Source organism: Lynx rufus, unplaced genomic scaffold, assembly GCF_022079265.1.
Source record: "Lynx rufus isolate CCGP_SWC_20201006 ecotype Redwood Valley unplaced genomic scaffold, mLynRuf1.p SCAF_44, whole genome shotgun sequence".
Taxonomy (NCBI): Eukaryota; Metazoa; Chordata; class Mammalia; order Carnivora; family Felidae; genus Lynx; species Lynx rufus.
In genome coordinates this window covers 131646-192593 of record NW_025814861.1, presented here as the reverse complement: position 1 = coordinate 192593, position 60948 = coordinate 131646, and the positions used below count along the sequence as shown (strand labels likewise).

Sequence of the window (60948 nt, the reverse complement as noted above, 5' to 3'; positions counted from 1 at the left end):
CCCCAAATGAAACTTTGTACCCATTAGTCAATAACACCGTCCTCCCTTCTCTCCTCCCCCACCCGAGAGTCTCTTCTACTTTCTGTCCCAATTTGCCTGTTCTAGATCTTTTCTTTTTTTTAAGTTTATTTATTTATTTTGAGAGAGAGAGAGACTGAGGTAGGGGCAGAGAGAGAAGGAGAGAGGGAATCCCAGGCAGGCTCTACACTGTCAGTTCACAGCCTGACATGGGGCTCGATCTCACGAACCGTGAGATCATGACCCGAGCCGAAATCAAGAGTTGGACACTTAACTGACTGAGCCACCCAGGCAACCCTGTTCTAGGTGTTTTTTAATTTATTTTTTAACGTTTACTTATTTTTGAGAGATAGAGAGAGACAGAGCACAAGAGGGGAGGGGGCAGACAGAGAGGGAGACACAGAATCCGAAGCAGGCTCCAGGCTCCGAGCTGTCAGCACAGAGCCCGACGCAGGGCTCGAACCCACAGACCGCGAGATCATGACCTGAGCCGAAGTCAGACACTTAACTGACTCAGGCGCCACCCCCTTTTTGTATATTTGTGTTCAAAGTGAGTCTCTTTAAATACAGCGTATTGCTACAGCAATTTTTTTAAATGTTTATTTATTTTTGAGAGACAGAGAGAGAGAGAGCATGAGCAGGGGAGGAGCAGAGGAGAGGGAGAGAGAGAATTCCAACCAGGGTCCACACTATCAGGATAGAGCCTGACGTGGGGCTCGATCTCATGAACCATGAGATCATGACCTGAGCTGAAATCAAGAGTCGGATGCTTAACTGAGCCACCCAGGCGCCCCTCTTTTCATCTTTTTGAGGGTGCCTTGTCCACGATCAATCGCTTCTTGCTTTCAGGATTGTCTCCTTGTCTCTCAGCAACTTGATTATCACGTATCTCTGCGTGGCTCTCTTGGAGTCTATCTGCTTGGAGTTCAGTGAGTTTCTTTGGGTGTAGATCTGGGTCTTTCGTCAAATCTGGGAAGTTTCCAGCCATTATTACTTCAAATGATCTCTCTGGTCCCTTCTCTCTTCTTCCTCTGGGACCCCCTGTCTGCCCATGTTGTTATACTTGAGGATGTCACCGCAGTGCCTCTGGACTGTTCGTTTTTCTTCACTCTTTTTCCTTTCTGCTCTTCGAGGAGCACAGTGTCGTCATCCTGATCTTCAAGTTCACGGATTCTCTCTTCTGCCTGCGCAACTCTGCCACGGAACCCCTCTAGTGAGTTTGTCAAGTCTCGTACTTTGAACCCCTGAGTTTTTGTCTCTGTTAAACTTCCCATTTGTTCCTACATCGTTCTCTTGATTTCCTTTAGGGATTTTTTTTTTTTTTTTTTTGCTTTTTGTCTGTGGTTTCCTTTAACTCGCTGGGCGTATTTAAGACAGTCGACTGAATGTCTTTGACTAGTAACTTCACCTTCTGGACTCCCTCGGGCACTTTGTCCGGTTCTGTTTTCCTACCTGCAAGCCCCATTTTCCTACTTCTCTGTAAACTTTGTCAATTTGTTGGGAACTGGATATTGGAGATGATGATGTGGTAACTCTGGAAACCAGGGCTTACTTTGGTTGCTGGAGAGCTGCGGTCTTCCGTTCCTATAGTGACTTTTCCCAGCTCTGCCGTTCCCTGTATTCCTTGTTGGTCAGGGACCGAAGCTTCTGTCCTGCTGCCTTGGTGGTCAGCGTGAGGTCTGGCAGAGATGCCTGACCCGCCGACGTCCCGCTGTGCTGCTGGCCATCAAGCATGCCCCTGGCTCTCGTGCTGGATGAGGTCCCGGAGTCCCTGGACTGTTAATTCTGATCGTTATTCCCCCCGGCTGAACCGTCTTCTTGGAGAGGCTGGCCCCGGCGTGGCTTCTTCCACGATTTTCTCTCACCAATGGTATTTTTTTTAACTTTTTTTTTTTATTATTATTCATTTTTGAGAGACAGAGACAAGAGTGTGAGCAGGGGAGGGGCAGAGAGAGAGGGAGACACAGAATCGGAAGCAGGCTCCGGGCTCCGAGCTGTCAGCACAGAGCCCGACGCGGGGCTCGAACCCACGAACCGTGAGATCATGACCTGAGCCGAAGTCGGACGCTTAACTGACTGAGCCACCCAGGCGCCCCTCACCAATGTTATTTTTAAACACACCCAAGTTTCCAGGCTTGTGGTTACGTCCCGTGAAAGTACCTCCAGTCTCTAATCCCAGGGTTTCTGGGGGGCTCGGTGCCCAGGTGAATGACACTGAGGTGAGCATCTATGTGCTCTGTGAAAGATGGGCTTGCGTGTTTCCGGAGGGGAGCCGGAGAACGGGGGCTGGCCGCTCTCGCTTCTCCTCCATACAAATAAGCCAGCCACGCAAGATTTCCTATCTGAACACAGAAGGTGAGCGTCTGTAGCTCACTGGATGTGCAAGAACAAAACCACGACTCCCAGGCTATAGTAGAAACTGGATTTTAATAGAATATTCAAGTCTAGCATTTGCTATTTACAACAAATAAATATTGCCCCTCCCCAACTGGTAAACTTTTTCTGTTTTGTTTTGTTTTGTTTTTGCCTTTTATACAAATATTCAACACCCCTCCCCTTCCCCCAAATCCTTCTTTCCCACTAACCCCCGTCTCGTGCGGTCTCGTGAAGCCCAGGGCGTGGGAGTGAGCGGCACCCGCGGTGTCGTGAGATTCAGTGTCAACGGGACTCGTCTGAGACCGTCCTCACTCACCGGGTGAAGAGTGCGATCTGTGAAGAGGCTTCCCCCCCACCCCAACCTCCTGGGGGAGGGCTGGGCAGGGGGTGGGCGAGACTCCTTCACTCTGCTGGCCCCGACGGTGGGATCTTTGGTGCGGCCCGGGAAAGGCTAGTGTGGTGGCCAAGAGGGGCCGGGACCCCAGAAGGGCACGGCCGATGCCCGCGGGCGGAGGAGAGAATTGCAGTGGTCAGACCCAGTGGATGAGCAGGTGCCCTGGGGTGCCCACGGGCACAGGTGGCAGTGACCCACACCTGAGCAGGTGTGAGGGGCAGCGCACAGAGGGCAGTGCCCGGCGGCACACGGGGCTCCGTGCCCACCGACGGCGCTCCTCGGCCAAAGTCAGCTGGTCCTCCGGTTCCGGAGAGCAGAAGGCACCTAAGGCGGCGAGTGGTCCACAGGAGGCCAGGTCAGCCCGTCAAGCAGCAGGCGTCAATCCCGGCAGTGGGAGACGTTGAGGGTGAAACGAGTCTGGGGGTGGCCTGAGCTGGCGGGTTGGGCAGAGGGTGCCCGCCTGGCCTGGGCCACCGGAGTCCGGAAGTGCTCAGTTACCCAGGCAGCCGGACCCTGCAAGAGGGGTCCCTGTGGCGGGCCAGCACCGGGGACGAGTTAGAAGATGCCCTTGGCGATCCTGAGCCCTTTCTGCTTCATGCGAGGGAGAGTCGAGCTGGCGCCATGCCTGACCTTTGCCCCCTTTGTGAAGGTCCGTTTCTTTAGGACAAAGTCGTAGTTGGCAGTAGAGTTCATGGCGTAGAACACGTTGGCGTTGTCCGGGATCTTCAGCTCTGGTGGGGGAGGGGCGGGGGGGGGTCAGTGGTGCTGACAGAGACCTCACCTGCCCCCCCCCGCCGAGGGCAGGCCCGAGCCAAAGGCCTGAGACGCCCAGTCTAAATCCAGGAATACCAAGGACCCCTGGGAAGGACACCTGCCGAGGGTCGACTGCTGGGACTCGTGAAATCCAATGACTCTTGGTTACAAAGGGACTCGACTCCCTAAGTCCCCGCCTCGGCCTGGAGCCGGAAAAGGGTTACCCGTCCTGCACACCTGCTGCCTCCACTGACCACCATCCCGAGCTGGAATCTAGAACCCCTCCCCTGGATCCCGTGCTACTCAGGACCCAGGCTGAGGGACCCAGCGACGGGCAGGCCCTGCCCCAGGTCTTCTGTGCCCGGGTCCAGGACGCCTCCCTGCTCCGAGTGGCAGATGCCAGGCTTTACTTGGGCCCCTCCTACCCTGTCTGTAGCCCAGCGTCGCGCCCCTGCCTCACTTTCCCTACCTTGCCTGGGCCTCAGTCCTCCCGCCCTGCAAGATGGGGCACGCGCCTGCGCAGTCCCCCTCCCCACGCCACTGAAATGGTGCAAGAAGGTGAGAGAGGGTTTAGAAAACCACTTGTGGGGACGCTGGGGGTCACTAACGGCCGGCAGCAAACGTGCGGCTCGTGGAGAGAAAACAGGGCGAGGACGGTCCGTACAGGTAACCTGCACAGCACGTGCTTCTGTAGGGATTAACCCCTGGCTCGTTCCCCGCTCTCGTGGGGAGGGGGACACAGGCACAGGCGGCCTAAGGACCTTGCCCAAGCTCTCCGAGCCCCGCAGCCCGGCTCCGAGTCTGTGCTTGCTCTTGGTTCTGTCGCTTTCCCAGCTCTGACCCACTGAGCCACACCCTCGGAGCCTGGTTTTAGCGTCCTCCGGGGGCGCCTGGGGGGTTCAGTCGGTTAAGCGCCTGACTTCGGCCCAGGTCACGATTTCACGTTTCATGAGTTCAAATCCCACATCAGGCTCTCTGCTGTCACGACAGAGCCCGCTTCGGATCCTCTGTCCCCCTCTCTCTCTGCCCCTCCCCTGCGCGTGCTCTCCCTCAAAAATAAACAAACAACTAGGGGGCTCCATCGGTTACGCGTCCGACGTCGGCTCAGGTCACGATCTCCCAGTTCACAGGTTTGAGCCCCGCATCGGGCTCTGTGCTGACAGCTCAGAGCCTGGATCCCGCTTCGGATTCTGTTGTCTCCCTCTCTCTCTGTCCCTCCCCCACTTGTGCTCTGTCCCTCTCTCTCTCTCCAAAAGAAACATTAAAAAAATGTTAAAAATAAATACATAAATAAATAAACATTAAAAAAAATTTTTTTTTTCAATTGTTAACGTCTGCTATGGTCAGAATGATCGTGTGTGCCCAAGATTCGTGTGGGAATCCTAATGCCCCAAGCACTGGGGCCTTGGGGCAGTGATGAGGTCAGGATTTTATAATCCCATTCCTGAGGCCCCCACGCCCCTTCTGCCACGTGAGGACACGAGAAGGTGGCCGTCTGCCACCCGGAAGGGAGCCCTCACCAGAACCTGATGCTGCCAGCACCTTGATCTTAGACTTCCAGCCTTTAGAACCGTGAGCAGTACATTTCACTAGTTTAACAGCCCCTCCCCGGCCCGCGGTGTTTTGTCACGGCAGCCTGCACGGACGAGGACAGGGTCACGTGTGCGTTCATTTTCACATATTTGAGGTTCTTTCGGAAGCACGTTTCCCCTCTCAGCCAGCCTGTCCCCGTGGACGGCCCTCGGGCTTGGCCATCTGGCTGCGGGGCCCCAGGAGAAAAGCCTTTTCTCTTCGCTCCTTGGTGCCGCTAAGCGGCGAACTAGGTCTCCCGCGGCCGGTTCCCGCCCAGGAAGGGGCACATGCCAGGGGCCAGTGAGGAGGCTGCCCCAGGGAGCGCGGGGCCGCGGGCCTGGGCCTGGGGTGTGGTGCTGCCCCCCCCGCAGCCCGCCCGCCTGGCCCCGGACTTACTGCGGTCGTCGGAGATAACCTGCACGAGCTCGTACTCGTCGGCCTCATCCTCATCCAGGTTGTGTTTGTCCATGGCCTTGCGGATGACGGCTGGAGCCTTGTCCTGGCTGGTTACCTGGATCAGGGAGGGGGCAGCCGTGAGGTCGAGGGTCCGGGAGGAGCCCCCACAGAGCACAGCACCAGGGACCCTCGGAGCTGCCTCGCGCTGCGTTCAAAGGCTCAGCTTCTGGCTGGGTCCACGGGCACCTCACCACCTGGTCCTGCCCCGGGAGGCCCCCCCACACTACGATGAGGGCCTTTTCCCCGTTGTTCCTGCCTCCCCCATCCCCCCGTTCTCCTACGAGCCTGCCACCTCCTCCCATGCCACCGTGGGAACCTGCCTGCTCCCGGGGGCCGTTCCCCTGGATCCCGGCCCGGCGGGACAATGGGATCAGTGAACCCAGGGAGGAGAGGGCGTCCAGTCCCAGCCCGGGAGGTAGGAGAGGAGCTGGCCAGATGCCCAGGGGCTGCCTGTAGGCCAGGCCTGCACTGGCTAGAGGCTGCTGTGGTGGCCAGCACAGGCCGCCCGTCTTGCCTCGACCCCAAAGGCCAGAGTGCAGACGGGCCTCGGACGTGGGGTCATACAGGCGGCTCTTTAAGGACAGTCAGGCTAGTTCCTGGCGGGGAGAGCAGCTCAGTACACGGTGGGTATGTAACGGGCACCTGAACCGTTGTTAACGGCAGCCTGCACGGACGAGGACAGGGTCACGCGTGCGTGCATTTTCACATATTTGAGGTTCTTTCGGAAGCACGTTTCCCCTCTCAGCCAGCCTGTCCCTGTGAACGGCCCTCGGGCTTGGCCGTCTGGCTGCGGGGCCCCGGGAGAAAAGCCTTTTCTCTTCGCTCCTTGGGGCTGCTAGCTGCGAACTAGGTCTCCCGCGGCCGGTTCCACCCAGGAAGGGGCACACGCCAGGGGCCAACGAGGACGCTGCCCCAGGGAACGTGGGCACTGTGACCGGATGGGGGACCTCCAGAGAGTGCACAGGGCTCGTCTACAGCCTGAGTTCTGGAACGCGAGTCCCTGCCCCCACCAGCAGCACATACAGTGTCTGGAGACAAATCCCCTTGGCTTGATCTCAAGCGCTAAATGACATCTAACGTCTCATACCGCCCATCACCTCCACAGCCACCAGCCTGGTAGCCACCGTTCTCCCCGCCTGACCGCCTCCTGACCGGCCCCTCCGCCTCTCCGGCCACCAGCCCACCCCCGCAGAGAAGCCCTGAGTCACCCGACCCGTCACCCCAGCCAGCAGCGGCTTCTGTCTGCCGCCACGGAGATCCAGGCCCCAAGCCGCGGACCTCAGGCCTCCCCCCCCCCCCCCCCCCGCCCGCCTCGGGTGCCTTGTCTGTGAAGCCCGCCCTGGCCCCGGATCTCCACGGAAGCTGCTTTCTCTTTGTCCGCCGACCATCTGTCTTTCCCGACCCCCCCGGAAGGTCGGCTCCAGGACAGCGGGCAGGGGACGGAGCCCAGCACGCGCGTGCGGCCCGGCAGAGCGCGGGCACGGGGACGCCCGCCCGCCCGCGCCGCTCACCAGGATGCTCTTGTACATGTTGCCGTTGTCCACATCCAGGCTGACGCGGATGATGCAGCAGTCGCCCACCTGCTGGTTGTAGAGGGGCAGTGAGGCGCTGTGGCTGCAGACCCCTGAGACGGAGCGCTTGTGGGTGCGCGTGGCAGCCACGGGCGTGGTGGAGGCTGAGGAGGAGGACGCGCTGCTGGAAGCCGAGCTGATGCCGGAGGTCTCCGGGGACGACTGGGAGGCCGACTCCCAGAACTGTGGGGACGGCACGGTCAGCAGGGCGCCCGGGCCAGCGCCCGGCTCCGGGGGACCCCGGGCGCTCTGTTCGGGAGCCGGGAGCGCCCCTCGGCCGCTCACGGGTGTGGCGTGGGGGGCCCTGGGCCCCGCGAAGGGCCGTCAGGGAGAAGGGGCGGGCGGTCACCTTCTTTTCCTGACCATCGGGGGACTCCGGGACGAAGCTCACGTTGATCTCCTCCACGTCGGAGCTGGAGGAGCCGGCCGAGTGGACGCTGAGTGCGTCGGCGATGTCCCCGCTGCTGAGGTAGGGGCCGCACCTGAGCTGGTCACAGGACTTGGAGTGGGAGCTGCCGCTGCTGCTGAGCTCCGTGCTGGGGGCCTGGCGGCTGCGCGGACGGCTCAGCTTACTCGGGGGGCCTCCCCTGGGACACATCCCACCCCTGCCCCCACCCCCCCACTCGGCACCCCGGGCTCTGCGCCAAGGGCTCGGTCAGTCACCAGCACCACGTCTGTCCCTGCTCTGGAAGCGACCGATTTAGGATCGCCCCATTTCACAGAGGAGGAAACTGAGGCCCAGGGAGGGTAGACAAGTGGCCCCAGTCGCGCTCAGCCCGAGGCTTCCGTAAGCCCCGAGGGAGCCCTTCCTGCCAGCCCGGGGCCACTCACTCGCTCCAGCGCTTGACGATGGCCGCGTTCTTCTTGGCCTTGAGGGTGTTGCTGGCCGACTCGGAGGGGGGCTCCAGCTCACACGACAGGTTGTAGCTACGGGACAGAGAGGCAGCTGTGAGGCGAGCAGAAGGCACGCTCGGGTCCCCCTCCCAGAACCTGCCTGGCAGTGGGGGTCCAGACGCCCAGCCACCACCAGGCAACAGAGCCCGGTCCTGAGCAAGATCCCACACCGCAGCCCGCCCGCCCCTGCCGTGCCCCACCCGCACCCAGCCAGCCTCACCTCTCCGTCTCACTGAGTCGCTCCATGGCCCGGAACCAGGCCCCAAAGTGCTCCTCGGGTGTGATGCTATAATTGTTGCAGGCCGACTGGAGCAGCTTGATCTGGGCGATCACTTCGAATTCCTGGGGCCCAGAGGGAAGGACGGGACAGTGATGGGATGGATGCGGTGCTGGGTGTGGCCCGGGGGGCTGCCGGGGGGGTCGTGGCTGGGGGTGCTGGGCGGGGCAGGGGCCCAGGGTCTCTGTGTCCCCTCCTACTCTCTACTCCCGCCCAGGGCCACTCTGTTCTAACAAAACAGCCCCTCCCAGGAAGCTGTCCTTGATTCTGGCCTCCTGTACCCCCCTCCAGTGGGAGAGGTCCCCCCTCCTCTGTGTATCCAACTCTCCCCACAAATGTAACAGGAAGCAGCTGAGGCAGGTCTCTGATTTCCACCCCCCCTCCCCCCCGCCAACACGTACGGACGGCAGCCGCTCACCTTCCTCCGCTTCTCGAAGTTGATCAGTCTCCCCTGGAAGGCAGACAGCCAGCGAGCATCAGAAGGCGTCCCCTTGCCCATGACCACCCCTCAGCCCCTCTCAGGCTGCACTACCGACAGCATACACCAGGGGGCGGGGTGGAGACACACACACACACCCCTGGGCCTGGGGAGGGGGTGCTCCTAGGATCTAGGGGGTGGTGGGCAGAGGGACAGAGCTTCAAACAACTACTGGCCCAGCCCTCTGAGGACAAAAGGATTGAGGCCTCAGGCAGGAAGGCCCAGCTTGGAGGGCGGGCCTCTCTCCTCCTGTGGTTGCTGCCCAAGGGAGGGCCGTGGGCAGCTGGGCCAGACCCTGGGCAGCTCTAAGCCTCAGCGGCTGGGCACCTAGCTCTGTTTACTCACTGGTGAGCCGGGCAGGAGCCCAGGCACGTGGGGGTGGCTGGGGGCCCTCAGACAAGGTGTGCCCAGCGCTTCAGAGCTCAGGGCTCGGTGAGGGGCGCTTTCCCCTAGGGCGCCAGGACCCCGGCCCCACTCCCACCCGGCCCCGGCCCCCGGGGCTCACTCACATACAGATAGTCCTTCATCGCGGTGTCCAGCATGACCAGGTCTGTGAGGAAGGTGCCCAGGTAGGGAACGGTGCCCTGGATGACACCCTGTGACGTTGGGGTAGGGCTGATGAGCAACGACCGAGGCCTCCCCCAGCCTCCCACTCGGAGCAGCCCGGGGACCTTTAGCAGTCTCCCCCAGACTCCCTCCCAGTGCCCACAGACCCCAACCTCGCCAAGGTTCTGTGGTCCCTGGACCCTCCCCACCCTTAAGCCCACCGAGCCCAGCTGCCATCGGCACCCTCGAGACCCCCTGCTGGTCAGGGCACAGCCCTGTCAGGGCCCAGAGGAGCTCAGGTCACCGCAGCGGCAGGGGGGAAGGGCTGGGGGCGACCCCTCCTCTCCTGCCTCGGGCCCGCCCCCCCCCCCCCACCTCTCTCGGCCTCGAGTGCACTCACCGTCTCCTTTGGCCGCTTCTGGGCTCTCTTGGGGTTCATCTCCAGGGTGGCAAACTTGGAGGTGCCCTCCTGCCAGGGTTGGGGACGGGATCAGTGAGACCCTCCTCTCCTCCCCTCTTTCCCCTCCAGCAGACCTGACCTTGGTACTTGGTCACTGGTCCGAATGCTCTGCTGTCACCAGTGGGGTGCCCTGGTGCTCCCGGGGTGTGGGAATGTGGGGCCAGTGGCCTGGCCTCCCCAAGCCTGTTTCCTGGTCTGGAAAGTGCAGGTGAGCAAGACACCCACCTCCGGGAGGTCTCCAAGGACTAGCAGCCCGTGCCCTCTCCGAGGTGGGGGCCCTGCACAGAACTCTCCCACACTCCTCTTCTCCTGGTACCTCACTGCCTCCCCATGAGTCGTGAGACCAGAGGGACCCCAGGCTCATCCTTCCTCCGCTCTCCCGCTAAGGAAACTGAGGCCCCGAGACGGGTAGTGACCTGCCCAAGGTCCTAGAGGGACTCAGAGGTGAGTGGGCTGGAGATCTGTTCCTGCTAACTGGTCATCCGGCTAATTTGAGGCCCTGCAGTGACAGCCTGCAGGATGTCTGGGATCCATTTGTGGCGCCTGCCCCGGGGCGGGGTGAGGAGTCCCCCAGGGCTCCCAGAGCTGCGTCCCAGAACTGCTCATTTGGACCCAAGGTCGAGCAGCCCCTTCGGGACTTAGCCTCTGGCACCCCCTGCGGTACCTTGTCCCCAGGGAGCCAGGGTGTGCCCACCCTGAGCTGCAGCGCCGACGGAAGGAGCCTCCCACCCCAGACCCCAGCCGCCCAGCAGCCTGGAGGAAGTAGGAGACCTGCCGATCCAGCCACCCCCCTGCTCCCCGCCTTGTGGAACACCTCAGCTGCTCCCACACCATTCCATTACCGGGGCCTCCTGTCCCCCAAACTACCCCCCACCGGCCCATGCACCAAAAAGATCCCACTCTCCTCAAAGTCCAGCCCAGACAGGACTGGAACTTTTCAAAGAAACGTCCACCGAGAACCTCCCTCCTCTGCCCAGACTTTACCTTGATGAGCAGCTCTCTGCTCAGTGAGTAGTTGTTCTCATCCGAGAAAATCTCCGACAGCTTCTGGAAGATGCGGAAGCTGTCCCTGGGTGGGGGAAGGGAGGAGAACCATGGGAATGGCAGGGAGGGGTGTGAGTGCCGATCCATTTAGGTAGGACCCAAGAACCCAACCGCCCGGACGGGTGGTTTTCACCCAGGGTTCTGCTGGGCCCAGGGCACTCTGTGGGCTGGGGGAGGCGAGCTCCACGTGTGTGGCTCTGTTTGGATCGGTTTGGATTTCAAGGGGACAGAGTGGTGTGGCTGGCAAGGAAACACAGGAAAATCTCCAATGTGGCTCTGTCTAGTGCTTGACAGATAGGGAAACTGAGTCCCAGGGCAGAGGTGCTGACCTAAGGCTAACGGACACTTGGAGGGGTGCCCCCCAGCCAGCAGGCCGGCCTCAGGATTTGCTGCCTCCTGGCAGGTCCCAGGCTCACAGAGGGGACAATGCTCAGTCGCTTGGGGGGTCCCAGGTCCCTCCAGGTGGAGCTCCTGCAGAGAGAGGTCTCCCCACCTGGAAACTTCTTCCCACGTCTTCTTCAGCCTGTGGATGGAGTTGCTCTGCAGGGCCGACAGGATGGCGTAGAGAGACGAGAAGTTCTTGAGGACACGGCACTCCTGGCAGAGGAACAGAAGGGCCGTGGGGTGCGGGTGCAGTCCCCTGAGCTCTGACCTTCCATCCTGGGTGACACAGACTCCCAGGGAGCCCCAACGAGCACCTGGGCCCCCGTCCGTGACACTCCCAGGGAGGAGGTTCTGAGCTCAACACGAGGGAGGACATTAAGCGGGCAGTGAGCATCGAGCAGTGGGACGTGTGAATCAAGGCCAGCGAGCCGCTGGGAAGGGAGGGCTGGGGTCTCTGCAGGGCCGTGGACCACAGACCACAGCCCTGAGGGCAGACGAAGGCGAGAAAGGGGTTCCCCAGGGCCCCCCCAAGGCATACCCTGGCCACCTCGATCCAGTGCTCCACCACCCTGGCCCTGTCCCGGGCCGTCACAGTCCGGTCCCCCAGGCAGGTGGTGATGACGCAGTTGGCCACACTGTTGAACTGGGTGACCGTGGCGCGGACAGTGGGAGCCAGGTGTTCCTTGCCCTTCTTGTCCCGCTGGGACCAGATGGAGCCCAGGCAGTGGTAGGGCACCACCTTCTTGAACAGCTCCTGGGGGATCATGGGGAGCGTCACCTAGCACTGCCACGGCCCAGCTCAGCGTCCCCGGTCTCCCTAGTCCCAGGCAGGGTCCCCGGTCAGGGCTGGAGCTCAGGGAAAGCTGAGGATGTGGCTCGAGCCTCGCAGGCCCGGGATGGGGGCCGTGCCTCTGGGCTCTGTTCTCCGCCGACCGTGGGCGCCCAGCGCACGAGTGACCCAGATGACGCATGGGCAGCGAAGAGCGTCTGGCATTTTCAGACACCCACCCTCACTCACTGCAAGCACCAGAAGCTGGCTCACAGCCGCGCACGCCAGGCGGCACCTTCGGCTGCCCCGTCGTGGCTCAGGTCCCCCCACCCTGTCCAGATGCACGCTCACCGCGGGCGCTCCGCCCACAGGCTTTGTCTGCCGTAAACTCCAGGACACGGCAGGTGCCTCGTAGGTGCTGAGGCCTCCCCAGCAGATGGTGGGGTGACCCACGGAGCTGGACGTACCACGGTGAGCTCCACCCCCCCATCGAATGGGCCAGGCTCCGCCCAGCCTTCTACCGCCCCATCCCATTTAATCCATCGTCACTGCGCACAGGGATGGGGTGGGGAGGGTCCCATCTCTGCATCCACAGTCCAGAGACCACGCAGGAACGGAGCCGGGATATGCCGGGGAATGGCAGGGAATGGACCAGAGGCTGGAGGAAAGCGCTCCCCTGCCCCGCTCGGCTGAGAAAAACTGCTCACCGCGTCCATCAGTGTGAACTGCTCTGCCACCAGGTCGGGAGGGAAGGCCAAGAGGTGAGGCTTCTCATTCAGGCCATTTTCTGCAGCCACAGGTGACGGCCAGGGAGGCTCGGGCACCGGAGCTGCCTCCAGGTCTACGGTTTGCGATAGAGCTGGCTCTAGTTCCGGAGCTGGGGCTGGAGCCGGTTCCGGAGCCGGCTCTAGCTCTGGTTCTGGAGCCGGTGTTGGAGCCGGCTCTAGCTCTGGTTCTGACTCAGGCGCCAAAGCCGGCTCTAGTTCCGGAGCTGGTTTTAGAAGTGGCACTGGAGCTGGCGACAGAGCTAGAGGAGAGAAGTTTCCAGATGTCTTTGCAGAGACAGAACCCACTCCAGAGCCTCCCGGGGAAGCCGCGGCCGGGAACCCACACCGGCACCTCTGCCCCCCTGTGGTCCCCCGCCGGGGCTCTCAGTCTCTGCTCCTGGCCCCACATCAGCCCCCGGGGGCTCCTCCCTGGGTGGCCCAGCACCACCCCATCCCCGTGCGCCCCCGTCCCCCACCCCCCAGCCTTCTCACCCTCGGGCTCGGCCTCCGTGAGCTCTGCGTGCTCCAGCTGGGCCAGGAGAAGCTGGGCACGGCGCTCTAGGTCAGAACCAGGCATGTTGAGCTGCACATAGGCCACCAGCTGCTTGAGGCAGGGAAAGTCTGGGGGCTGACAGAAGTCCTCCGAGTACTGGTCCAGCCAGGTGCCCAGAATGGAGGAGATGGCACTGGAGGGGGGGGGGGGGGCAGGCAGCAGAGTCAGCGGCCCGGCCTTTCCTTCCGCACGGCCCCCTGGGGGTCCTCCATCCAGAGGCCAGGCCCACCTGAGCACCCCTCCCCTGCCACTGGCCGTCCAGGCAGGGGCAGGTCCGGTCAGGAGGCGGGGGCCTGGCCGTCCCCACGGGAAGGAGCCCTCCATTGATGGTGTGGGCACCCCTGCCTTCCCCAGGGAGGCCTGCCCCTCCCCTCTGTCTGTCCGGGGGCGTAAACTCCAGGACGGCGAGGGCTGCCGTGTCTGCCCTGGCCGCACACAGTAGGTGCTGCGTAAATGTGTGAGGAGGAGGGAACAGGCAGCGTCCTCCCGCCCAGCCTGCGTGGGCTGTCATGGCCCCTCGTCCCCAGCTCCTGCACCCATAGTGGCCGTACTGCCTCCGAGACGCCGGGGGTCCCCTCTCCCCACGGACACTATTCTCAGGAACACTGTGCTCAGTCCGGGCAGCTGGACTCGGGGACTGACACGTGAGGTCGATGGGTGAGCAGGTGGCCCCCACACCTCCGTCCTGGGACCCCGGGTCGGGGCCAGGCAGGAGGGGCTGGGGTGGGCTGTCAGGGGGACCCACTCTCTCAGGGGCCAACCTCAGCCCCCGGCCTCTCTTCTGCTCCCCAGGGCCCAGGACCCCAGCCACGGCTGTCTGACTCCTTTCCTCCTGCAGGAGAGGCCCCCGCCCCTCGGCCCTCCAGCAGGAATCACAGCTCGTGTGGGAGCCGTGGCTCTGCCCGGTGCCCCGCCCCCGCCCTAGATGTCCCCCACCTTGGAGACGGGGGTCCTCCCATCGGCTCCCAAGTCCGCTCACTTTTTCAGTTGGTCCTGGGGTCCGCCGTCCTCGTCAGAATAAGGAAGGATGCATCCGTATCTAGAGGAGGCCGTGAGGGCATCACATCTACCGTACCTGCTATGATGTCTAGGGTTACTGGCTGACTTCTGGACGAGAACGGAAGCCCAGGAGGGTAGAGTCTGGTCTGGGGTATGCGAAGCGTCTAGAAGGGGCTCCGTGCCCACTTGTTGAGTGAACGAAGCCCAGCCAGCACCTTACAGACATCTGAGGGGGTTGGGGACCCCTCCCTGGCCACCCCCAGGATGGGTCCCCCACATGCAATCGAGGGCGAGAGCAGCTTTGCCCCAGGCACGGGACACCCAGGCTGGAGGCAGAGAGGAAGCACGGCAGCCCCAGGCAACCCCCTCCGCGGGCCGGGCACAGGGTGGGGGACTTGTCCCAACAGTGGGACACGACCCCAAGTGGGGTGGTCCTCCTGACACCCAGGGTTCCCACGAGACACCTGAGGCTCAAAAAGGTGCCAGGAGGGGGCGGGGAGCCGCTGTGCTGCGCGGGGGCCGTGCTCACCTTTTGAACAGCAGGTCCAGCACCTGCTGGGTGGTGGTGAAGGCTCGGTACGTGCACAGGAAGATGGTGACGTAGGAGAGGTCGCTGCCCTGGAAGGCGGGCACCAGGTGCTCCACCAGCTTCTCCAGCGTGCCGGCCTTCACCGTCCGCACCTTGCAGGTCTCATACAGGTTCAGGGCTGACTCATTTTCACACTGGGGTGGGACACAGGGGCTCAGATGAACTCCCAAGTGCTCAGTGACATGTGGCAAGGGCGCAGACATGCGTGCCCCCAGCAGAAAAAGGTTCTCAGCTTAAGAAGTGGAATCGGAAGGGGCACCTGGGTGGCTCAGTCGGTTAGGCATCCGACTTCAGCTCAAGTCATGATCTCGTAGTCCGCGGGTTTGAGCCCCGCGTCGGGCTCCGTGCTGACAGCTCAGAGCCTGGAGCCTGCTTCCGATTCTGTCTCCCTCTTTCTGCCCAACGCCCCCCACTGCCGTTCGCACTCTGCCTCTCTCTCTCTCTCTCTCAAAAATAAAATAAAGCATTGGAAAAAAAAGTGGAATTGGAGATGGGGAGGGCTAAAAAATACTAACCCAACACTTTCTGGCCATTCTGTTAGGGGAACTTAAAACGACTGCCCCTCCTTGTATTAGGAGCATCACTCCCGTGAGCCCTGGCAAAACGTGCCCATTCTAGAGACGAGAACACAGAGGCTTATTCTGGGGTGAGAAGAGATACGGCATGTTCAGTGCAGCCCCGGGGAAAGCTGTGGGAAGGAATCAAGATCAGGTCCTAGAGCATGAAAGGGTGAATCACCGTGACGACCGGGCCTCCCCTTTGGAATGTCGTGCTGCTGAGTCCGGCCCTACCTCTGACCTGGAGGGGTCACAGGGCTGTGCCCCAGGAGACCGCAAGTTATATAGTAGCCTCAGCCTCTGCCCCTTTTGGGTCAAACTAGCCCTTCTAAGCGAGGTGATGCGGAAGGGCTTGAGGGTCTGCAAGGGCGGGCTCACGGCCCCTGACACAACCGGGGGCAGGAATTAAAACGAGAAAAACTGGGGCAACGTACAAAATCACTTGCAGCCTAACGTGAAGTAAAAACAGCAGAAAAGTGCCTTTGTTGTGTTTTTCGAAAAGGGTCTTTTTTGGGGGGGGGGGCGCCTGGGTGGCTCTGTCAGTTGAGCATCCGACTTTGACTCGGGTCATGATCTCACGGTTTGTGGGTTCGAGCCCCGCGTCGGGCTCTGTGCTGACAGCTCAGAGCCTGGAGCCTGCTTCCGATTCTGTCTCCTTCTCTCTCTGCCCCTCCCCCCCGCACAAGTGCGTGTGCGCTCTCTCTCTTTCTCATAAATAAACATTAAAAATATATTTTTTAAATATAAATGTTTTACCAAACAGCGTCTTTTTTCATATTCATCAAATACGTGCAGAGGGATGCTCCCGGGCGAGCCCAGGACCAGACAGTGGTGGGGGGGGGGCACGAAGGCCCTGGGAGGGAACCCAACAGAGTCGCCGAGCGGCGTCTGGCCCCCGGGCCTCCGCAGGGTCCCGGCGGTGGGGGCCCCCGTGCCCGCACTCACCCCGAGCCAGCGCTGGCCCTTGTTGGCGCCGTGGTGTGCCTGCACCTTCCGCAGGGAGATGGAATGGATGACCCCGTTGACCAGCTCCTCGCCGATCTCCTGCGTGCAGCTCTGTGGAGACAGTGCCCGGCCACCAGGCGGGGGCGTCAGGGGCTGCCTCATGAACCTCCGGTCTGCAGCTGAGGCCCGGTGTCCACGCAGATCCCCAGGCCAGGACTAAATGGGCCGACGGCTCGAGGGCTCTCAGGAGTAGTATCGGGGCAGGTGGACACCACCCCCAGCCTCGCCCCCTTCCCACTCCACCAGCCACAAGCTGGGTACGAGCGAGACAAGTCCCCAGGCTCCCAGACCCCCAGCCACCTGCTCGTGCCACCCGGAAGGTGCCTCCCCCACGGTCTGGGGCCCCAGGCCCTCGTCATGTCTCCCCAGCTCATCATCATGCCCCCCCCCCGCCACCCCTCGGCTGACCCAGCAGCTCCTACGGACCCAGCCCCGGAGTCAGCATCACGGGTCTGGGGCAGGTGCTGGGCATCCCCGAAGGCCACATCCGACGCCACTTCCTTCCCTTTCTGCTCATTCAAGCCCGGGTGCTTTCTTGGGTAACAGAGGAGTTCCCCTTCCCTGTCCGTCATCACGTGCACGGGGACGGGGTGAAAATGATGACGGTGCAGGCATTTGGGCAGAGGACTGGGCTTTCACGGGACCCAAAATCACAGGGCTGTAGAAAGGGGGATCAACTGGCTGCTCCCTGGACCAGGACCAGAGAGGAAATGCCCTGGTTTTAGGGGGCAGCCACCCCTTCCACGGAACAGGCTGGCCTGCGGGGCCGTGACCATCAAGCCCTGGCTAAGGCCACTTAGTTGCGTCAGCCCTGGCCTCACAGCCCCGTCTCCCACCTGCCCCTGTCCAGGGAAGGGCGAGCCCGCAGTGGGAAGGGGACCTCTGAGAGTTGAGGGAGGAGCTGGGAGTTGCCAGCTGACACAGGGCCACACTGCCGGTCCTCACCCGCACCTGGGAGTGTGGGTCACTGCCCTGACCCGAGGTGGGCTGCAGCTTACAGAAGACCCAGGCGAAAGTGCCCTCCCTGAAGCCCTTGGCCTAAGCTGGGCCCCACTGCACCCCTGGGGGCAGCGATGGGGCGCCTGGGCCTCTCGCCTCCTGCCCACCCTTGAGGGCCCTGGGGGGCTGCCCTCGGGAAGGCCACTTCCTTTGGCCTGTGGCCGCCCTCCCACACTGGGCACCATGCCAACGGGGAAGCCACTGCGATCGCATTCTCTCCAGAGAGAGAGAGAGCCAGCCGGCTTCTGGGAAGCCAGGGGGAACCACAGGCGGAGGTCACCCCAACCCCGAGCGGCACCTCCCACGCCCACGCCCGTCAAATAGCCGGGACACGTGGAGGTCCGGCCTTTCCACTGAGGAAGGGAGATTCCTGAGGCAGAAAAGCTGAGCCATAGGCTCACTTTCCCTTTCCCTGCCTGGAAGAGGCCTCAGAGAAGACGGGCTTCGGGGACCAGCTGTCCCCCTGCCGGACTGGGGACCCACCACCCAGGCACGTTCTCAGGGGTCAGAATGCTTCCTGCAAAGGCCGAGGCTCGAGTGGAAGCACCTGCCCTTCTCCAGGGTTTCTGAGCCACACTTGGCCCAGCTGGGAACCAGTCCGTGTCCAAAACACCCAGGTTGGTGGCAGCGATTTGGAGGTCTCCGTGCAGGACCCACCCGCCAGAGGGCACTGCACTTGAACTCCACATAGCACCTGGCTCCCAGCGGGGCTCCGTCAAGGCCGGCCCTAGCAGGGGCCTCGGCCAGCCAGGCAGTCGCGCCGCACCCCCCCCCCTTCCCGCAGGGCGCCACCGCCTCGCTGGCAGCGCAGCTGGCCTGCGTGTCACATGGTTCCTGAGCCCCTCCCCCACCCCCCGGGGCCCCCTTCTGAAGCCAGTGGGGGGTGGGGGGCAGGGCCGACACCGAGAGGGACAGAGCGGAGTCGCTACCCTGTCACACAGACGCGGGGCTGCTCTGGCCCCTTCACGCAGCAGCCGCCACAGACAAAACCAGACGCTCAGGGCAGTGCCGAGTGCAGGCGCCATTGACACCATCTACCAAGAGACAGAGGGCCAGGTTCTCAGGCAAACTGCCCCGGAGCCTGGGCGGAAACTGGCAGATGGGGGGGGGGCATTTGTTTCCGGCTCCTACTCCCTTCCAGGGACAGAGAAGGAAAGCAGCCAAGCCTGGCATCTGCCCCCCGCCCCCGACCCTCTAGGGCAGGAAAGGCAGGGCCCTGGAACCGTGGGTGACCCCGGGCCACCCTGTTGGCAGTGTGCACAGCATGCAGGCCCAGGAGCAGGCAGCCTGAGAGGGCAGGTCTGTGGCGAGGGGCTGGGGGGCTCCTGGGGGAGAATGGGAGCCGCCCAGCCAACAGCAGATGTCCTGAGGGGAGGCTTCTGTAGGGAAAAGGATGCCACAGGGATGGCTGTGTCCTTGGGGGGCCAGTGTCCCCAGGTCCCCGAGACCCAGTTGGCAGCCATGCCCCACACACTGTCTGACCTTCCACGGCTTCGCTCAAGTCGGGGGAGGGGGGAGGGTACCCCCAGGCCCCGGTAAGCGGAGGCCGGAAGCATGGCACCTCTGTGCCTCACCCTCTGCTGTCCCTCTGAGTACAGCTCAGAGCCCCAGGGACAAGGAGAAATGGCCTGGGTGGCATCTGGTCGTGTGTCACCTGATCAGCCTTCTTAGGGTGACAGGCCAGCAGGATGCCTGTCCCCAGCTGACTTCAGGCCAGGCCCCATTCGCTCAAAGGAGAAAAATGGGGTCGCCTGCCCCACCTCCTTTGGGATGGACCTGAGGGGACCTACTGGTCTTTCCCCAGCCCTGCCATCTGTCCCACAAGGCGGCCGGGGCCCACACATCTGGAGACATCACGGCACCTTCATTCCAATCGCCCCTCTGCCCTCCTTGGGTATACGTTTCCCGTGGAAGCCACAATGAGGGGCCATAAGGGGCCTCCAGACCCACAGGGGCCTCCACCTCGGACTGGATCCTCCTAAGAGACCTGGTTGAGGGCTGGGGCGGACAAAGAAGGGCCCGAGCTTGTACCACGGTGTCCTCCTGTCTCCTCTTCAGGCTACACATGGAGACCCGGTCACACTCAGGCAGGGTGGGGGCCGCTGCCCAGGGCCACTGACTCACAGAGGTTACCCCAGGCCCTCACTGGACACTGACCGGCACCCTGCAGCCCTGGGCACAGGAGGCACCCACCAGACCCCAGGGCACTGCCTCTGGTGAAAGGCTCTGACTTCCAGCTCTGCTCAGTCTCTCTGGCCCTGGCCTCAGTGAGCTTATCTGTGAATTGGGAAAAAGAGCAGCAGCTCCCTACAGGGCAAGAGTGGGTGTTAAGAAAATGCACGCAGCATGCCCAGCTTGGCGCCTGGCCCGTGAAAACTCCCAGGAAGCAGGGACAGGTGGCGCCCAGGAAGGGGGGACAGGTGGCACCCCGGAAGCGGGGACAGGTGGCGCCCAGGAAGGGGGGACAGGTGGCGCCCCAGAAGCGGGGACAGGTGGCGCCCCGGAAGCGGGGACAGGTGGCGCCCAGGAAGGGGGACAGGTGGCGCCCCGGAAGCGGGGACAGGTGGCGCCCCGGAAACGGGGACAGGTGGCGCCCAGGAAGGGGGGACAGGTGGCGCCCCGGAAGCGGGGACAGGTGGCGCCCAGGAAGGGGGGACAGGTGGCGCCCCGGAAGCGGGGACAGGTGGCGCCCAGGAAGGGGGGACAGGTGGCGCCCAGGAAGCGGGGACAGGTGGCGCCCAGGAAGGGGGGACAGGTGGCGCCCCAGAAGCGGGGACAGGTGGCGCCCCGGAAGGGGGGACAGGTGGCGCCCCGGAAGGGGAGACAGGTGGCGCCCAGGAAGGGGAGACAGGTGGCGCCCAGGAAGGGGGGACAGGTGGTGCCCAGGAAGTGGGGACAGGTGGTGCCCAGGAAAGGGGGACAGGGCGCTGTTGCTACTGGGCAGTACCCAACAACCAGAGCCCCCAGGAGCTGCCGACAGACATTTAGCGGGAAAACCCTGAGGGCACCTAGGGAAACCTGGAGGAGAGCCAGTACAGAGAGGGCAGGTGTCCTAAAACTGCCCGAGCCAGCCCTGCAGCCTTCGGACTTTTTGGCGTTTTGCTCAAGTGCAGGAACCACAGCGGGAGACAGATCAGAGGGCCTGATCAGCCCTCCTGGGATCCGAGGCTCCTGGGACAGTTTAAACGCCGGCACCCACACCCATTCAGAGTGGAAACTGAGGATCTGGGCTGAAAAGAAACAGGGACTTCTCAAGTTCAAGTCCTGGTTCATCTCTTAGACCATAAGCTCTAAAAACTGGGGGAGAAGAAAAAGGCCGCTGTGTGCAGCAGGGCCCCGCCTTCAAGCTCTGGGTGGGTGTCCTGCACCCTGAGTCTGAGGGCACAGACAGGACTGAGTGGGGGACCAGAGGTCAGTCCTGGAGAGGGGCGAGCCACACTCCCGCCCCCCCCCCCCCCCGACCAGTGCAGCCGTAGAGGCAAGGGGACTTTGCTGGGGACCATGCAAGGTGCCTGGTTGCCAGGGCAACCGGGGAGCTTGGGGACCCCAGAAGCTGGAGTTTGGGGACCAGCCTCGTGGAGCCCCCAAAGAGGCTGTCCCCAAGAACCCTTGCCATCAGCCTGAGTCCAAGTTACTCATCAGCATTTAAAGAGGAGGAAGTTTGGGGGGCCTGGGTGGCGCTCAGTCGGTTAAGCATCGGACTTCGGCTCAGGTCATGATCTCCCGGTTCGTGGGTTTGAGTCCCGCGTCGGGCTCTGGGCTGAGAGCTCAGAGCCTGGAGCCTGCTTCAGATTCTGTGTTTCCGTCTCTCTCTCTGCCCCTCCCCTACTCATGCTCTGTCTCCCTCTCTCTCGAAAATAAATAAAAAACAATAAAAAATTTTTTTAGGAGGAGGAAATGTGCCCTGAGCGGAGAGGGGTGAGGGCGCCCCCAGGCTGGCCCTGCCCACCACCCATCCTTCTGTCCATCCGGGGCCAGCTCCTGATTGTCAGGTCAGCAGGCCACCACAGACCAGGCCTTTGAGGGAGTGTAACTGGTGACAGCTGAGGAGGAGGGTGGCCTGGTCCCGAAGGGGGTGCAGGGCAGGGCCGGCTGAAGGTCCAGTCCAAGAGCAACACCACCAACCACAGCGCCCAATGTCTGCGGGCACTTGCTGGGTGCCGGGCTTTGCACACACTCCTCACGTTCAGACCCCGCAACGCCTCACCTGACGCGTGAGGGAAGAGCCGGGCAGGGAACTCACTCAGGTCAGCAGCCAGGACGCGGCGGCCGGCCGGGGCAGGGATTTCAACCTTGGCCTATGACCCTCCTGGCCGGGCCTGGCCACCACCCTGACCCACTGTGGCTGCGGCAGTCACAGCCTGAGAGCAGAGTCCAGAGAGGGGAAGGCCTTCTTTAGAGGGCGCAGCCCGTCGGGGATGGTGGGGCCCGGCGCCCACACCTTTCCACGGAGCGGGTGGTTGGTTGAGGCTCCTGCCGCGGGGCCCTGAGGTCAGCTCCAGGACCCAGGCCTGAGAAGCACCACGCCAGCTGCATCAGACAGCCGTGTGGCCCAGTCCAGGGCCCGGGCACTCCCCTGGCACCTTGTCAGACCACACGACCGTGGCAGTCATGACCTGCCTGGCTCTGACACTGCATCGGGCACCGTGGGGACTGCTTACCAGGTCGCCTCTCTCAGTCTCCACCTGAACCCTAGGGGAGGAACCGGTATCAGGTCCATTTTCCAGATGGGCAACCAAGGCTCAGGGATGGGGAGCAGGTCTAGGGTTTCGAGGGGGTCAAGCTGGCACTGCCCCACAGCTCTCTTCCCTAGAGACCCAGCTCTGGACCAGCACGCACGACGCTGTCCCCCGGCTCAAAAGGACATTCTGCCTCCAGGTGTGACTGGCCAACCAACAGTTCCCCAGGGCGGAGAGGGAAATGCCGAGGCAACACCCACGCCCGAGAGCTCCCCAAACGCGGGCCCTTGAGCCTTATCTCCCGGCCCCGCTCACCAAGCAGTCTCCCAGCCATTCATCTGCTCGCTCCCAGCCAGGGGATGCAGGCCCGGGACAGCTCAAAGTTCTGCTTCTCCTGCCCGAGGCTGCAGATTTCTACTCCCATCCCCTGAGAGGCAGAGTGGGGAGTCGCTTCGCTAGAGCTGTGTGTCCAGGAACACGGCGTCTCGGAGCCCGGGAGGCCGGAAGCCCGAGCCCGGGACAGGGTGGCCATAGCATGGTACTGAGCCATGGGAGCTATCCGGGAGGCCGGTCAGCAGCCCCGGGAGCCGGTCCTCGACTGCCTGGGGCCAGCGCGGGATTACTCCAACCCCTGCTAGCAGCCGTGAAGGCTGGGCCTAGAAACACACGTCCGACTTCTAGGTTGAGGACGGAACGGAGCCCCGCCTGTGAGCAGTCTCACCTCGGCTGCCCCAGGGAGGCAGCTTGGCAGAAGGCACGAGGACCCGGTACCAGCCAGCCTGGGCCCCCCCCTCCTCCTCTCCTGGGGTTCATGGGGGCCCAGCAGGTGGCAGTCAGTCCCCTCCTGAACTTGATTCGGCCTGCAGCCTGGAGCCTGCTCCCTCGAGTTAGCTAAGGAGCGCTCCTCAAAGATTGCAGAGTGCAGATAGAGACTCCCTCCCACCCAAGGCTATGCCTCCAGGGCCTCCGGTGTCAAAGGCAAATGAGCCCTGGGGGTGAAACTGAAGAGCTGCACAGAGCTGATCAGGAGACCAGACAACCGGGAAGGAGGCAGGAGACTGGGGGTGGGGAGACTCTCCTATTTATTTCTACCAGAAGAACAGAGAAGCCCTCCTCATTCCGTTCCATCCAGACTGTGCTCAGGCCTTACCGTCACATGGTGTGGGTCAGAATCCCATCTCTGCCACTCGCTAGCTTGGGGCATTTGCGCAGTCTAACTTCTAGGGCCTCAGCTGTTTCATCTGTGAAATGGGCAATCGATGATCCTGGCAGCAAAGAGAAATGCTGCCTGTGTGTTACTTAGCACAGGGCCTCCCACAAAGCGCTGGCTGGCTCGTATGAGCTATGACTTTCAACCTTTGGGGTCCAGCTGTGGGCTCGCTCCTTCCTAAAAGCCCTCCCCGGTGTCCTCTGGCCCAAAGGACTTTTGCCTTCTCTGGTCTAGAAGCATTGCTACCCCTCACTTACCCAGGGGCTTCTGAGCTGCCTGGACGTGGTTCTGTTCCCCCGACAGCTCCACTGCCCTCCCCGTGAACTTATAATTGCCTCAGCAGTGAGCTCTGCCCTATCTTTCTCTGATCCTTGCGGTGGGCTCTCAAATACAGCAGGCCCCCAATAAACAACAGCCCGTATTCAAATCCCGGCTGCGCGTCCTCGGCTGGGTGTACGTTAAAATCAGGGACCTCATTTCTCTGCCTCCCTTTATCTGCTATAAAGTGGGGCTGGCTATTACTCTGCAGGGTTGGTCAAAGCCAGCTGGAGAGAGGGGTGGTGCCTGCAGCCAGTATGTGCTGCACCCTGAGAACTCCTCCCTGCCTGGCCAATGTAGTGGCCTGCCCAGAGACGAGGGCATGGGCTTTCTGACCTCCAGAAAGCACAGAACTCCTCAGGCCAAGCTGGGTCAGCAGTGACTTGGCTTTCTCGATCACGATGACGAGTGGATGCCCAGATGTGCAAGGACATCTGGCAGCCCACAGAGGGAGGGCCTGGGTGGAGGCGTGGTGGGGAAATGGGGGTTGGGAGGGGGCAAGACAGAAACTGCCTGGTGGTTTCCAGACAGGACAGGGCCACGAGCAGGGCCACTTCAGCTCTGGCTCGCTACAGAGACCAGGAAACCAGCCCCAGGATGGTGGGGGGGGGGGCACTGTGTTGGCAGGAGGGACAGGGACTTCCCTGGCCCCCCCTCCCTTCGGCCCATGGTAAATGGTCATTGTGTTTGGTTTCCGGCAGTGGCCTCCTCTTCTGCCAGGACCCTGGTTTTCCTGCCCCAGCCAGAAGCTTCCCCTTTGATTTCTAAACAGCGGCCATGGCCTGGATCTCAGCGCTGAGGCCGGGTGAGGGAGAGTAGCAGCTAAAGAGGGAGATAGAAAGGGGGAGGGGAAGCAGGGAGATGGAGGGAAGGCAGACCCTGGGCAGGGGTAAGGGCTCAGATCTGCCTCTCCCTCGGTTCCTCGACCCTCCAGGATGCAGATGGACAGGGAGGGAGGCATAGAAGCCACAAAGGCCCGCCCCACCCAGGCCAGGAACCTGCCCGCCCGGCCCCTGTGCGCACGCACGCCCGGACCCTCCCAGCACACAAAGCCGGAGCCACTGCCAGACATAATGAAAGTCAGATGAGCACTGGGCTGGTGTCAGGCCTCCCACCCCCACCCTCCCTGGGGGGCTGCTCCAGCCGCCAAAGAAGACTGGAGCTGTGGGTGGATGAGGGTTGGAGGACTCGCCTGGCCCCGCCATCCGCCAAGCTCAGGAGGAGTCTCCCAGACCCACAGTCCCCACAGCAAGAGCTCCCCGCCCCATCTTTCCCCCATGCGGGGCACGGAGACATGCTTTATCCTCGGGCAAATACCTATCTAGGCCCCGTCTAGGCACTGGGGATGCAGAGGCACAAGACCCAGGCTGGCAATCTCCAGCAGTTACAAGGTACTGTGGCCCTAAATGATGGAAGGGGAGGGGGCACCAAGGGGGAGGGGCTCTAACCAGCAGGGGGCTCAAACTTCACTCTTAAGGCTCTGGCTTGGCCTAGATGTGCCCTGAGCCCCGGGACCCAGGGACAGCCTCTGTCCAGGCCCCACGCTCAGGCAGAACGGGGCGAGGGGCCCATCCCTGGATTCTGCCAGACTCCGCTGCAGAGTCAGGTGCACAGTCAGGTGGGAGGTGGAGACCCCATGAGCCACTGAGCCTCACTGCCCAGAGCACACCGGAAACGAGGAACCCAGCCCTCACCTAGGTATCCCCAGCCCCCTTCGTGGCAGGCACATGCCCCTTCTCTGAGCCCTCCTAAATCCTTATGAATCCAGGGTGTCGGTATATTTTCTCGTCAACCAGAAACGAGTCACCCCTTCGGCCTGAAAGGCCCTTCTCCCAACCTCCCTGCCTGGACACCTAGAGGCACAGGCGGGAGGCCTGCCTGTCTGCCCTCCACCCTGCTTCTCGGGGCAGCTCTGAACATCGGATCTCTGTCTGCCCCCAAGGGGTGTTGTCTGGAAGGCCCTTGTGGTCCCAACTGCCTGGGAGGACTCTGTCATCCTAACCACTAGTTCACCTCCTGCACCGCCGAGCCTAACTGCCGGTGCAGGCCCAGCCCCTGCTGTCAGAAGTTCGCAGACGTAAACAGTGACAGCGCGCGGGAACAGATCTACCTGGGCTGCAGGGGGCGCGGGACTGGCACACCTAGAAGCTCGGTGGGGCCAGGTCCCGGGACAGATGGTGGCGGTGGGGGGAGGGGGGAACCACGAAGTCTCGGCTCTGGCCCCCAAAGCGTTGGACCCTTTGTGCGGCAGCCCCCACGCCCCCCTCGCCGCCCCGGGTTTTGTGCGGAAGGCCCCTCCCCGGCCCGCTCACCCACCTCCAGGCGCGGCAGGTCCGGGTCGAGCTGCGTGAAGCTGTGCAGCACCACCGGGCAGCTGTCGGGGCCGCCCACCTCCAGGCGCACTGCGTCCCACACGCTGCGACTCCGCCGGGAGCCCGGAAACAGCGGCTCGGCGCCGCCCGCAGGCCCGGCCGCCTCGGCCCACATGCGCTGCACCATGAACGGCTCGCGGGCGCGCGGCCGGCCGGCCGGGCCGCGAGACCCGGGGCGGCGCGGGCGCGGGGCCGGCCCGGCGCGCGGCGGCGGCGGCGGCGGCGGCGGCGGCCCGCGCGGCTCGGCGCAGCCTGCGCTCTGCGCCGGCGGCCCGGCCCCGCGGAGGTCAGGCCGGGGGCGGGGCCTCGGGGCGGGGCCGGCGGCGCGGGGGGGCGGGGCCGGCGATGCCGGGGGCGTGTGTATGTGTGTGCGCGCGCGCGCGCGCGCGTCCTCGCGAGCCTGCCCTAAGCGTGGCCCGGAGTGCACGTGCTGTGCGTGCCGTGGGCCCGTGGTGAGGCGCCCTGCGTGGGCGCGTGCGCTGGTGCAGTGCCAGCGTTGTGTGGGCGTTGAGACGTGGTCGAGAGGCCCTGGTGTCAGACCTGCCTCCCACGAATTCCAGTTAAGCCTAGCTCTGTGGCCTCGGACAAATTGCTAAACCTCTCTGAGCCTGTTTCTGCTTCGGGAAGGATCGCAGCGGGGAAGTCATGCCCAGCCCTCAGCCGCTGCCTGCGCCTGGCTCTGTGCTCCTGAGTCCTGGAATGGTAACTGTGCCTTCGGTGCACCCGTGCGTAAAGTGCTCAGTGCTGTGTGTGTGTGTGTGTGTGTGTGTGTGTGTGTGTGTGGTGTGTGGGGACAAGCCCTGTCCTTGCGGGGGCCTTTGCTGCACTATCACCTGTCAGCCCTGGCAATGCTACCGACCTCCCCAGAACCGGTCTCCCACCGCCGGGCCTCGCTTTCTCTATTTGTAAGAGGAGAGGGAAGGCCAGACTGCACATTCCGTAAGCGTATCGTGTGTACCCACTGGGTGCCAAGCCTCAGCTGTCCACGGATAGTGGGGCTCCCGGCATGTCCCACCCACACGGCAGCTTGAACACCGTCCAGCCCTGAAGCAAGGCCTCGACAAGGACTGGCAGAAAACCATCCGGCAGTTTCTATGAAGGGTATTAAAAAAAAATGCTCATGCCCTTAGATTCAATGATCCACTGGTAGGAATTCACCCGAAGGAAGCAATCAGGGGGAGGGACGTGGGTCTCTGTCAATACAAGCTTATTTATGGAAACGTCGATTACAGCTGTGCCGAACTGGGGCACCTGGGTGGCTGAGTCGGTTAGGCATCCGACTCTCTGTTTCAGCTCAGGTCACGATCTCATGGCTCGTGGGTTTGAGCCCCGCATCTGGCTCTGTGCTGACAGCATGAAGCCTGCTTGGGATTCTGTCTCCCTCTCTCAGAAATAAATAAACAAACAAACATACATTTTAAAAAACCTAGGGGCTCCCGGGTGGCTCATTCGGTTAACTGCCCGACTCTTACTTTCAGCTCAGGTTCTGACCTCACGGTTTTGTGAGTTGGAGCCCCACATGGGGCTCTGTGCACTGATTGAGCAGAGTCTGCTAGAGTCTCTCCGCCCCCCCCTTGCCCCTCCCCCGCGGGCATGCACGCTTGCGTGCGCGCTCTCTCTCTAAATAAATTTAATTTTTTTTTTTTAAGTTAAAAATAAATAAAGCAAGATGGGTAGATTTAGTTTGGGGTGGAGATCCCTAGGAGGCTGTTTAGGAAGCTTCTGGGCTCTGCCACCAGGGAGGGTGAGAGGTGGGTGGTGCGCATTTAGAGGAAGGAGGGCCTCAAAGAGCAACAGAAGGGTGACCTGCTCACTGGCCCCTGCCCTCTGACTAGCAACTCCTCTTCCCACTCCTTCCCCTGGGGTCATGCTCTCGAGGTGTGGCTGGGAATTCCGGGCTAATCCAGCAGAAGCCTGCCCTCACTTATCTCTCTGCTCTCTTGATCTCCTTCTGCCAGGGAGGGGCCTGGAAAGCGAGCTCAAGCCCATTTTACAGCTGGAAAGGGGCCCGTGCAGGCCAAGTGACTCAAGGGGGGTTGGGGGATTCCACCTGCTCCCAGCACATCTCCAACCTTGAAGGTCCAGGTGCTGGGGTTGGGGCCCAGGTAGGTTGGAGAGGTGAGGAGGGGGGGGATTCCATCCCGATACCACCTGCCCCCAGCACGGCTGGAGGGGGGGGTGGGAGGGCGTGCGCTTCACTCGACCAATCTCTCTGGTTCACATCTGTCTGTTTTTACAAAGTCCCCTTCCCTGCCTTGTTCACCCCCACTTTGGGGCTCCCGTCAGGGGTCCTGGCCAACCTGCCCACTGCTCCAGCTGCACGCACATGAGTGTGAACACAGGCACGTGCACACACGCCTTAGCTCCCAGGGTGCTGGTGTAGCACAGAGGGCAGGTTCAGACGCTGAAATAACCTGGGTTTGAAGCCCAGCTCCACTTTTCTCTTCCTAAGTGACTCCTTTACCTGTGGGCAAATCACCTCCCCTCCAACGCAGTTTTCTCCCCTGCAAAGGGGGCATAACTAATGAGACAGCACAGGTGAAGCACCTCACAGAGGTGCTTGGTGCCCCCGAGTCAAACGGGCCAGAGACTGCCCCACTCGGTCAGTGATGGGGGCCGCGAGTCACGGCGCACCTCCCGCATGCAAGACCCTCTCCTGAGCCCCGACGCGCCTCCCTTCCTAATCCTGCCCCAAAGCGGGGACCTTACCAGGGCAGGGGCAGCCCCAAAGCGGGGAGGTGCTGCCTGATAGAAGAACAGAGCCATCCACAAAGTGTTCCTGGCAAAAACTCAACACGCATCCAACCAGGCTTGTGTGTGTAACTACCGTTTTGGGGAATTACAGGGGACAGGGGACCACGTTAAACACAACCCTTGAGGATGCAATCCACAAACTCCAGACTGTGGGAATCTCGACGGGACAAACCACCCAGTTTCTTCAACAAATGCATTTCGGGGGAAAAAGTAATGGGAAAACCACAGATTAAAAGAAAGGTAAGAGACATCACCAAATGCAACATGTGGGTTTTGTTTAGTAGGGCAACTATTATAAAAAAAAAAACAAAACAAAACCTAAGGGACCACTGAGATTATGTGAACCCTGTTGGATATTTGATGATATTCCGTATCATTTTCTGGGTGCGATCACGGTATTGCAGTTGCTATTAGAGTAACATACTGGGATTTTTACGGATAGAACGACGTGCCCGGGACTTGCACAAGCCTTGTCCGCTGCGGGGGACGGTAGGACACGGGGGTGGTGAGCGGAAACAAGAGAGTCCCCGCCTGGAGTTGTTAGAGCTGGGGATGCGTGTATGCATTCTCCATTTTTGTGTCTGTTTGGAATCTGCCGTCGTAAAAGTTAAAAAGAAAAAGGACAGAGTTTGAGACTCACCCTCAATGCATGCGCCTAGGCTCTCAGCAGCCATCAAGGGAGGGCAACAGTCTTCAGACCCCAGGTCATGGCAGTGACACATGGCCAGCCCCGCCGCCTTCCATGTTTATCTATCACTCGCCCCAGGCCCACCGGCGCTCCCAGCGTCCTTAACATCAAAAGAGGCTGGGGGCCTCACTTTGGGGGCCACGGCAGTGGGCGGCTGGGAAACCGAGTCATACTGGGCACACGGGGCTAATGGCAGCCCAGTGACCTTGGGTGGGTAAAGACCAAGGTTATAACCCCTGCCCTTGGAGGGTCTGCTGGGAGAAACAGAGCACTGTAGAAAGCGGGGGGGGGGGGTGTTAGAATCGGGGCCCTCCTTTCATCCCTCATCCCGCTCACAGCTCACCCCGCTTCCTGCAGTCCCAGCTTCCCAACCTTTCCCTGGGGAGCGCACCTGCCCTTCCCCGGGGGTCACAAGCAGCCCCGAGAACAACCGTAGCTGTTCAGACCGTTCCACCGCCAGGATGCTCCCCGCAGAGGAAGCTTACAAGACGGGCAGAGAACTGGCAGTCAGGGGCTGGAGGCAGGCCACAGCGGCCCACACGTGTGTTTTGTTTGGCTTGCAAAGTATTTTTACATTTTTGAGCCAACAGCAAAAGGTCAGGTGATTTCATATGAAAATCCGCAGTTCTGGTTTCTCCCGTAACTTCAGACAATCTGGCCACATGGGGTCTGTGTTCCTGGGCAGCCGGAGGCTGGGTGGGGGCTGGCGGGCAGCTGTCCCCTTTGGGCAGGCCCTGTGCTTGTGGGTTTGCCACAGACCCCACCGGGCCTTCCATCGCTCCCTGGCTTGGAGAACCCCTGGACAGCCAGCCGCCCCCAGTTGAAGGGAGAGGGGTCCAGAGGCCAAATCTCTGGGGCGCTTTTTCCTTCCCGCTGGTCTTGACCCTTCAAAAGCGCCCCCGCTGCCCTCGGGGCAAGCCAGGCTCACACAGGACCGCTCCGTCCCCGGCGCCTCAAGCCATCCCCTGCGGGCCGCCTGGCCCTGCTTCCTACCCACTGCCCACCCCTTGCCCTCCCTGTACACGGAAGGGGATTCATCAGTGCTGCTCCGGTGGTCGTTCAAATCGAGACCCGGCCCTGCCTCTGCACAGGGTCTCGGGGAACAGGGTTGGGGCCTAGCTGCAGCTCTGGGGAGGTCTCGGCGCGAGAATTGGGCTCCAGGCCACGTCCAGGCGGCCACGCAGGCCTTGCCCGTCACCGCCTCCAACGTGGGCTCAGCCAAGGCCACAGAGGGCGCTGGTGGCCTAGAGAGAAATAGCAGCCAGGTACCCAGATTTGGGCCGGCCCTCAGTGGAAGAAGACCTTTCACCTCTTTCTGAGCAGGTGACCACCTGTGTTTTGCGGTCTATATTTAGAGCCTGAGGAGGACACGAAGAGGGTGTAGCCTGGCCAGGCTCCTGGGTCATTTCCCGACATCAACGTCACCGTTCCTGGCCTGCCTGGCTCCCGGGTTGGCCCTCTGTGGGCGGGTGAGCACGCACCTTGGCAGGAGGTGACACACCTGGGCTAAGAGCGTAGGCTTAGCCCCACCTCCTCCGTCACTGGGTTCCTGGGAACCTCCAGGGGCCTCCTTCTCGTCCTCCAAGTCCTCCTCCTCCTCCTCAGGGGGAGGGGGTTTCCCACAGGCTGGAGGCCGAGCTCCGGGTTGGTCAGGAGGCGGAAAATGAAGCATCCAAACCTCCCGGAGACCATCCTGGGTGGAAGGGTGTGATATCACTGTCACCCCCAGTCTCTGACCTCACAGGGCGTTACTGTCCCGGGGCAACTAGAACAAAATACATCATCGCCTGGAGCCACGGAAACGGCCCAGGAGGGGCAGGCCGAGGGTTCCAGACCAGCCCGGAGCTTGCTGTGGGGCCTCCCGGGCCTCCCCAGGAAGTGGGCTCTCGCCGCCCCTGACGCTGACTCCCAGGGTGTCGGGGGGAGGGGGGTCACTCAGAGGAGCACAGGGCAGCCGGCTCACCCTGATAAACAGCACCCACACCGGTGGGAGCCAGGGGCCACTCTGACAACGGTCCCCCACTCCTGGAGAGTTTGGGGCCCACCACCCCCGGGGTCGCTGACCCCTGACACTTCTGAAGGCCACCCAGCCACCCTGCGACGGCTGGAGGTGAAGGGAGGAAGGAGGAAGAGGCAGAAAGAGACACAAGTAGATGGAAATGCAGACAGAGACCGCGGGGGAGGCCGAAACACAGAGAATCACGGAGAGGGGAGCCCTGGGAAAGGAAACGGAGTCGGAGGCCGGGTCCCGACCCTCGCAGAGCCCGCGCACACACGGCCGAGGGGGAGCCCCGTAGGTCTGGGAGACTCTCTCTTGAGATCTGGAGCCTAGAGTTGTGCTCGTCCCTGCTCTGCACCTTCCCGGCCTCAGTTTCTCCATCAGCAGGATGGGGTGATAATAATAACGCCACCACCGGGCCCTCAGGAGAGCGGATGATAAAACAATGCACAGGAGCCCTTGGTAATCTGAGAAGCACAACAGGAACAGGAGACGCTGGACGCACGGCTCAGGGCCGCCCAGGCAGGGGGCGGGGGGACAGGCCGGCCTGGTGGGGCGCACATGGCCACCGCCGAGTGCGCCCCCTCCTCTCAGACACGGATGGCGACGCCCGCTGGCTTCCGGCCAGACTCCTTCAACCAGTTCTGAGGGGGGGGCGGCGGGCCCTGGCCGTGACCCACCCGGCCTCCCGGCAGCGGCCCCGGTTGCCCTGGAGACTCACCTCGGTGGCTGGTGCTGGCACAGGTGCCGGCCAAGGTGCGGGGCTTCGGAGCGCAGCGCGGCGGGCGACGGCCCAGCGCCTGGCAGTCACCACAGAGACACAGGCAAAGAACACCCAGCCCTTCCGCACCCTGGGCGCAGCAGGCCTGGCTTCCCGGGCCATGGCGGCACGGGAGCCAGGCAGGGGCTGGGCTCCCAAGGAGGCCCTCGGCCAGTCTGCCTGGCTGCCCCGGTGGAGTCCAGCACCCGAGTGCCTAGGCCTGGTGTCACCTGCGTGGCTGTCATACCTGCTCCCATGATGGGCAGGGCCAGGAATTCCCGCTTGTCCCAGGCCGTGGGCCAGCCGAGGCTGTGTGGGCAGCTCCAGCCAGATCGGCCCCTCCAGGCTGGGCCCCGCCGTCCCCTCCAAAACCCACCCCAAGGCCCCATCCCCATTCCCCAGAGTTACAACAGTGGCAGGTATAAGTCACCGAGATCAAAACAGGGCTCAGCCAGCGGGGCCACCAGGCAGGTGTGAGCCTGGCCAGGCGGCGTTGGAGGGAGCACAGGACATCCTCACTTACTCAAAGCCACCGCCTCATTCCTGAAGCTTCCCTGCAGCCTGCCCTCAAGCTCCTCGGCTGTGGCCCCCAGATACAAGACTTCACTTTAATGTTTATTTATTTTTGAGAGAGAAAAAGAGAGAGAGAGCGTGAGCAGGGGAGGGGCAGAGAGAGAGGGAGACAGAATCCGAAGCAGGCTCCAATCTGTCAGCACAGAGCCCGACGCGCCGGGGCTCGAACTCAGGAACCACGAGATCATGACCTGAGCCGAAGTCAGTCGCTCAACCAACTGAACCACCCAGGCGCTCCCTACAAGACTTCATTTTAAACTGCAAGATGAACCGAGGGTTGACAAGTATTTACTTTGCCAAGTAGCGTAGAAAAAAAAAAAAAAATACCATCGTTACCATCGTTCCAAAAAAGATGCCACCAAAAATAACTAGGAGACACCATCAGAAAAGAGGGCAGTTATTAAACGAGTGCATCTGGCTTTAAGAAAAGCGCACAACCCTGTGTCCACTTTTCTCATTTTGCTGCAAACCAGCCATCGGAAAGCACTGAACGAGTCCAATACACCCATTTGACGAATGGGGAAACCGAGGCCCGGGGGGAGCAGGGGCTTGCCCGAAATCTCACAGGGAGAATTCAGGACTTGTGTCTGTCTGAAGCTCTGCAGAGCCCACAGATGCTCCTTCCATCAGTGCTCAGAGCCCAGATCCCCAAACCCAGAGGTCCCAGGGCAAAGAGAGAGGTTGAGAGGCGGGGCTGCTTCCTTACCCTGCAGGCCCCTGGCGGGATGGACGTCCTGCCCCTGGCTGCAAGGGGGCTGACAGGGGCTGGGAGCAGAGAGGGCTGCGCAGGGGCTCTGGAGCCGGTCTGCACGCACATCGGGTCCCCTGGCTGTGGTGGGGTGGCGGGGGCCCAGTATGCTGCCCTGACACAGAGCCACACCAGCACTCACTCTGCCTGAGTTTCACATCCTCTTCCGGTGGTTTTGTGAGGCGGGGGACCCGGCTGAGCAAGCAGGCTGCTCGAAGCCCAGGGGCTGAGACCTGGTTCCTGTCCCCGCCTAGCACTGCCTCCCTGTGGGACCTGCATGTTCCTCTTCTCTTTGAGCCTCAGTTTCCTGATCTGTCATGGATGTGGGGGTGGGCGGGGCAGACACAGAGGTTTTCACACCTGAACCCTCCCAACCCCTGCCCCCCTTGCACCTCTTGGCCTCGAGTTCTCATTGCTGGCCTCCAGAGGAAAATTTCTTTCAGGCGCAAAAGAATCCCTGTGAGCACAAGTTAGGAATCCGTTGGGCCGCCTGGGTGGCTCAGTCGTTAACGTGTCCCACTTCGGCTCGGGTCATGATCTCACGGTTGGTGAGTTCGGGCCTCACGTCGGGCTCCGTGCTGACAGCTCAGAGCCTGGAGCCTGCTTCCGATTCTGTGTCTCCCCTCTTCTCTCTGCCCCTCCCCTGCTTGCGCTCTGTCTCTCTCTCTCAAAAATAATAAACATAAAAAAAAATAGGAATCCCTGGGGAGGTGGGCATCCAGGGGTGGGGGGGCCGGGCGGGCATCGGAGAAACAGAGCTGGAAGTCCCAGGTGGAACCTGCCTCCCGTGCCACCCTCGTGCCCACCGTGACCTTTGAGAAACGGCACAGGCGACGGGGCTCTGAATCAGCCAGTGCTGAGACCCCGGGCCAGTGACTTGGCGTCACTTACTGCCTCAGTTTCCTCATCTGAGGATTTGGCAAGACCTCAGCAGGGGCCTGCTGGTGGCCGGCACCCAAGGCGTGTGCATTCTGATCCTCTCCCACAGTCGTAGGCCTGCTCCCGTGCCGGGCTCATAATAAACACCCAAGGGATGTTGGCGGGTGCTGTTGCCTGGCTCCCATCTCCGAGGGCCAGCTCCAAATGGCAATCTGGGGTCTGTCCGGTGCTAGCATGGGCCCCGCAACTGGATCCCAGTGGATAACCCAGGAACGTCTGCTGTCTACAAGCAGCAGAGAGGCCCAGAGCGCCGGTGGAGGCGCCAGGCCCCCGGGAGTCAGTAGAGCTCCAGGGGGCAGACAGCCCTGGGGTGCGCAGGCTGTTCGGAACCTCGGCCGCTCAGCCCCCCGTGCTGCCGGCTGCCCGGCTGTGGGACCTCGGGCGTTGCCTGATGCAGCCTGGCTGTCCTCCATGCATCCCGGCGAGCTCTCCTGAGCCTTTGGGGGCCTTAGCTGAACCGAGGGGGTGGGGAGTGCCTTTCCCGAGACCTGGCCTCCTCATCCCGGTGCTGTGGAAGGAGTCAGTGGAGGGGAAAGTGCTTCCGACTGGGCGAACGTGTTTGGGGGCGGGGGAGAGCTTCAAGAGGCCCTTGGAGGAAGTGGGGGTGGGTGGTGGGAACCACGGGGGTACAGGCTGCCCCTTAGGGGCACCTGTGTGTTAATGCCTCTGATTCCACGAGCATTTACCGAGCCCTTCCCAGGTACCAGGCCCCTTGCAAGGCACCACATCTCCCTTCCGTAGTTCCTGAGTGTCGCACAAGGGTCCCCGTGATCTTCTCCAGCGACCCCCCCGGACATCTCCGGCTACTGCCTTTGGAGCCAGGCGGCCAGGACAGGGCTCACCGGGAAGGCCCAGGCTGGGGAGACCAGCTGCAGGCGAGAAAAAAAAACGGGAGCCCCGGGAAGGCGGGGCAGGGGAGGGGAGGGGCAGGGCGCATCCACCCCTCCTCCCACCCGGGAGGGGGAGAGCAGAGGCGCCTTTGTTCCCTGCCAGTCTGGTGTCACCACATGGTGCGCCATATCACTGTCACTGCCTGGAACGAAAGACCGGCTGCGGAGAGCCAGGGCTCTGGGGGCTGGGGACAGTTAGGGGCACTTCACCTGCACCCCCACCCCTTTGCCACCTTCGGGGGCTGGGCCTCCTGAGGACTGAGGCGCACGCAAGCATTTCCTATGCACGCCCACTGTGCACGGAGCTCTGCGTGAACTCGGCACCCGGGGACACTCACGCCAGCCCTGAGATGCTTGTCCCAGGACCCGAGGTCACGTGACCTGCCAACAGTCCTGTGCTCTGCCCACCACACCAGATGGCTCTGGGTTGACGCACCTGGCCGGCCACACACAAGCCCAGACGCAGCAAAACCCCACTCCCGAGCACACACGCATGCACAGACGCGCCGACGCTCCCCGCCACCCAGACCTAAGCCCTTTGGCAGGGGAGGGACTCCTGGGTGGGCCCCTGCTACATCCCACATCTGGGGGGGTTCCTCTCACGCTTTGCGGGCTCCTGGGGGGCAGGCCCTGGTGGGTGCAAAGCACATTGTTTATAAACATGTGCGGCTGTCGCTAGGAGCTGTGACTCAGAGCCCGAGCGAGCCGTGACTCTTCTCGAAGCTGTTTACTCGGCACAACATCCTGTCCAGGAAGCAGATAGGAGAGGCCTGGCTGGCTTTGGCTCCTCTTTCGGCAGCCTCCTGACCCGACTCGGGGTCCTGCTGGGGGCGCGGGACAGCCCAGTTCCCCTCCCCCTCATCTCCGGGAACCTGCAGCCCCATCATCACACGGTCACTGCCAAATTGCTAGGTCAGAGCCATTGCCAGACTGCTAGGTCAGGTGACGCTGCAGCCTTGCGTGTGAGGGACCAGCCTTCGGAGCCAGGAACAGGGCTCAGAACCAGGGTGCACCTCCTCTGGCTTCCCCTCCCTCTTCAGCTCTGAGAGAGGCCCCTGGCCCGGGACACTGCAAACGCTGCCGCCCTGCAGGCAAAGGCAAAAGCTGGCCTGCACTTAGAAGCCTTGGAGGCCGGAGCGGCTCCTGATGCCTCCTGGGCACCCAGGGCCCAGCCCGGCTCCGCCTTTGTCCCTCCTCCCTCCTCTCTGGGGACAGAGGACTTTTCCACGCAGCCTCTGCGAAACAGACACAGCCGCAGTGATCATCTCTGCCGTAAAACTAAGATCAAGGCCCAGAGAGGGCAAACAACTTGCCCAGGGATGCACAGTGGGTCACTACCAAGGCCAGGTACATACCCTGGCCTGTCTGGCCCCCAAGGCAGCTCAAGTTCCTCCACTCTGTGCCGGGTCAAAGACCACTCGTGGGGCCGCCGGGTCCCTGTCACAGGTGGGTGGTCTGTTCCCTACATGAGGCCCAGCTCGGGATTCTGACTTCAGTTTCCCCCGCCCCTCTGCCCCCCCACCCAGTGTGTAAGCTGGACTCAATGACCCGCCGCCCTAGATGTTTCTACCATTCACTGATGTGCCGCTGTGGATATAACATGTCCCCATATGTGAAGCAGATTTACAGGTGGGCTCGGGGACAGAAGCTTGGAGACCCATCAGATTCGAAGTCACACGGCAGTCTGGCTCTGAGGCTGATACTATTCTCCTGGTGCCCTTCTGTGAGCAGAGGACCCCCCTCCTTTATAGAAAGGCTGAGAGGGGCCAGAGGAAGGCCATGGACGCAAATGGGGCAGCCCTTTCCTCTGCTCCAGGCTGGGGAGACCTGGGGACCCCCTGGAACGGTGGGGCGGAGCTGGGAGGCAGAAAGGCGAGGAGGGCCTCGTACCTTGGCAGCCGAGGCTCAGCCCCGCCCCGCGCAGAACGGTAACCCGGCGGGAGGGAGGGAGGGAGGGAGGTCGCTGGACCTCTCCAGCTGCTGACTCACCCGCCCAGGACTCCCCTGTGCTGCCTGCTTGCCTGCGGCCGGCCCTTTATACCGGCCCACTGAGTCACCCAGGTTGCCAAGAAGCTGAGGATCCGAGAATCCGGGCCCTGCCCCAGCTGCTGCTGCTGGCTTCATGCCTGGCAGGCTCCGGCCCCGCCAAGGGGACCACAAGACCCCCTCTCACGGCAGCCGAGGACACAGCCCCCTGCCCCTCTGGGCCTGCTCCTTGTGCCCGTCTTGCCAACGAGCCCAACGTCTAGCTTTAAGGGTCAGAGTGGCAGCCACGAGCCGGGGGCCCTGGGTAGACGGAATCCAGGTTCAAACCCGCAGCCTGTCACGTGCTGAGACTTGTCCGGCCCTGCACGAGGAGACGGCTTCTGTCTCCAACGGATGGGGGCGCTTGGGAAGAGGGCCTGGCATAGGCCCCGCGGTCAAAAAAAACATTACCCCAGGTTGGCCCGGGACGTGCCAAGTCAGGGACAACTGATACTTCATAAGATGCCACAGAAAGTCCTCCTAGCAGAGTCCAGCTGCCGTAAAAATCTCCAAACAAGTCCACTCCACCCCACGTCCCCGAGGACCAGCAGTAGTTTCGAGGACATCATCGCAGACCCGCCCTGGGGAGTCTACAGGGCACCTGCCAGGGAGGGACCAGGCCATGTGCAAGTGCCAAAAACACACGAGGGAACCAAACGGGTCAAAGTCACCTTCTGGTCGGGGGTACGAGAAGTAAAATACGGCGTTGGGGGGCGGGTGTGCTGGAGAAGCAAAACTAGAAGAGGGTTAAGAGGGGTGGAGCGTCGCCGCAGCCTTTGATAGGGTGGGGGAGCCAGGAAGTACCCTGTGGGGGAAGACTCACAGAACAATTCATCCACTGTGGGGTAGCTTCATACCCCCTCTCCCACCCGGCCCCCGGGCTCCCAGCTCTTCATACCCAAGTGCCCAGAAGGACGCCTGGCCCGTGGTGCTTTCTCGTAACTGCCAACAGGTAGGCGGGTGGCCATGCCACTCACGTGTGCACACGCCAGCCCTGGGCGTCCCACGTGTTTTCAGTTCTTCCCTCTTTTTAACCCTGGAAGGGGCGTAAGCCCTGGGAAGGGCAGGGACTCTGTCCCCGCGGACGTACCAATGCCTAGGGCAGCTCCAGGCACCCGGTGGGCTCTCAGCAAACACTTGGATGGTCCACCCAGTCTCTCCAGTGTCAAGTTCCTGGACTGGAAAAATCTTCAGGGTTCAGGGCCAAAGGGTTCCTTGTGGGGAGACCGCCAGAAAACCTTCCTGGAGGAGCCAGCAGGGCTGGAGAGGAGCCCGAGGGATGTCAAAGAGCACAGGAAGGGCAAGGCCCTCTCTGCCAGCCTGTCATGACAGCGCCTTCCGGAGAGCGAGGCTGGAGGCGAGCCAGGCTTTCTGGGAAGCAGGAGCCAGGAGGTTCCCAGAAGCCAGCCTGCCGTGGGGTGTCAGGGCGGGGAGGCAGGCAGTCGGCTCAGCTCTGGTTCAACCTGGGGTTTGTTTCTCCTTCCGCAATTCCTGGGGAATGGGTCTCCGCTGATCGGGTAAGTAGAGGTTTGGCTTGCGCTAAGGAGCCTCTCCCTGAAGTACAGGCAGGGCTTGCTAAAGGTTGGGTGGGTGGGGGGAGCGGAGCCCACAGGCCGCTGTGCCCGGCAGGGCCTGGTCACTTGGGGCCTCAGGGCCAGGGGAGTTGGGACAAACGGGCCGTTGTGGTGAGGAGGGTGCCCGCCGTGCCAGGGACACTGTGTGCCCGGTGCCGCCACCCGCCTGCTGTCTGCATGCGGGGGCCCAGGGCCTGGGAAGCAGGGCTACCCTTTCAGAGGGGGGCCTCCTGAGCTGCCCTGGCCTCTGGAAGGGACCCGGGGCTCCAGCTGGCTGCCGGGAGGTGCGGGGGGGGGGGGTGTGTGTGCTGGTGCCTTTCCCACAGTCTTCCGGCAAGGAAGTTTCCGCAGGTGCGGAGGGGGCAGGAGAGGATGGGGGCAATGCCTTGGGTTCCCAGGGCCTTGGGGCTGACAGCTTCGGAGACACAGCCTGTGTCCCAGCCTCCTCCTGCCACCCACGGTCCCTCTGCCAGTCCCAGGACTTGGCTCCTTCCTTGGTTTCTCCTCCTTGGCAAGGTTCCAGGGCCTCTCCTCCCTGCTTCCACCTGCTCGTACATGGGATATGTGCTGAGCTCTGCAAGGCACCGGGTGGACCCCCCCCCCCCCCCCCCCGCCGGGCACCCGCCAAGAGCGGTGCAGATCTCCGGCCGCCAGCAGGCAACAGAGCGGCTCTGTGCGCCGGGCACAGGGCTGAGTACTTTAAAGCCACCCAGCCTTGTAAGCTTTTGTACATCTATTAACCCCTTTAACAGATGAAGCACGTGGGGCGCCTGGTGGCTCAGTCGGTTAAGCATCCGACTCTTGATTTCAGCTCAGGTCATGGTCTCAAAGTTGGTGAGACCGAGCCCTGTATCGGGCTCTGCGCTGGTAGCACTGAGCCTGCTTGGGATTCTCTCCCCCGTTCCTCTCTGTCTCTCAAAATAAACTTAAAACAAACAAACAAACAAAAACCATGAGAAACGGACACTGAGAAGTTGAGGGGGTAGGAACACTCGGGGTTCCTCATGGTCAAGACCTGGGGGGGCTGGCGCCTTGAAAATGCAAGATGCAAACACACACGCGCTTGCGCGCGCGGATGCACAAACACACGCGTGAACTCGTGCCGCACACGCACCCCCGTAACCAGTCATGTTACCACACGAGCCCCCTCACACACGTGTTCACTCAGCCACCCCTGGGCTTGTCGTGCACACCGGGGGCACACGACGAGGCACGTGGATACAGATGCACTCAAATGTGCCGGCACCCAAAGGCATGGGGCTCCTCCCAAGTCACGTGCACCCACGCTCCCACGCGCAGGTGCAGGACCGCACAGACAACCCCAGAAGCCCCCGCGCATCTGCCAGCCAGTGACGGCCACCTGGTGTCCCCAGACCCTGAGCGTGTGCCCTCGGGGCCCACCCCGCACCTGCTTCCGGCTTGGGGAGAAGGGAAGGAGCCCCGTGTGCTGCACAAGGGTCTCCCGGCCCCACGTGGCTGCGAAGAAGATTCCTTGACATAATGGAGAACCACTGTCCCCTGCTGCAGCGAGGGGGGCAGGCGGGGGCAGCTCAGCCTGTCCACACCGGGCACTGCCTGCCTACCTTTCTGCTCCCCGCTTTCGGGAGCCCACAGCTGTCACCTCTCGGGCCGCCCAGGGCCTCAGGCCGGGCGGACTGCCTCACCCTTTTCAACCCTATCAACTAGAGGGCCAAAGGGCACCCCCGGGCAACTTCCTGGTCAGCACACCCCCGCGGGGGCGGGGACCTAGAACTCTGGCCTCAGGGAGGAAGGCGATCCAGGTGGGGCTCACCCTCTGGCCTGGGCAATCTACTCAACTTCTCTGGCCCCCACGCCATCTGCCTTCCTTGGAAGAGACCTTTCCTGTCACCTGCGGAGGGCTTACTGGTGCCAGTACCTGCTTCCCCAGGCACATTCACACACCTTGACGTCCACAGGTGAGGCAGCCAAGGCACAGAGGAGTCAAGGAAAGTACCTGCCGGGGGTCCAGCAAGCCCCAGCCAGGGCTCCCACCCGGCCTTCCCAGACTTCTCTCTCCCCGTTGACCTCCAGACCGACTTGACCTCGCGTGCTGAGAGCAGCGGACAGAGATAACCAGGGCTGGGCTCCTTACGCTCCCGCCTCGGCCCAGCCGCAGTGGCTGCGGCAAGAATCAGGCAGAGAGATTCAGTTCGGGTGGCGGCAGCCCCCAGGGCCCGCACACTCCAGTCCTCCCCACACACGCTCCCCCGCCCAGTTTTGACCCGCACGGTTACAGGGAAAGGAGCTCCTGGAAGGAAGGCCTGCGCCCGCTCGCCCAGATCTCAAGGGAGGGGGGGGGCGGGGCAGGTTTCTGGCCTCAGCCCCTCACTGGCCCGGGCCACGCCCTCCCTACCCCAGCGCGGACCCACAGGGCAGGTGGGCACACTTGGAACCTCAGGCGGGGTCCAGAGAAGATGGCTTGTGCCTTCCCCAAGGGAGCCCACTCCGGATCCCAACCTAGAAAAGGGGGGGGGGGGAGAACCCGAGGTGGAGCGCGCCCGCCTCAGTCGTGGGGGCGGGGCAGCGCTCGGGCCTCTGGGCTCCCGCCACCTTGCGGCCCCTGCCCCTCCTCCCCCGGCAGCCCGCGGGGCTGGGGCTCACCTCGTCCGCCCGCACGCTCGGCGGGACCACCAGCATGAACGCGGGCAGGGGCCGCACCCCGCCTGGGGCCGAGGGCTGGAGCGCGCCGCCCGCGGTCGCCGGGCGCCCGGCTCGCAGCGTCCCGCCCCGCTCCGGGCACCGTCGTCGCCACCCGGGCCCGGGCCATTGTCTGCGCCGCCCTCGCCCCGCCCCCTCCTCCCGCCGCGCACGAGTGAGGGGCGGCGGGGCACAGCGGGCAGAGGCGCGGGAGCCACGGGAGCCACCGCCCCCGCGCCGAACGTGCGTGCCGGGCACTGGGCAGAGGAGGCCACCACGCCTCCTCCCAACGCCAGAGGTGGGCACGCCCCCTCCCCTTTGGGAGGCCAGGGAGGCTCAGACGGTGGGATTATAGTCGAAGGTCACAGAATGAGTTGAATGGTCAAGGTCAGACCAGAATCCAGGCTCCCTGAGGGCACCCGGGACCCCTCACCAACGAGACCACCCATCACCGCCCTCCCCAGGGGGCACCTGGGCTTCACGACCTTCCCAGCTCCCAAATCTACGACCCACCCCAGGGCAGTCTGGCCCTCAGAGGCCCTCTCTCCTCCATCCCAAGGCATGGCAGGGGCTCCGGGGCTTTGCGCCCTTCCTGCTGGACACAGCCCCGGCCGGTGCGCTCACTGGTAGGTACAGGGTCAGCACCCACGAGGGAAAGCAGCCCCTAACAGCCCGCAGGGCCAGACTTCCTTCCATTCCCATATTTTGCTCACAGCTGGAGGAAAAGCAAGGGGTTTGGTGCCCATTCTAGGACATTCAGTAACAAGCACTGTGCTGGGATATAGACACAGGTTCCATTTCCAAAGCCAATGGCCTTAACCGTGAGGCCGCCTGCCTCCCCCCAGCACCCTGATGGAATCAGGCCAGTGGATGAGCAAGCCCAGAGGCCCCTCCCTGCCCCACCCCCAAAGCCCCAGTAGATGACATGATTTACAGGGTAGCGTTCGTGCACTGAATGGTGAACACACAGGCACAGGGGAAGAAGGGGCCACAGATGGGGAAACTGAGGCTGGTGAGATGGGACCTGCCAAGGTCACAAAGCTAGTCTCAGCTGGCTCAGACCAGAACCACAGCCCCCTATTCCAGGGGCTCTACCCACCCCACCCTCCCAGCCACACCTCCCTGCCGCTGCACCACCCCGTCCCCAGGCCCAGGTCACCCGTGGCCGCAGTGGGTACAAAGTACAGGGCACCAAGCCCAGCTCCCCTTACTCTGGCTGGCGCCTGGCCCCATCTACGGTGCTCTCTGACCCTACATTTTCTGACGTTGTGCCACCATCAACTGTCACTCAGGTATCCAGGAAATAGCCTCTGTTGCTAGGGGACCGGCCTGATACAGGGTGGCCGGCTGGCAGGGCGGAGCTACAGGGAGGGAGGAACAGACCAGGGTTTCCCTCAGGAAGATCCAGGGTGGGGGCTGCTGGGCGGGGGCGGGGTGGACCAGACTCCACAGCTAGCGTCTACACACAGGCCAACGGAAAGCCCCAGCCCTGAGCCTTCCCGCAGGCAAGTATTTTGGGGGCCTGTAGTTGCCAAGCAACCCCTCTAGGTTACCATGGGAACTCTCCCTCCTTCTGGGGCTTGTCATTTTTAGGGGGATGCCCTCTCTTTTCCACCTCCTCACCCTGGCTTGGCCGCCCTGGAGGGAGATATCCAGGCTCTCTAAGCTCATTCCCCAGCCCCCACGGAGACACAGCCGGCAGTGACCCTAAGTGAAGAATCTGAGCATCAAACACCCAGAACTCCGAGAAAATGCAGAGCCCAGAGCCCAAGGCCTTCATTAGAGCGAGGGGAGGGGGCGTGGGGGCTGAGGAGGAGGAAGGGGCTCATTAACTCTGTTTATGTCTCCACTCCCACTGTTAACCATCACCTTGGGGCCTGCCCAGCCCAGACTTCGGAAGCTTATCGTAATTGCAAGGAATTTGGTCCCAGCACCTACGCCCAGCCCCTCCCAGGCGGGTCTGCACGCAGGGACACGTCCCCACCAGCCCTGCCACTACCTAGTCGGGGAGCCCGTTCACCTTCCAGTGCCTTAGTTTCCCCTGCTGTAAATGAAGATGGCTGTGGTACCTATCTTGTGGATACAATGAGACAGTTCAGGCCAAGGCCAGGGCCAGGGCGGTGGGGGGAGGTGATGTGTGTGTGTGTGTGTGTGGGGTGGCGTCCATACCACCCAGCAGCAGTGTGGGACGGTCCGGGGGTTATTCTGCAGAGCACAGTCCAATGGCTGGTGTGCAGGTCCCCGGGGTCCCAATGCCTTCTCCCAGGATCTGCGGTCGGTCCTACACCCCTTTTCCTGTATTTCTTCTCTACGGTCTCATCCTCCCAGAGTGAAGCCCAGGCACGATGCTCAGAGGCCCTTGGGTAAGTACCTCTCGTAGAAATCAGCGAATGACCCACTGTCGAGGGCTGGCGACTTGAGCCTTGTGGGACCCAGAAGTGCCCAGGGGGCCACAGTAAGAAATGGCCTCTCTTCTGGGGCCAGGCCACCCTGGGCACTTTGCTTCATTTCACTGATGCCCCTAGGAGCCTACTCGCCCGTGGGGAGTCCAGGGCCCCTGTTCCTCAGCCCCAGATGGCCCTCTCCGGTTTGTATGAGGACAGGGCAGAACCCCAGCAGGTGGGCAGTGGGGGGACCCTTTGGGCAGGGTCTCTGGGGACAGGGACCCCTCAATCTCGACAGCCCACCCATCCAGACGGCTGCCTTCTGCGTGCTCCTCAGACACAGCCGCCCTGCCCTTCGGTAACGGTAACGGGGGAGCTGCCCAGAAACCACAGAACGTAATCATAGCTGCAGGGCCCTTGAAAAATGGCTGAGAAGGGCCGGCTCAACTCGCAGGTGTAGGAGGAAACGCAGACTCTTGACCTCGGAAGGACTGTTCCTGCTAGGTTCCCTGGCCTCCTGTCCAAGGTGTCACCGGCTCACCATCCCGTGGCCCCACCTTGTTTGATTTTGATGGTACGTGTCACCCCTGAAATGACGGTGCTTCTGGTGTTTACAGTTGAGTGTTGTCTCCTCGCAACTGAGAGGTGAGATCTTTGCTCTAGCGCCACTCCAAGCCTCCGAGCCCTGCTAGGGCGGCAGTAAGGAGGTCACAGCGCCACCTGCTGTTGGTGACAGCACACCCTCAGGCTCCCCTCACACCCACAAACTGGGGGCAGAGTCCCCGAGACCTCCGCAGACACCAACTGTGCCCCCTATCCCCGTGGGCACCTGGGTACCTGACCTTCGGAGGGGGAGGGAGAATCACTCCAACGCCCCTTGTTGTGGGTTGAACTGTGTCCCCAAGAAGCTATGCTGAAGTCCTAACCCAGCACCTGTGCATAAACCTTACTTGGAAAGAGGGTCTTTGCCTATGTCATCAAGTTAAGATGAGGGCACGCCGGATCTGGGTGGGCCCTAATCAAACGACCGGTGTCCTTACACAAGCAGGGGATAACCGGACACAGACACGCGGAGAAGGCCGTGTGAAATGGACGCAGGGTTCGGAGCAATGCATCCCTGAGTCGAGGAACACTACAGCTTGCTGGAGCCACCAGAAGCTGGAAGAGGTAGGAAGGATCCCCTCCTAGAGCTTTCAGACAGAGCACGGAACTGCCGACTCAAAGTCCTGCTGATTCTGGACTTCTGGCCTTCAGAACTGACAGAGAATACATTTCTGTTGTTTTGAGCCACCCAGCTTGTGGTCCTTTGTGACAGTGGCAACAAAAAATGAATATCACCCCTCCCCCAGGAGCATCTCCCACCGCTGCTACCCTAGCCAAGTGCAGGCAAGCCAGTGTCCCAGGCAGAGCCCCAGGAACCTGATGGAATGCAGGAGGTGACCTAGGCAGCGAGGACAGAGTGCATGTGAGCACACAATAGACAGAGCCCCAATTATCACCCTCATCTTCAGCCTCCCTGCCTTGAATCAATCCTGACCACAGGACACTTCCTTCTGGAATATCTCTCTGCCCACACCCGTTGCCCAGATGAATCCTGCCAAGAGCATGTGCATGGTCGCGGTCTTGGAGGCAGACCCTGCCCCAGTCGAGCCTCAGCTGAGCCTGCAGCCCTGGCCTCCTGGGTGACCGTGGGGCTGAGGCTCCCAGCCGAGCCGAGCCGGGAGACTGGCACAGAAAGTGTGAGGTGGTCCAAGTAAGGTGAATGTGTCCCCCAGCACAGACAACAGTCCATCCTCCAGGCTGGGGGCCCGGGCCCGCCTTCCTCCCTCCCGAGCTCTCTCTCCGGCCACAGTGGCTCCTCTCAGCTCCTCTCCGGACAAACCCTCTGTGTTTCCGAGTCTCTGCAGCTTTGCTCGTCCCCGCAGCACACTGCTTGCAGACGTGTGCGGGACTGGCTCCTCTTGTCCTTCTGGGTCCCAGCATCAGGGCCACCCTGGAGGCCTGTGAGACCCCAACCAGGGGCCCCTGGCCGCCCTCCTTCACCCTGCTTCATTTCCCGACAGTGTTGGTCTTTCCTTTCACACGGATTCGCTCTTGTGCCTTGACCCACCTCCCCCTCTGGGCTGTGAGCTCCTGGAGGGCTGGGACCTCGCGGGACCTTTGACTCCAGCCCCCAGGCCCAACACATCCCCTGCTCAGGGTGAGAGGCACAGGAGCTGAATGCGTCCAGAGAGCATCTCAGAGTCCCTACCTGCCTCTGAGCAGCTCACGCTGTGCACATGCAGACTAATAGTAAGAGGTACATGTTGGGTTGGGGGCAGGGGATGCCCAGCTTGACCCCTGAGCGTCCCTTCCCCCTCCAGAGGCTTCACTGAGCACAGTGGACACAGCCTGCCCCCTGGTGGTCAGCACCGGCATGACAGCCCCAGGCAGGGAAACCAGAAAACAAAACACACACCTTTGTTTGGGTGTAGTCAAGGCAGCAGCCCTCCCTGGCCCTAGAGGGGCACAGGGGCAGGACCTGCAGGCTCCAGGGGCGATGTGAGGACTTCAGAAGCCTCCCTTGTCCCCCGTTCCACCTCTCCCATCCCGGTGCCCCGTTCACTCCTAAGGCTTCGTCACCCCAGTCAGGGCACTACCTCTGGAAGCCCTTCCTAATGAGGCCCCGGGGCTCCGACAAGGAGGGTCTTGACCTCGGTCCCCACACCAGGGTCCATGCTCGGCCACGTGCTGCCCACCCAGGTCCTCGGTCCTCCAAGCCCCCAGGCTGCTCTCCGCTCAGAAGGACCTTGAGGGAGGAGAAAGCATTTTCCCAGGACCAGGAGCCTCTTGGGGCAGGGGTGGAGGTCCAGGGCCAGCAGACAAGCCTGTGGGACCCTTGGGACACCACGTCTATGCAGCCCAATTTACACAGGAGTAAGCTGAAGCCTGTCCCATAGCCCCCTCCCACTAGGGGGGTGTCTCCTTCTAGCTCTAGGCGGGTGGCGGACACAAGACCCCAAACCCCGACTTCTCCGGGTGCCCCGGGAAAGTGCCCAGCCCAGGCAGCCCCCTGGGTACCCGGGAGACCCCGCTGGCCATCAGGCTGGCACGTCTCCCCACCCCACGTATGAGCCCTGGTCATGCTGCCAGCACACTGGGCGCCCCTGCCCCGTGGCAGAGCTGCCTCCAGTCCCCTTCTTCTTGCCCCCTTGTCACCTCCCCAGTGTCCACTCCTCCTCTGACCCCATCCCATGGTCCCCATGTGTGAAGTCAATGTGTGTATGTACCTGCGGGCTCGTCGGGATGTCGAGAGGAAAGGGCCCCACATGGTAAGGGGTGGACGGAGTCCCTCAGGATCTTAGGGGCTCTCGTTTTCATTGGAAACCGTATGGGAGGGTGGAGCCGTGGCCCCGGAGCCGGGACCCTCCCTTCTCCTCTGGACTCTGCTCACCTCACGGCTCCGGGCAAGTCCCCGCCTCTCCTGCTCTCAGTTTCCCAGTTGTACCAAGAGGGGTCGGACGCGGAACTGCGTCAGCGCGCGCTCCGCGTGGACCGGGTGCCGTGCACCCTCCTCGCCGGATGGGGTGTGGGCCGGGGACATGTGGTCCTCCTTCCACCCCCGCCGGCCTGGAGGGCGGCCGGGGCCGGGCGGGGGGCACTCACCTGGCAATCTACCATCATCCTCGGCCCTGGCAGCGCATCGCCGGCCCCAGGGCGGGGCCCGGGGCTCGCAGAGGCCGCTCGCCTCGGCCCGCGCGCGGCCCAGGGGGGCGCCCGGCTGCGGGGCTCATGGCGCGGCCTCCCGTCCTCGTCGGGCCCGGGACTCCGCGACCACCGCCGCCCGCGTCGCCGCCGCCGCCGCCGCCGCCGCCCGCGCCGCTCCCATTGTCTGCACCGCCCTGCGCCGCCGGCCGCTCGGGCCCCGCTGCTCGGTTCCGCCCGGGCTCCCGGGCTCCGGCCGGGTGGGCGGGGACAGCCGCGGCCCCGCCCCGCCGCGCCCCGCCCGCCCGCCGCAGGTGTGAGGGGCGGGCCGCGCGCGCGCGCGCGCTCGGGGGCGCGCTCGGCCTCCCTCCCGCCGGCGAGGGTGGGGGGACCCTGCCGAGGCTCCCGGGCCTCTTCCACTGTCGCACGAGCACGGGGCCCGTGCGGGCCCGCGGACAGCGCGTGCACGGGCGCCGCGCCTCGCCGCAGCACAGCGAGGGCTCAGCGCGCGGCGGGTCCCACGCGTCGCTCACGCCCGCTGGGACCTCGTGCCACCCCGAACCCAAGCGGGCGGGGGCCGTCGGGCACTGGGCCGGGTTGGCGCGGAGACCTGGAGACTAGGGAATCTCTGAATACACAGCACTGTCCTTCTGTGCTGGTCCCCACATGTAGCCTGCAGTGGCCAGCTGGGTGCATGGCTGGGCCAGGGGACCTGGAGTCGGCGGTCGACACGGAGCACGGGCAAGAAGGTCAGTGCGCCCCTTCCCCTTCCTCCTCTACGCTTCTTCCCCTAATCTCTCTGGCGGGACCCCGGGACACGCGATGCAGCATAGACCTGGCTGCAGCCCTGGTTGGGGTCAGGGGTGTGGGAGGGGGCCCTCCTCGGGGGTGCCGGAGGGATGGTCCGAGTGTTGCAAAGGACTTCCCTGGGCAATCGGCGATTTCCTCCTCCTTTTTTAAACAACCAAAAAAAGTGTATTTATTTTGAGAGAGAGAGAGAGAGTGCAGGAGGAGGGGCAGAGAGAGGAGAGAAACAGAATCCCAAGCAGGCTCTGCCCTGTTAGCGCCACCCCGTGGTGACAGGGTTGGAACGCACCAACGGTGAGATGGTGACCCCCGCAGAAATCAAGAACGGATGCCTGACTGACTGAGCCTGATTTAACCCAGGCGCCGCATCACCCCTTTTTATACATGAGCAGTGCCTCCAAGGGATCAAGGTCACTTGGCTCTGGGTGACCAAGTCCAGCCGTGAGCACGAACGGGGGGTTCAGAGTCATTTGTCTGCACCCTCACTGAGCCCTGCACTAACCATCACAGGCCTTGTCCTGGGTTAGGGCTCCCCCCTGTGCCTCCAGGTCACTCTTCTGGGGTCGGGGCCACAGACCCCATTTTCAATGAGGCTCTGAGAAGCCACCACAGGAGCTTGTTGGTCACAGGGCTTTGTGTGACATAGCCCCACTGTGGGTTTGAACTCAAGTCAATCTGACCCAAAGGTTGTGGCCTCTGATCCCAGCCTTGGATGTGAGGATGTCCTGGGTGGGAGCCATGGAGAAGGGCACTGGTGGCAAGGGGCTCTGAGGGGCGGGCTTCCTGGGGGAGGAAGGCTCTAGGGAGGCTGGAGTAGGGTGACGGGTGCACACTGGGGAGGGCGTCTGGACCAGTTCATGCAATGCTCTGGATATCAGGTAAGGAGTCGGGGATCATCGCAGGTTGGGGAGGGAAGGGGACACAATTCAGGCAACCTTTTTGTTTTTTTTTTAAGTTTATTTATTTTGAGAGAGCGAGAGAGCGTGTGTGATCAGGGAAGGGCAGAGAGAGCAGGAGAGAGAATCCCAAGCAGTCTCCACGCTGACAGCTTGGGGCTTGAACTCACGAACTGCGAGATCATGCTCTGAGCCAGTATCGGGAGTTGGATGCTTAACGTACTGAGCTACCCAGGCGCCCCCGGGCAGTCTTGTAAGAGCCACAGCATCCTTGATTTGGAGGGAGTTTGGTGGGCGTGTTATTTGGCCCCACTCAAGCATGGATTCCCAAAACCAACCAGGGAGGAGGAGGCTGCCTCAGTTTCCTCCTGTGTAATGGGGGCTCTGGGGGTCATCTGCTGTCTCCTTCCAGGGTGGGGGCATGCTGCTTGGAGGGCCCAGACCTAGCCACGTCTCAGAAGCCACATCTCACCAACTGCCCAAGAGGAGTGGGTGTCCCAGCCATAATCTCATTTGGCCCTCACCCCAGGGCCTCAGATGACCTGTCCGACATCCCACAGGTGCTGTCTCCCCTCCCACAGTCATTCAACATTTATAGGACGCCCCCTGGGTTCCAGCTACCGGGGGAATCTGGGCCGCCCCATTCTATCCCCCCTTAGAGTTTACCAGCTGGGGCGAGGGGTGCACATAGGCAGACGTCGTAAGTGACACAGGGTTGCGGAGGGTTCGTGGAAACACTGAAAGGCACCCACTCTGGAGGGGGGCACAAATCAAGGCAGACTTCCCGGAGGTGATGTCAGGCACGAGTCCCCAGAAATCAGCCGGGTGATGGGACTGGCAGACCCGAGTGGTGGGTAGTGTGAGCAGAGGTGTGGGGGCCAGGCCCGATGGCCGAGTGATAGCGCAGGGAGGAAGCTGCTGGCCGTGAAGGGACAGGAAGCCTAAGTTTCAGGGGCCTCCATGGGAGACATTTTGTATTCGGGCTATTGTCTGTTTCTTAAAGAAGTACCTTTGCAATTTGGAAAACTTCGAAGCCCCCCAGACTGATGGGCCCTGACAACATTGGTGCCTGGGGCTCAGACCCGATCCTGCCAGTCAGGGGCTGAGGACCGCTGGGACTGTCTCTGAGCCCTCTCACCTCTGTCTGCCAGGTCGGGCCCCGTCCCCGTCCCCCCTGCACCCCCGCCAGGCCCCTCACTTCTCCCCACCCGTGGAGCAGCTGTGGCTCTAAGCCCTCAGCCCTTCTTTGGCAAGTAGCTTGGACCCTGGTTGGGGTCTAAGAGTTGGGTCCCATCACTCTCTTGTGTCTGAGAGCTGGGTCCTGCGATGGCGGTGTCAGCCGTACTCCTTGGGGGCTCGGGCCGCGGCTGGGAAGGTCCGTCAGCTGGGGCCAGGAGGGGCCGGGCTGGGAGCGAGGCAGGGGCTCCCCACCGGAACACGTGGACTGTGGGCCCACCCTCGCCCTTCTGCCCTGCAGGCACCTCAGCGCCTTTCCCTGACCTGCCCTCCCCTCTGCTCATTTTCTAGTAATCTGTCCTTGCCCGCTGGACAGACTGCAGGCCACAGGAGTGCGCCTTGGGCTGACCCCCAGCTTTGGAGGGGGGCCATGTGGCTGGGTGCCTGTTCCTCCCTATGTGGCCAGAACGTACCCCTCTGTGCCCTGCTTGGCAAAGGTGATGCTGCCCCCAGAGGGGACACTGGGCCACCAAACCCTGAGCCCTCCCTCCCCCCCCCCCATCTCCGTCCTGCCAGGCAGACACGGCCACCGAAGGGGCTCTGAAGTCCCTCTGCGGCTGCCACGCTGGTGAGGCTGCCCTCCCGCGCCCACTAATCCTGGGCCTGCACCATAGCTGTGGAGCCCGACACCCGCAGGTGGCCTCACAGGGCTGAGGCTGCCCCAGGGTCAGGAGGTGCCGGCAGAGGGCCGACATCAGGGGCCATGCATCAGGGGCTGAGAGGCCACCGTGGTGTCCAGCTGATGAGCTCTGCCCCCCTCGTGGTCGGGGGGTATGGCTCGCTCTCACCTCACCCCTCTCCCAGGAGAACGGAACAGAATCTCGTCTGCTGTAGCGGCCGCTGTAACGCAGGCTTTCTAGAAGGCCGGACCCTCCCTCCTCCACCCCCACAGGCTGACTGGACGTGGAATCCAGGCTGCCTGGATCCCCGGTGGCTGGCCGCGCAGACGCTCGGATGCGTAGGTGAAAACACCCCGGTGAGGACTTCGTGCACGCCACCTTTATTAAAAACTGCCCAAACCCCCTTACAAAGGCGGGGCTGGTGCCATAGAGTGTGGTCCGCCGTGGGGTGCGGGCTAGACTCAACGCCAGAGAGGGCCAGGCCTGTTCTGTTGCAAAGACTCACTCCAGGGCCGAGCCAGGGGTTGGCGCTGTGTGGCTGGGGGACGTCCCAGCACCCGGGACCCCTACAGCCGGAGAAGAGGCGTCTGGATGCCTTTCACACCGGGGTCTGAGAAGTGCAACTTTAGGGGCAAATAGGCAACAGAAGTGGGGCAGAGGCGGGGTTTCAGGCACTGAGTAGGGCTGACTCCGGAGCCTGCCCCGAAGGCACGTCTGCTGGGCCAGGCCTGCGGCTCTGTCTTCTTCACCTCTTCCCGCCTGACCATTCTCGGGCCACGCTGCCGAGTGATCTTGGTGTTCCGCTCATGTGGGCGCAGCCCTTCGCAGTTTACAAAGGCCCTTCCACATCCATTTCCCAGGTGAACTTCTGCTAATAGACTGAGGTAGGCAGGACCGGATGGATCTCACCTGAGGCCTGAGAAGGGGGGGCACTGGTAAAGGGTGCTCTGCTGGGACAAGCTGGGGTGCTCCGCCGGGGGCGAGCCGGGTGCAGGGCTTGGGGTCCCCATGCACAGCAGCCTGGCTCAGCCATCAGCTCCTCAGCCAGCTGCTGTCCTTGTCCAGCGTAGAAAAGCGGATCAGCTTCAGGCTCGGTGGCTGGGGCTTCCTGTCATCCCAGAGGTACTCAGGGGACAGCACCCTGGAGGGCTTGTAGGAGATGAAACGACGGTTCAGGTGGCTCTCCTCCTGCCAGGCGGCCATGATGCCATTGGCCTTGTCCGCCAGGATGGCCATGTGGCAGCCTCTGGTAAACTCGTACACCCTGGCCACCCGCCCCCCAAAGACCGCCCCACCATAATAGAAGTCCCCCTCGTCGTCTGCCACAAAGGCGGTGGAAGCATGCCTGCGCTCGTAGGGAAACTGCTGGCGGGGCACAGCATAGTAGCCCGGGTGAATGGCCGCCACCAGGTCCCCCAGGGTCTCAGGGCCCCACGGGTTCCGGAACACCATGTCCACGTCGAGGCAGAAGATGTAGTCCACCTCCCGGTGCGCCCTCTCAGCGATGTGCCGGCTGATGGTCTCCATCCGGCGCGTGGAGATCTCCTCCCAGCGCGAGTGCCTCTGGATAGGGACGATGCTGAGGAGGCGGCCGGGGCCCAGCGGGACCCGAGGAACGGCTGCGGGGTCGTTGGTAAAAACATAGTAGTGCACCCGGTGACCCTGCATGAAGAACTGCTCGGCCGACTCCAGGAAATGCTGGACGAAGCGGGTGTACCTGGCAGGAAGAACCCCGTCATCCTCCCCGGCCCCACGGGGCCGCTGCCTGTGCAGGGCGTGGGGCTTGGGGTCCACCTCCCAGCTCCCCACCTTGAGAAGCCACGCAGGTGTGACCCTCGGGGCCCTTCTCTGTCAAAGCCCCACAACTGCAGTGTCAATCTCTTTAAATTTTTTTTTTTTTTTATTTTAGAGAGAGAGAAGGAGGGAGAATCTTAAGCAGGCTCCACACTCAGCATGGGGGCCCCATGTGGGGCTCAATCCCACGACCCGGGGATCATGACCGGAGCTGAAATCAAGAGTCGGATGTTCAACTGACCGAGCCCCCCGGGCGCCCTGCAGCACCAGCCTCTTACAGCCCTCGTAGGAATCATACCTCACGAGGATTCCTAAAATCCGCAAACTCGCAAACTAAGCTGACTTAGTTTACGGAGTACCTCCTACGTGTCAGGCAGAGTTTCAAGGGATTCTTAGCTCCTTTGAGCCTCTTAAACCCCCTGAAGGCAGTCAACGTACTCCCCATTGTAATGTTAATTTTTTTCAGCCTCCACCAACTGAGCCAGCCAGTGCCTCCCCCCATAATCCCCGTTTTAGAGGCAGAGACACTGAGGCTCAGAGAGAGGAAAGTGATCACATGGCCCGTATGTGCTGCCTCAAGGCCAGGTGAGTGGTGCTGGGGGCTTGGGGCTCTTGAGGTCCCAGCTGGAGGAACCCACAGGGCCGCACCCCCCAGGTCGAAGCTGGTTGGACCCGAGGGTCACCTGACATGCCCCCCCACCCCCCCCCCCCCACCCAGCACTTTAGGTACTGGGGCCCCACTGGTTTCTCTCTCAGGAGTCCCAGCGAGAGCCCCGGGGGGGAAGCCGTCAGGTAGTATCCCCTGAAGGAAAGGCCAGGTGGGGTGAGGGACAGGAGAGGAAAGCAGGGGGAGGCCCAGAGTGGGAGAGGGGAGAGGGCCCTGAGGGCAGGCCTTGACCTGCCTGTAGCCTGACCATGGCCCCCCAGTTATGTGATGGTCTTGAGGGATTCTGTTCCTTCCTACCTGCCCAGACCGCTCAGGGGAAGCAGAGAGGGGTAAGGAGGCAAGGGGGTGTCGTCACAAAGTCTCCTGCTGCTCTGTCACCGGGGCTGGCTCCCCGCTTCCGTGCCAGGGCCAGATCCCCTCTTCCAGGAAGCCCTCCCATCATCACCCTCTACCCCCTATCTTCCCCCCCTGCCCCCGACACACACACGGTGCCTGGTTCAGGGTGTCCCTGCCGCCCAGGCAGGGTCCTGTGTCCAGGTCCTGTCTCTTCCCAGACCGGCAGCTCCCGTGGCTCAGTGAGAACCACCCACCCGGCCCACTACTCACTTGCCCACGGCAAACACTGTGAGCCCGATGGTCAGGTTCAGCGGCTGGTAGATGTGTTGCAGCAGCTCGGGGTTGAAGGTTCCCTCCGAGACAATGGGCGCCAACCAGGGCGTGAGGGTCAGCAGCTCTGCAGGCCTGGCAGTGGGGGAGGCCGTGGGCACGGAGGCCCTTTCCCTGTGAAAGCCTCAGCCTCTCCCCGGCCCGGCCTCCCACGCTGTGTGACCTTGGGCAGCTTCATCCCTGTCTCTGAGCCTCACTATCCTCATGTGGAAGGCGGGGTTAGGAACAGTTCCTTCCCAGCACGGTTGAGAGGACCGGGAGTTAATGCACACCGAGTGTCTAAGGGGGCCCGGCATCTCAGGTGCCTGCTAAGTGCCGAATACATGAGGGGTGTAGACTGGGCACCTGCTATGGAGCTGTGCTTCTGCAAACACCGTCCCATCATCCAGTCCTCCAAGCTGCTAGGAGGTGGCTCTTATTAGCCACTTGCATAGAAAGAAGCCCAGAGCTGTTGAGTAACCTGCCCAAGGTCACACAGCCAGTGGCAGAACCGGGCTGGACCCCAGGGCCACCTGATACCCCCACCACCCCAACTTATAAATCAGAGCTCTGCCCACCCCAGCCTCCCTCCCTACACCAGATCTCCCCATCCCCAGGCCCTGCCCAACACCTACCTTTGCTCCAGAAGCTTGGGCTGAGGGTACAGTGACCTGTGACCAAAAAGGGCCAGTGGTGAGGGGAGGCAGCCCCCAACCCCCTGGGGCCACAAAGGGGGAAATGACGGTCTGCTTACTGTGTCACAGGCTGAAATGGCTTCTCCCCCTTATACTGCAGTTTCATGTTGCTGGTGGCAGAGGACAGAGAGAGCTGTTAGTGCCAGGGCTGGGGACAGACGTATTCGGTGCGGGAAGGACAGAGTGGAGAATAACCAACCACCCGCCCCCCCACCCCCCCGCAAGGGCAGGCACCCTTCCAGGTTCCGTGCAGACTCCCTCTGCGCGCCCTTCCCCACTGCGTGCCCACTCTGCTAGGGGTGGGGGGCTGGGCTCCTACAGAAGCAGCCTGTCCAGGGTCACTAAGTGGCAAGGCCGTGATTGGTACCCGGTGCCGGCTGTCTCCCAAGCTGATGCTGTCTCACACACGTCACTCTGGAGGGGCCTGGCAGCGGACAAGTCTTGAGAAGCTGCAAAGGCCTGGTGAGCGCCATTCTGTTGCTTTCTAGCCTGGGGACCTTGGGCGAGTCCCTTTACCTGAGCCCGCGGCGACGGTCAGTTATTGTAACCAGTTACACCAACACCAATCACCAATCGAGGGAGGCCTCGTGGTGATGGTGCGTGGCGGGTGTGATTAACATCTACACCCGCTGCCCTTAGGTAAAGATCATCCCAGGGCGCCTGGGTGGCTCCCTCGGTTCAACGTCCACCTTCGGCTCAGGTCATGGTGTCGCAGTTTGTGAGTTCGAGCCCCACGTCGGGCTCGCTGCTGTCAGCATGGAGCCTGCTTAGGATCCTCTGTCCCCCTCTCCCTGCCACAACCCCGCTTGCGCTCTCTCAAAAATAAATAAAACATTAAAAACAAAAAAGATATTCCACATGGCCTGGATGGGGTTGGTACAACCAGGTGAAAGGCGTTAAGAACAGAGCTGAGGTTTCCGTGATGAGATTCGGTCAGTGTCCACTCCCGGGGTCCAGCCTGTTCCACGGAATCCAGACTGGCTTAGCCTAGTGGGTCAATCTTTCTCCCTCCCGCCTCCGCTCTGTTTCTTTAGTGGAACCCTGACTGATGCCCCCGCTTTTCCTCATCTGTAAAACGGGTAGCCATCCTTCACCCTGAGAGCTGCCTTGAGAATTAAACAAGGTGTGTGCCCAGGGCCAGCACAGAGCAAACGCTTGTTAAGACCAGGCGTCTTGTCCCCTTCTTAGCAAGCGGCCTGGGCGGCCAGCCTCCGCCAGCAACAGCCAGGGTTAGCCTGGGTGGGCAAGTAAGAAGGAGGTCCCTAAGGACGGAGGCTGCAGGGTGCAGAGAGCCTCTGGGTCTGCCATTAACTGGCTGGAGATACCTGGGGCCAGACATTTGACTCCTCGGGCTCTAGAGTCCTCCCGATAAAGTCCTCCCCCGAGGGTAGAAGTGAGGCCCAGAGAAGGCAAACCCCTGCCTGAGGACCTCTGGAGTGGATCAGCTCCTGAAGATGCCTGAGGTTGGCTGTAAGGGGCAGACCACCTGAGGGGACGGTGACTGCCCGCTAGCTAAAGAATTTTCTTTTTGTTTTTTAAATGTTTATTTATTTTTGAGAGAGGGAGAGCATGCATGAGCTGGTGGGGGGTAGGGAGAGAGAGAGAGAGAGTAAGAAAGAGAGAGAGACAGAATCCCAAGCAGGCTCCAGGCTACCAGCACAGAGCTGGACGCGGTCCTCGATCCCACAAACTGTGAGATCAAGACCTGAGCTGAAATCCAGAGTCAGATGCTTAACCGACTGAACCCCCCCAAGAGCCCTGAGAATTTTCAATATGGCATATTTGAGAGGATAGCTTAAGCCTCCTTGAGCTTTCCTTCCAATGTTTAGTCTATGCTTCTGCTGCTGCTTTTTTTTGTTTTTGGTGGTAAAATGTACAAACCAAAGATTTACTACTTTAACCATTGTTAAGCGTGCCCTTCAGGGGCATTAGGCACATTCGCACTACTGTGCAGCCGTCCCCACCATCCATCTCCAGAACTTTCTCATCTTCCCCAACCCAAACCGTGTCCCCTTTCAACACCGACTCCCCTCTGCCCCATCTGCCCGGGCCCTGGTAACCATTATTCGAGAGCTCTGACTGTTCTGGAGATCTCTTACAAGTGGAATCCTGTAACAGTTGTCTTTCTGTGATTACTTTGACCTCTCGAATCCACAGTTTTTAGAAGTCAGTCCATCAAATTGGCCGCCCGTGCCCGCAGACAAGCACGCTTCAGGTCGCTGCTCAGAAAGTGACGGCGTTCTGGGAAGGCGGGACGTGAACAGGAAAAGGGCCCAAAGCCCTGGTGGTTGGACCCCCACCCCCGCCTCCAAGCCCAGCCACGCTCCAGCCGCCTTAAGGTGCACGGTCAGTCGTAAGAATACCGAAGCCACACGTGAGCCAGAGCGAAGAAAAAAAATCAGCTTCATGTTTTCACACTGGAAGGTAGGAAAACTAAAAGTGAAGCTATCCAGATGAAAAGCAGGGAAGGTGTGACCATTTAACACCAACCAATATCTCCACCTTCAATCCGTTAAAAAAAAAAGAGCCAAGTCGAACCCAACGATAGACGAGCTGGAAGGGAAAAAATGTAGCGAATGCTTTTGGCCAAGGGTGATGCTTAGAGAGGCCGCAGACGGACCAAGGGGAGAGGCCAGTGGAGCAGGGGCATCAGGGGAAGAGGAAGTCCAGCTCGTGGGAGGCGGGTGGGAGAAACGAGGCCCTCGGTAGGAATCGAGGAAATGAAACTGAAACCCAACAGCTAGCATTCCCGGTCTCTCGAACCAGCAGGGTGCTTTGGTTTTTGCTTTTTGCAACACCTAGCGCTCCTCCCAGCACAGGCCCGCGAGAGGCATCTCTGTGAAGGTGACACTGAGAGCGTGGTCCTTTTGGAAAGCAACAGACAAGATGGACCGAGACTCTCTCCATGGCCTCTGGCCCAGGGAGGGAACGTACCAATGAAAGGATTTTTATTGTTGTTTTTAATCTAAAAAAATTTTTTTAACGTGTATTTGATTTATTTTGAGAGAGAGAAAACACACGCGAGCAGGGGAGGGGCAGTGAGAGGGAGAGAGAGAATCCCAAGCAGCCTCCGTGCTGTTAGCGCAGAGCCCGACACGGGGCTCAAACTCATGAACCGTGAGATCGTGACCTGAACCGAAATTCAAGAGTCATACGCTCAACCGACTGAGCCACCCACGCACCCCATGAAAGGATTTTTGATATGGAAAAAGCTTTATATCCAAAGCTGCTCATTATAAACTAATTTAGGACACTGGGGAATTGGACACAATGAAAATACCCGCCCCGGTTGTTGGAGGGAGAGGGGGAGGGGTTCAAGAATTAGGACCCAGTTCCTGGGGGTGGTAAAATGATGGTGGCCATGAAGAATACACATATGCCAATTCTGGGAAAACAGGATAAAAATTGCAAAAACATTATGATCATAGCTTTTTTATTTTTTTTTTAACGTTTATATATTTATCTTTGAGAGACAGCGCGTGAGTGGGGACGGTTGCAGAGACAGAGACAGAGACAGAGACAGAGACAGAGACAGAGAGAGAAAGAGAATCCCGAGCAGGCTCCGCACTGTCAGCACAGAGCCTGACGCCAGGCTCGAACTCACGAACCGCGAGATCATGACCGAAGCCGAAACCAAGACTAACCGACTGAGGCCCCCAGGCGCCCAATCACGGCTCTTTTCAACAGCAAGCAGGCTTTCTGCTTTTAGAACCAAGTAAGAGGCACCGTCTGTTCAATCGGAAAGTAGAGCAGCCAACAAGTTGACAAGGAACTTTGGAAGCAAAGTATAACTCAGACCCGTAGGACACAACAGCGTTTTGTTTTTGTCTTTTCTGCTTTCTAGCTTCCTAATTTTCCATACTCTGTGTTTCTAACCGCAAAACCCGTCTATTGTTAATTAGCAAGCAGTCTAGGATCCGGATTTTAAACATCCCTTTAGCTATCATGAAGACACCCCCTTGAGACTGTGCCAACCTGTTTTTCCACTCTAAACTGTCAAAGCATCAGGTTCCTTATGTGGGGGAAGACTGGTCACATGTTCATTTGTTCCTTGAATCCTCACTGAACACAAAATTTAGCCAAAAGGTCAGGTCCTAAGAGCACTGTTCCCTGAGCACCTCCTATGTGCCACCTGCTACAGGAGGCTATACAGACGTCCTCACACCGCATGCTCCAGACGGCCAGGAGCGACACCTCTATCAGCCCATTTCACAGATGAAGCAAGTGAGACTCAGCCGTGTGGCAGGATCAAGGTCAAACCACGGAGGGGGCGCTCAAAGACACTGGAGAACTGAAATAGGAATTTTACTCCATATTTGTGGCAGCCCATAAATTACCCAAATACTTCTCAAACTGATCGGAATCATGAGCTTAGGAACTAATAACCTGCAAACTGACCGTAAAACTCTCTCACTGCCTCCACTCCAGACAGCCCACAGGGCCCCAAATTCTCCCAGCCCCATACTTACAAGATCTCTGGGCAGGGGAGATAATAGGGAACATAGGAGACCCGCAGCCAGTTCTCAAAATACATCCTGGGAAGGAAAAACACCCACCTGTTGACTGTGCACACGCTTGGTGCACGTTAAGGGAGTGGAGAGGCTTGCAGTGGAGAGCATCTGGGGAACCCCCACTCCTTGGGTCTGGCTGACCTTGGAGGTCAAAGCCTCCTGGTCTTCTGCAGTGCAGTCTTTCATTTCCCAAGGAAGGAATGTTCTTAATGCCAGCCCCCCCCCCCCCACAAGAGCGTGGTGGTGAGTGGGGGCGGGGGTGGTGGGGCTTCAGAGGAGGAACACATGAGGTGCATTTTGGGGTGTGGACACAAGTGCTTCATTAACGTGGCTAGAAGAATGGTCCAGGCAGAGGAAGAAGCAAGTGCGAAGGCCAGGAGGCCAGTGCAAAGCAAAATCCAGAAGCCAAAACCAGTTTGGCCTTACTGGGGCTGGGGCTGGGGGACAGGTGTGCCGAGAGAGGTGGATGGGACCTGGGAATCCATAAAGGGGTCAAGGTTTGGGGGTTGCAAGGCCAAGAAAGGGAGGAGTCGGGGTGAGGGGTGGGCTGCATGGGGCACGCTCACCACAGCGAGCAGAGGGCAGTGCCCAACAGCAGGCAGAATCCTAGGCCCAGGGCCAGTCTGTGGCCGCGCATTGCCGGGTACAGCATTTGAGCCCGGGCTCTTGCAGAGACTGAGCGTGCCTCGGTGAGTCAGTCCACCTCTCCCGGGGCTGGCAGGCTCTAAAACCCGTGTCACCTGCAAAGGAATGCGCCCTATTCAGGGGAGAGCGGCCCCATCCTTGCTGCCCTGCCCTCCCCTGGGTGGCTCCAGCTAGGATAGCTGCTCTCGGATCTGCCTCCCAACCGCCGCCCTCCGCGGGACGCCGCCCTCGGCGGGCCAGGGGACCCGCAGCAGCGAAGGGCAGGGCGCTTGGGCGGGGCTGGGAGAAGGATGCCCGCGGGCAACAGCGGGGACACCGGAAGTCGAGTCCCGAGTCAGCCCGGCGGGGACACACCCGGCCTGGATGGGGGCTGCGCGGAGAGGGGCGGCCGTGATGCCCCCGGGGTGGGGTGGGGGCAGCCGTGTCCTCCTCCGGGAGGCCGAGCCAGGGCTCTCCAGGGGGCGGCGGGAACGCGCTTCCGCTCTCAATGGCCCGGTACCCTTGGACAAGTCACTTTACTCCCCCTCGGCGGGTCTCGGTGTCCTCCTCGGCCAAAGCGGTCCGCACCCCGCGCCTGGGGCCGAGACGCTCAGCCGACTTCCGCCGGCCACTGCGGGCGCGGGGCGCTCGGGTGTGGCGCGGGGAGGAGGAAGCGCGACTGTCCCCGAGGGCTGTAGACTCACCCCTTGCCGCCAGACCAGCTTGAGGACGGAGGG

The 60948-nt window shown here is 61.7% G+C and overlaps 2 protein-coding genes across 9 annotated transcripts in view; both read right to left on the bottom strand.

The window, feature by feature from the left end:
- Positions 1-2426: 2426 nt before the first annotated feature.
- Positions 2427-47734, bottom strand: RALGDS (ral guanine nucleotide dissociation stimulator). Of its 7 annotated transcripts, none has more exons than XM_047098148.1 (18): positions 47678-47734; positions 16403-16513; positions 14841-15034; positions 14292-14390; positions 13252-13445; positions 12700-13019; positions 11762-11977; positions 11333-11436; positions 10780-10864; positions 9736-9804; positions 9299-9385; positions 8730-8762; positions 8255-8376; positions 7972-8067; positions 7490-7691; positions 7081-7323; positions 5510-5624; positions 2427-3519 (listed from the first exon to the last, which is right to left on the bottom strand). In XM_047098148.1, exons 1-18 carry the CDS (start codon positions 47693-47695, stop codon positions 3344-3346), a joined length of 2484 nt encoding a protein of 827 aa, XP_046954104.1. In that variant the 5' UTR covers positions 47696-47734; the 3' UTR covers positions 2427-3343. The 7 variants fall into 7 exon arrangements, with proteins under 7 accessions (XP_046954104.1, XP_046954102.1, XP_046954105.1 ...); XM_047098146.1 differs by lacking the exon at positions 47678-47734 and adding an exon at positions 33521-33770; XM_047098149.1 differs by lacking the exon at positions 47678-47734 and adding an exon at positions 32203-32379 and having other exon boundaries at positions 14292-14387.
- Positions 47735-51639: 3905 nt separating this feature from the next.
- Positions 51640-60948, bottom strand: part of GBGT1 (globoside alpha-1,3-N-acetylgalactosaminyltransferase 1 (FORS blood group)) — a 9979-nt gene continuing 670 nt past the window's right edge. Inside the window, exons 1-7 of one of the 2 annotated variants that reach the window (XM_047098169.1) lie at positions 60916-60948; positions 60154-60327; positions 59546-59611; positions 55136-55186; positions 55017-55052; positions 54343-54477; positions 51640-52992 (exon numbers count right to left, since the gene is read on the bottom strand). The exon at positions 60916-60948 is cut by the window's right edge and continues 110 nt beyond it. In XM_047098169.1, coding sequence (XP_046954125.1) covers positions 52308-52992; positions 54343-54477; positions 55017-55052; positions 55136-55186; positions 59546-59611; positions 60154-60239 — 1059 coding nt within the window. In that variant the 5' untranslated portion in view covers positions 60240-60327; positions 60916-60948 and the 3' untranslated portion in view covers positions 51640-52307. The remainder of the gene's footprint in view (positions 52993-54342; positions 54478-55016; positions 55053-55135; positions 55187-59545; positions 59612-60153; positions 60328-60915) is intronic. The other variant, XM_047098170.1, reaches the window with a different exon arrangement.

What these genes read in the sequence shown, in the direction of transcription:
- RALGDS (XM_047098142.1), bottom strand. Translation starts at nt 26,167, where the DNA reads ATGGTGCAGCGCATGTGGGCCGAGGCGGCCGGGCCTGCGGGCGGCGCC. An exon ending in AGTTCACACTGATGGACGCG is followed by an intron (nt 11,978 to 12,699) that starts GTGAGCAGTTTT and finishes ATGATCCCCCAG; the next exon opens with GAGCTGTTCAAGAAGGTGGT. An exon ending in ACTGGATCGAGGTGGCCAGG is followed by an intron (nt 11,437 to 11,761) that starts GTATGCCTTGGG and finishes TTCCTCTGCCAG; the next exon opens with GAGTGCCGTGTCCTCAAGAA.